General features: G+C 36.1%; 6 protein-coding genes and 3 long non-coding RNA genes across 12 annotated transcripts in view; all 9 read right to left on the bottom strand.

Moving 5' to 3' along the window:
* LOC102233570 (N-acetyllactosaminide beta-1,3-N-acetylglucosaminyltransferase 2-like) overlaps positions 1 to 7,158 on the bottom strand; it is a 9,439-nt gene extending 2,281 nt beyond the window's left edge. Inside the window, exons 1-3 of one of the 2 annotated variants that reach the window (XM_005797473.3) lie at positions 7,081 to 7,158; positions 5,250 to 5,371; positions 812 to 934 (exon numbers count right to left, since the gene is read on the bottom strand). The gene's annotated coding sequence lies outside the window, so the exon portion shown is untranslated. The other variant, XM_023333552.1, reaches the window with a different exon arrangement.
* Positions 7,159 to 7,950: 792 nt separating this feature from the next.
* On the bottom strand, positions 7,951 to 13,299 carry commd1 (copper metabolism domain containing 1). The gene is made up of 3 exons (XM_005797472.3): positions 13,069 to 13,299; positions 10,792 to 11,082; positions 7,951 to 8,429 (listed from the first exon to the last, which is right to left on the bottom strand). The coding sequence occupies exons 1-3, from the start codon at positions 13,297 to 13,299 to the stop codon at positions 8,322 to 8,324; spliced, it is 630 nt and encodes a 209-aa protein (XP_005797529.2). The 3' UTR covers positions 7,951 to 8,321.
* A 14,094-nt stretch (positions 13,300 to 27,393) lies between these two features.
* Positions 27,394 to 27,745, bottom strand: LOC111608603. The gene is made up of 2 exons (XR_002752758.1): positions 27,703 to 27,745; positions 27,394 to 27,500 (listed from the first exon to the last, which is right to left on the bottom strand). It is a non-coding gene; the product is annotated as an uncharacterized LOC111608603 (long non-coding RNA).
* Positions 27,746 to 31,347: 3,602 nt separating this feature from the next.
* On the bottom strand, positions 31,348 to 35,749 carry LOC111608596. Of its 2 annotated transcripts, XM_023333551.1 has the most exons (5): positions 35,299 to 35,749; positions 34,965 to 35,003; positions 34,616 to 34,731; positions 32,130 to 32,881; positions 31,348 to 31,841 (listed from the first exon to the last, which is right to left on the bottom strand). In XM_023333551.1, exons 1-5 carry the CDS (start codon positions 35,419 to 35,421, stop codon positions 31,636 to 31,638), a joined length of 1,236 nt encoding a protein of 411 aa, XP_023189319.1. In that variant the 5' UTR covers positions 35,422 to 35,749; the 3' UTR covers positions 31,348 to 31,635. The 2 variants fall into 2 exon arrangements, with proteins under 2 accessions (XP_023189319.1, XP_023189318.1); XM_023333550.1 differs by having other exon boundaries at positions 31,348 to 32,881; positions 35,299 to 35,438.
* A 2,263-nt stretch (positions 35,750 to 38,012) lies between these two features.
* On the bottom strand, positions 38,013 to 41,103 carry LOC111608597. 2 transcript variants are annotated; one of them, XM_023333554.1, is made up of 5 exons: positions 41,021 to 41,103; positions 40,874 to 40,914; positions 40,562 to 40,671; positions 38,713 to 39,325; positions 38,013 to 38,604 (listed from the first exon to the last, which is right to left on the bottom strand). In XM_023333554.1, exons 3-5 carry the CDS (start codon positions 40,669 to 40,671, stop codon positions 38,257 to 38,259), a joined length of 1,071 nt encoding a protein of 356 aa, XP_023189322.1. In that variant the 5' UTR covers positions 40,874 to 40,914; positions 41,021 to 41,103; the 3' UTR covers positions 38,013 to 38,256. The 2 variants fall into 2 exon arrangements, with proteins under 2 accessions (XP_023189322.1, XP_023189321.1); XM_023333553.1 differs by having other exon boundaries at positions 38,013 to 39,325.
* A 5,872-nt stretch (positions 41,104 to 46,975) lies between these two features.
* On the bottom strand, positions 46,976 to 48,398 carry LOC111608604. The gene is made up of 2 exons (XR_002752759.1): positions 48,366 to 48,398; positions 46,976 to 47,414 (listed from the first exon to the last, which is right to left on the bottom strand). It is a non-coding gene; the product is annotated as an uncharacterized LOC111608604 (long non-coding RNA).
* Positions 48,399 to 51,404: 3,006 nt separating this feature from the next.
* On the bottom strand, positions 51,405 to 54,336 carry LOC111608599. Its single transcript, XM_023333556.1, has 5 exons — positions 54,287 to 54,336; positions 54,048 to 54,069; positions 53,125 to 53,240; positions 52,983 to 53,015; positions 51,405 to 52,545 (listed from the first exon to the last, which is right to left on the bottom strand). Exons 3-5 carry the CDS (start codon positions 53,238 to 53,240, stop codon positions 51,876 to 51,878), a joined length of 819 nt encoding a protein of 272 aa, XP_023189324.1. The 5' UTR covers positions 54,048 to 54,069; positions 54,287 to 54,336; the 3' UTR covers positions 51,405 to 51,875.
* A 4,102-nt stretch (positions 54,337 to 58,438) lies between these two features.
* On the bottom strand, positions 58,439 to 62,878 carry LOC111608595. The gene is made up of 4 exons (XM_023333549.1): positions 62,428 to 62,878; positions 62,095 to 62,133; positions 61,746 to 61,861; positions 58,439 to 60,008 (listed from the first exon to the last, which is right to left on the bottom strand). Exons 1-4 carry the CDS (start codon positions 62,548 to 62,550, stop codon positions 58,727 to 58,729), a joined length of 1,560 nt encoding a protein of 519 aa, XP_023189317.1. The 5' UTR covers positions 62,551 to 62,878; the 3' UTR covers positions 58,439 to 58,726.
* A 2,962-nt stretch (positions 62,879 to 65,840) lies between these two features.
* On the bottom strand, positions 65,841 to 68,236 carry LOC111608602. The gene is made up of 4 exons (XR_002752757.1): positions 68,150 to 68,236; positions 68,003 to 68,043; positions 67,691 to 67,800; positions 65,841 to 66,454 (listed from the first exon to the last, which is right to left on the bottom strand). It is a non-coding gene; the product is annotated as an uncharacterized LOC111608602 (long non-coding RNA).
* Between the last annotated feature and the right edge of the window lie 2,262 nt (positions 68,237 to 70,498).

The following is a 70,498-nucleotide window of genomic DNA, read 5'->3' as shown; positions in this document are numbered from 1 at the left end:
AAGACAATATATTAATAAATTAAAACAACAGCAAATAAATGAAAAACCAGAAGAACTGGAGTGCCATGTCAAGACTCACAGTAAAGGCAGAATGAATAGGAATATGCAGAAACATAATAGCCCACTTTGAAAGGATTGGGAGAAATATGTAACAAGAAGGTCAACAGGAAGTTTGATCCTCCAAAGTTTGGTTTTAGAGCTTAAACTTGCAGAATACAAGGCCACATTTTCCCTCTTAATTCCCCAGGAACAATTTTTCCTCATCCCTTCTCTAATCCCTCCCACTTTCTCCGTAACAACGACAGGCAAGCAGGAATCATACGTTTCCAATTCAGCCATGCACATGACACCATTTTACAGACAGCAGTGGCTCAGTGGGCTTAGACTGCACACGCAAGGGGCCACATGGCTGGGATTAATATTAGAATAGAATAGAATATACTTTATTGATCCCCAAGAGGAAATTGCTTGTTTGTTGAAAGCTACTCCATCTTAGGTAATAAGTACAAAGTTTGTAAAATATTAGAACTTTATTACATAACTGTGCAATTCAAATAAAGTGTAAAACATTTACACAAGAGAGTAATTCATCACTTGTCACAATTAAGCAGGGTGTTGGGCAATAACAAATAGTCCCAACAAACACATTGAAGTTTGATAACAGTAACATGATAAAATGTGGAAAAGTTACAAAGTATAAATTTTGCAAGATAATAGATGTGCTTTTTCTTCAGAGAAACACATTTTCTTACAGTACAGACTGTGCCCCGAGCAAGTATTGTACCAAAGAGTAGCCCAACTTGTTGCATACCTCTGAATAGGCTGACAGCTTGCTGGTTGTGGGTGTCAATCACATTACCCCCGGTTTCACATGAATGCTCTGCAGCGAGGAGAAGCTTGTTTCTGTTTTTTCTGCAGCCATCAGGAATTCAAACTGTAAACAATAAAGCAGTAAGAAATGTTTTTGTTAAAGTGAATGTGATCATTCATCACACATATTATCCTCAGTAGACCTAGTAAATGTTTATTCAAAGTTAAATGTGATTTATTATTAAATACACCCAGCAAAATGTGCCATCATCTTCGACGTGTTGGGCTGATATTCAAACAACATAAATGTTGATGTTAAATGGGTTAATTATTTTGTTAATATGCCACTCAGTGCAAAAAGATACAGACACAAAACTACCTTTAGAAAGTTTCGTGGTGTGGTCTAGTCATAAACCACATGAGGAAATTACAACGGCGTATTAAGGCCATTGTCGAAAGAAAATAAAATCTTTTAAGATTTAATCTCAGAAATGTTCTAGAAAAAGCTCCAGGGTCAAAAATCTTCAACTTTCGGAAATCTTCTGAGTTACGTCTAAGTGTAACAGGGTTTTAGTTAACAATATTGTAGATGTGAAATATTGTCAAAATTTGTTTATTTATTCTTTAAATTTATTTTGTTTAGTCAACAGGTTGTTTCTTCAGACATTTATTGGTGTTTTAAGTTCTGCTGGTTACCATAGTAACGGGTAAATGACAGCTCCTCCCCCCCTTTTCTGTTGCCGTCTGTAACTGTTATCAGATCTGAGCTTTCTTTACAAATGTTATATTTTAACATATACTTTCGGCAAATTTAATAACATTCAGTATTTCATGAGTAATTTTGCTATGTTTTGTTTACGCCTTTAACTGTTATCATTATTAAGGTTGTCCATTTTAGCTATGTTTAATTTTACAAATGTTAACTGCCTCTAACTGCTGTCAGCTGCTCATTGGGAGCTATTGTTTTGTAATTTGTTTAGGGTTATTTATTAAAACATTACTTATTTGCATTATCTCAGGCAACACATTACCTGTGTGAGGAGGAAATCCTCTCCTTAATTAAGTCATTTTTGGGCCGATCCTTTTGTTTTGTATTTATCTGTTCATTTATCTGGTGGATATGTGTTTTCAATAGAACAATTACTCTATGTGTTTCACTGGCTGTCTAGTACATGGTCTGCTACCTAAATCAATGTTATCTGTCATTCTGGGACCCATTATTAAAGACAAAGCGGGTAAGATTAGCTCCTTGGAGAATTACCGACCCATAGTAGTTTGTCGAAGGTTTTTGAAAGAGTCCTTCTAAATAGGCTGGAAGAGTTTCTTTTGACCTCTGATAATCAATTCGGTTTTAAACCCAAACATGGTACAGACATGTGTATTTTTGTGCTACAGGAGATTTTAGAGTTGTATAATTTGCGCAACACCACAGTATTTATGTGTTTTATTGATGCTTCTAAAGCATTTGATCGCGTGAATCATCAAAAATTGTTCTGCAAGTTAGAAAGCAGAGGTGTACCCAAATATCTAATTAGAATAATGGTCTATTGGTATGGTCATCAACTAATGTATGTCAAATGGGGTAACTCATTGTCTGACTCGTTTAATGTTGGTAACGGAGTAAGGCAGGGAAGTATATTGTCCCCTTACCTTTTTAACATCTATATGGATGAACTATCAAAGCGCCTGAATTGTTGTAAAACAGGCTGTGTAGTTGGTGACCGCACAATCAATCACATAATGTATGCGGATGATTTGGTAATCTTATGCCCATATAGTGCTGGCCTTCAACAATTACTAAGGGTCTGCTCCCAATATGGATGTGATTTTGATGTCAAATATAACGCTAAGAAAAGCAATGTCATGATTGTTAGAAGTAGAGCAGATAAGCATCTGATAACCCCTGACTTCTCTTTATCTGGCATTGTCCTCAATATATGTAATGAAATTAAATATCTGGGACATTACATAACTGATGACCTATCTGATGATCGTGACATTAGTAGGCAGTATTGCATGATGTATGCACAGGCTAATATTTTGATCAGAAAGTTTGGTATGTGTTCATCCTCTGTGAAGGTAGCTCTTTTTAAAGTTTTTTGTACTTCATTTTACACAGCCCATCTATGGCGAAGATATAAAAAAAGTAGCCTGCACAAACTTTATGTGGCATACAATGATGGCCTGAGGCTCCTACTCAAAGTGCCTAGATGGAGCAGTGCCAGCCACATGTTTGCACATAACGCTGTTCCCACATGTGCAGCTGCGCTCAGGAATCTCATGTATAAATGTATGTGTAGATTACCCGTGTCATACAATAATATAATAGCAATTTTAGTAAACCCTGTTTTTAGTACAGCGAGATTTTTCTCAAGATTGTGGAAACATTGGCGTCATCATTTATTTGTGGCTCAGTGACTGTCATGTTTCTTTTTTGTTTTTTCTTTTCTTTTTGTTTTACTATGGACCTCTTTTGTGTCTGAAATAAAGATTGATTGATATTATTATTAATTTTATTATTTTGCTAAGCCTGTAGCTCCAGTAAATGGCTTACCTTTGTGTCAACATGTCACAAAACGAGTTATAGGCCAGTAGTTCCTCAGTAGGGCTGCATAATACCAGTAAATAGTATAATTGCAACATTATACCTCTTACTGGTATAATATTAATCTACGTTTTTGTGACTCACAATGACCACATCACTGTTTGTGAGTTGTAGCATCTAAGCCAACAAACACAAGTGTCAGCAGTGAGGGCAGGTCGCCTTTTCAACAGATAAAAAGACTTTATCTGCCTGCAGGATTTGTATGTGTGGCACTTAAAAATATCTTACTAAATAGTGCAAATATTGCACCCAACAGTTGCACACAGTGGTATTGCAATGATGATTATGATTCAATATATTCTGTACCTCTAATCCTCAGTTTAAAAAAAAAAAAAAAAAACGATTCTAACTCCGTAATGCACTTTGTAAAATGATTTCAAGTCTTCTAATTTTTCACATTTTGTCACATTATAGTCACAAGCTTTAATTTACTGGGACTGTATGTGATAAATAAACACATTTAAGTGCATAACTGTAAAGATGACAGAGAACCAAAAATTATTTTCATTTGCTTTACAAGAAAAAGTTGAAAAGTAGAGACGCATATTAGTCATTTTGTAACATATTGGCATCAGTCCACTGAATAAAACTGGGCTGATAGTAACATCTGAGTTTAACAGAAGCAGAGAAGCAGTGGTGAAGTTAGCGATGTGGTTGTTTGTTTCAAGGTGTCAAATGAGGAGTAAAATATAAAAATATATTTATCTACATAGGTGATGTACATAAATATCAGTTATCAGCCAAAACAGCAATATTTATATCAGATATCAGCCCAAGTTTTATAATGGTGCTTCCCCTACTGAAAAGTGTGGCATGCAGTTGTATTTATGCCTCCAGTGTCAATACTTTGTGGAACTATCTTTTCAGGTGTACTTTCACCAGATTTGTACATTTAGAAACTGTAATATTTGTCCATTCTTAGCAAAACATCTTAAGTTCTGTCAGATTGTATAGAAACCGTTTATGAACATCAACTTTCAAATATTCCCATAAATTGTTAATTATATTTAGTCTGGACTCTGACTGCTTTGATCTAAACCTTTCCATTTGTTACCACCATGCTTGAGAGAGCTCTGTGTTCAAAGTGATGAACATTTTAAGCTTTTTTTATTGAACAATGGTTTCGTTTTTTTCACCTCTTACATAAAAGCCATATTCATGGAGTGAAAAACTAATGATTTTTATTTATTTATTTATTTTGCTTCTCCAGCCTCTGATGTGGATTCTCACATCTTTCCCAGAGTTACAAAGTTACTTGTTAAGTGAAAGGTCATGTTTTGGTAGATTAGCAGCTGAGTCTTTAACATTTACAGATGATGGATTGAACAGCAGGCAGAGAGAAGCTCAGAGTTTGGGATTTATAATCTAACCTTTAAACTTATTCCCTATAGTTTGTTCCTTGTTCTTCGTATTTGCTTACTCTCTGACAAATTCAAGGAACAGGATGACTTATGCTAAGGTTAAATTACACACTGGTGGAACCAGTTTAAAAATTAAATGACTTTTTAAGGTAACTGATTACACTGGATTTTATCTAAGGGTATCGGAGTAAAAGGTGATATACGCACGTCAAGCTTATCAGATTATCCTTCAGTTTCTCACAATAATTCGTAATAGAATATATGAAACTTTGCGGCTGCAACGTGACAAACTGTAAAAAGATATAAAGGGTATGAATACTTGTTATAGATTTTTGCTGAAATCCGCGACTGGAGTTACGGAAAAATATATATTTGGCCTTGTTTCTAAATACCTTCATGTACAAACATATTAAACATTATAAATAGTAAACTAACCGAACAAATAAAAAGCATTGTTTAGTTTTGGTACCAACCTGTGGTTGGTTCCTTAGCCTTCCTTCGGCGCAGACCCAATTCCACCTCCGGACCGGCCGGTGGTTCTGTAGATCCAGATGGTGAGTAATCCAAATCGGATAATAAACTCTATGTCAGTCACCTAACGTAATCAAACGTACAGTTTTGTTACCGCCACTCCGTAAGTGTAGTCTGTGAATTTACGTCCTGCCTTCCTGTGTCTTGCGCCTCGTGACTCCTCCCTTGTTCGGTTTTTCTCAAGCTCCAACGTGCTCTGGATTTTTTTTCAGGGGCGGATTGAAACTATTTGAGACTCTGGGCTAAACTGCAGAACAGTCGTGTGGCAAAAGGTTTTTAAGTTAAGCAATGCAAGATCTGCAAGTTTTTTTTGTGCAACAATTCATATTGTTTCCATATTTTAATGTGCTTAATTTCTGTTACAATTTATTGCAAAGATTATCTATAGATTATAGATTATTTTTTTCTTCACAACAGAAATGTTGCTATAAAATCCTTCCATCAATCTAGTTAGCAGATTGAATGGCATTATGGAAAAATGGAAATGGACTGAACTTATATAGCGCTTTTCCAGTCATTTTGACCACTCAAAGCGCTTTACACTACATTCACCCAGTCGCAGCCACGCACGCATTTATATACAGATCAGTAGGCAATTTGCACAGAGGCACATTGACATGTGGAATCAAACCTACAACCTTCCGATCGCAAGACAACTATGGGTTTCAAATAATTGATTTTCTTGTATTAAGAAAAATATGCAACATCCATCAATTTGGCTCAAATTTGTTTCTGCTAAAACATTTAAATCATTAGGAACTTAAACAATAAAAAGGGTTCAGTTGCAATGAAAAAGACATGAAGATCAACAGGAACATTTTCCAATAAAGCAATTGCATATCTGAACACCATATAGCACACTGTCATTGCTGCAGGCAGTAAAATTTTGAGGTTCAATTTGAGCTTCCTATTGTTTAATTACGTTTTATGCTCAAGCACTGCAATAAAATATAACTTTGAACTGTTACTGGATAGTAATGATTCAGTAGCAGTTCAACTTTCAGTAGCAGATCTACTTTGAGTGATGAATTAATTGACTTTGAGTGATGAATTAATTATGAATTTGGTGATGAATTAAAGGGCTATTTCAATATGTTTTTATATAATTTGAACTGCATTTGATCAAATCTAGTTCAAAAGTTCCAATACTTTCAAATGATCAAACTTCAGGGGGATTATTCCACACTCAATGAGTCTTTAAAACAGTTTGAAATTCAAAAAGAAGTATTTATTTAGCCACCAGCACAACCTTTGACTGAGACAAATGTGAAACTTACAACATCTACATATACAGCTCTGGAAAAACGTAAGAGCCCACTGCACTGAACCCCATTGAAAACCTCTTGATTATTCCACCAGAAATTGATTTCTGAACTCTTCCTGAATTATAACATTAGTTTTATTGTTTCTAAATGAATATGAACTTGTTTTCTTTGCATTATTTGAGGTCTGAAAGCACTGCATCCTTTTCAATATTCTCATTTTCTGCAAATAAATACTAAATCTTTGCTTGGAATTTCAGAGACATGTTGTCAGTAGTTCATAGAATATGGGTCTATTTAAGCTAGAATGAATCAATATGCAGTGTTAGCCAAATGTTTTCAAAAAATAAATACTCACATAAACTGCATTTTGCTGTTACATACATGATTTCAGTCTACAACACATTTAAAGCTTCGAATACCGAGAGTTTGTTCTTTGATAATGAATGAAATTTCATTTCAATGTCTAAAGTAAAAACACAGCAAAGGTGTAAATCAAGAAGGCACTCACCTCTGGAAATCTTATCAAACCATCACAGGCCTCAGTGGGTCAGACCGTACACAGACGGCAAAAGCAGACTTTACCCTCAACACAATCAGCAACAAGCGGGAGGACATGTCGCAACCCTATCCCTATCATTAGGGTTAATAAAGGGCAATCACAGGGGGAAAAAAGCAAATATCCCTAAATCTCACAAAGTTTTTCAAGTCAAAGAAAAGCTCAGATAAGATATACTTCCAGAAATGTAACTATTTCTTATTTATTGCTAAATCAATCTGATGTTGGATAATGACTGGTAAAAACAATAGGGTGCTCTGAACAAAGTTCACACAGCCTAGCTTTTAAAATCTTATGATTTTATTGCAGGAGCTGTTTATTGCTTGTCAGATATGATTCATACGTACAGTTCTGTGATCTACTCTGGTGTAACCTGACCTATATCCTAAAACGTTTCAGAGAAATATGTTGAAAATAAACACAACTTTGTTTAACTACACTTGTTTAATCTGGTAATAAATGATTCTGTACTAACTGTGTTTATTTGACAAAAAAAAAACATCTGTTAGGTACAGTAGTAAATAGCTTAAAAGTACCGTTCAGATTCAATCCTGGTAAAAAAAAACTAAACTGTTGATTTAACAGGTGTTCTGTCACAGAGGAAGTGTTACACAAACACTGTGCAGGTTTATAGGTTTTTCTTTCCTACTCATAAATAATTGATAAGAAAGCAGGTGGACTCACTGATGTCATCATGGTCCTAAATGTATATAATCTTTATGCCTTTTATCTGATCAATAATATAAAAACAACAGAAGAACATCACAGTTCTTATCAGCAACACAGATTCTTCTCCAAGAAATGATACACCTCCCACAAAAGCAAGGAGCAGACTGACTGGACAACTACATTTTTATTTTAAAAAGTTACTTGCATTTAGACAGAAAACATCTAAATTACATGATATTATGTTAAGTGTTACATTTGCTTCTTTCAATATTACAACATATCATTTGGTTAACAAATTCAAAGCAGATGCATTTCTGGCAATAAAAAAAAGCGATTGTGGAACCGCAGCAGCATAGTTTATATGAAGCTGGAGCCGTTGCTCTAATGTGCCGTTACTTACAGGTAATCTTCCAATGAAGACAATCATTTCTCTCCGGCTGATATAAAACCACTTTTCTGACCAGAAAATACAGCTGGACTTGCTCAAAGGTCCAGTAACTTAGAGTGACAAACTTTCTGGGGTTTTATGTACGGTGAACTATTCTGTCTATGCTCTCCTGGATGTCAGCCATCTTCTTTAGCACCTGGTCCACCTTGGTCTCATCAACCTCCAGACACAAAAACTCAGAGTCCTGATGGGAAACAAGAAAAAAGGAGGAAGGAAGAACAGTTATTTTACTATAGAAAACATATTATTATAATACTCCCTTGCAGAAAGCTGTGGTATATCTGTTCATCAGTGGATAAGTTACATATCAGCCTCAGCCCCATGACAGAGCTACATGTGTCTACATTCATATCAGATTGATGAAACAAAACAAGCAGACATGCAATAGCCGCGTTTCTGTCACAAATGTGCGCAAAGTTTTGCGGAGAAAAACCTATTTTCTAATTGCAGTGCTTCCATCAAATTAGAAATGCAATTAAAAATCGCACGTAAATAAATTTGTTCACGAAGTAAGTAATTAAAAACAAAAACACGCCATCATCCTCCTATCACTTCCTCTTGTCTTCTTTTTCGTGTTTTGCACCAGTGGCAACATCAGGTTGTTGATCATGTCACTCTTGTGACTTGTGTGTGAAAAAAGTGTTTCCATTGCCGTTTTGCAAGAAAAACCAATTCCAATGAAAAAGCACCTCATCTTACCACAAAGACATTAAATCAAAAAACTTTTTCTGTATTTTTTAAATTTGGCATGTTTCCATTAAGCAAATTCATTTTAGAAAAGTCAAATTGTGTAATCATATGGTCAACGGAAACGCAGCTGCTGTTATTAAATAGGATGTATGATAAAATATATTAAAATTATATGGTTTATTTTAGTTATTATGTACAGAGCTCCCTGTGGTTAATGGGGGAAGAAAATTCTTTTGTGCAATAAGCAAATACACCCTGGTCTATTTTGTATACAGCCACAAATGTCTATTTAAAATTTCAAATATATACACATTTAAAAAGCCTCAGTGAAAACTATGCTCTTAAGTTTTTAGTGCAAAAAACAGATTGAAATTTGATTTATTTTACACATAGGTTTGTGGTGCATTTCCAAAAGAACATACATTATTACACTGATCAAAAGTTTTGCAAGGGAACGCAAAAGAAAAAAAAATTCTCCATGTCCCTAAGGGAGCTCCGTAATTATGAACAAAGCCCATAATACTGCTAAATTAATGTACAAATTACAGGCAAAAATAATCCGTATTACCTTATTGAAAATGTATTTATTTATATGTCATAGTGCTGTAATACAACAAAGATTAGGAAAATGGTAAAATACTTATATCCAGGTAAATAAAACCGCATGATAAGTATTCCATGTTCAGCTGGTGACATCTCCATGTAAAAACCAGAGGAAAACATGACCTCTGTTGGTCATTTACGATAACGAACATGAGTAATTTATAAATCCTGACTTTAGATTAATGTTGTGGATTTCCTTTGAGGGGTTAACCTCTGGGAGATTTTTGTCTTGGAGAGCCTCTGAAGCTGCTTTCTGTGAAATTGAGAAACAAATGTAGTTTCGTCATGGGGCTGAGGCTTATTAAAATTGACATGTAATCTGATCACATTCAGATCCAGGCCTCCAGCCATGATAAAATCTGTCTTCTAATCCAGCTCATAGCCAGTCTGTCAGCTGTGTTTACTGTAATTCAGGCTGTCTAAAACCAGGAATGTTCCCTGTGTTTCACCCATGTCAGTAGCCCAAATGTATCACAATAAAGTTAGCATCCAGGTCATATAAATATGCAGATCTTTGGGTAATCTTTGTGTTAAACACAAGTTATTTTAGTTGAGATTTTAGATCAAACTTGATCTAGAAACAACACATCTATTGTTGAAATAATTCATTGAATTAGTTATGATCAATTGATTACTGAAGTAATTATCAACTAATTTAATAACTGATTAACTGTTAACAGGAGTATAGACTCAAAAAAGGCAATTTGCTGAAAGAATAGCAACCTCAGAACAGTAACTAAGTCAAAACTGTACAAAAATTATTTAAAAAAAGTACTAGTTTCATTAGCAGATTATTTTACTTATAACAAAATATTTTCCCCATGTTTTTAGTGAAATAATCTGCCACGGGAATTAGTAGTATTTCATCAATATTAAGGAATTGTTGACTTAAAATTCAATAATTTTAAGTCAATAATTAAAATTATTGACTTAAATAATAAGTCAATAATTTTATTGACTTATTATTATCTCATAATAATAAGTCGATTATTATTGTGAGATCATATATCTTGTTGAAAAGTTACTTGCAAGTCAGTTTTCTCTTATTTCAAATGTAATAAGATATTTGCAGTAGAAACTAGACCAAAAATACTTGGTAAGATTCAATGTTTTTGCAGTGAAATAATTATTGATATTGACTGATATGAAATGCCTGTGTGTTTTCAGATATATTCCCCAGCCCTCAGACAAATATAAATAAATATTCCTCATATTTTCTGCTGATATGTTCGTAAAACTGGAGTGATGCTAACCTGTCCAGCTCTGCCAAGCTCCAGCTCCATCAGGGCGACTGGCCCTCTGTGGTCAGCGTTCCCATAACGGTCACCAGTTTGGAGGTCCACTCTCCAGGAGAGGCCCCTGAGGGTGGGCTCCCAGCGATGCTGAGCCAACAGGCTCTCCCTCACCCGTACTCGCTGGCTCTTCCAGAAGCGAGAGAGAGCGGTGGCCTGCTCAGCACTCAGCCCGCTGCCACCGTGTCTCTTGGTCTGAGCTGTGAGGAAGGCCTCCAGCTGGGCGTGGTCCATGTCTGCCGTGGCAATGGACTTCAGAGCACGAAGAGAGCAAAACGAGGATCAGAATGGGTGTTTGAATTCTGCAACTTCACTGTTCATTTCTGTTCAGCCTTTCTGGCACATTCAAGCTGAAGAACTCCCTATACAATATTTACTTGACCACATATTACTAAAGTAATTTCAAAATACTTTAGTCATATAAACCAAGGTATTCAATTGTTTTCTAAAAAGAAATAAAATCATTTGAATGTCCTGATGAACCAATTACACAAGCCAAGAGTGGACATTTTCCGCAGATACTATTTCGCAATGGTTTTTTCAAGATAATGAGCTAATTTCTCGATTGTTTTTTCGAAATATCAAGTTAATTCCCCATTTTTCCTGCTAATTTTCTTGAAATAAGTTAATTTCCCATTTTTCCCGCTAATTTTCTCGAAATAACAAGTTAATTTCCCAATTCTTTTCTTGAGATAATGAGTTTATATCCTCTTTTTCACATATACATTTTCCCAATAATTTTCTTAAGAAAACGTGTTAATTTCCTGATGGTTTTCTCAAACACACACACATGTTTAAGACACACCAATCATCTCATGATTCTCGAGATTAACTTATTATCTCGAGAACACCATCGAGAAATTAACTTATTTTGAGAAAACAATCGGAAAATTAACTCATTATCTCGAGTAAACCACAGGGGGAAAATCCTGTAATCAGAGAATGTAAGAAAATGTAGTTTATTTTTAAGGTCAAATCTCTACAAAAAGTCAAAGTTTATTGTGGCTTTTCCAATTGCATCCTAACTAAAATCACCTTTCTAAGAAGACTGCTACAAGAAAAAGATCAAATTCTTCTTTTTTTATGTGGTTCTTTAAATTGTTTACATGAAATATAGTAGAGCTGCAAAATTTATCAATAGAGAATTGTTAAAATAAGATAAGATTTATTGTCATTGTCATCAACAGATTACAACGAGATTGAGATTTGCTCGACTCGAGTTAAGATGCAGGTTATGTGTATATACATAATATACAAAGATAAAGAAATAAATAGTACAAAATGAGAAATAAATAGACATCAGAAGATGGTTGCAGCGCCTGGAGGTGTCGCAACAGAACAGTTATCTAAATGACTTATATTTCAAGATTTATGTATGCAAATTCTGCATTTAAACCACATTTTTTGCCAGTTGGACAGACAAAACATAATTTCAAGAAACATCCTTATTATTTAAAAAGAATCCCAAATTTGGAATAGTTTGCCACCAGTAATGAAATTACTATTAATATATAGCAGTTTTACAGGTTAAACTGTTGATTGTATTGAAGCCGTATTTTACAGTCAGTTTTAAATATATTTACTTCTATTATTAGCTTGATGGTTAATTTCTAAAGTTCTATCCAGGAGATGCAACTTTATTTTAAGTCTTGTCTCTGTTTAAACATTTTTTAAATGAAACAAAAAATTAGAAAAAAAGAAAAACGTCTCTGAGATCTTGCCACCCCCTTTGTATATTTTAAATTACAAACACATGTGTGTGTGTCACTTTGTTTATGTTTCTCATCAGTTCTTTTGCTCTTAATGAGAAAAGAAATTACATGCTAAAATTAAATAAAGGTAAACTTGAGCTCTGACAGATGTTAAAGGCAAAACTGTTGCTGTAATGTTTAAATTAGCAGGCAATGCTGCCCTCTGTTGACAACCATTAATAAAGGAAGCAGGGGTACGCAAATAACTTCATTATTTGTTGTTAATTTACAAATAATATCTAAAACGTTTACCATTCATTTTAAGCTAGCTTTAAAGAGGGCGCAGTAAAATCGTACTACAGTCAATGGCTAAAAGCCAAGACTAATGTTGAGCCTGAATCAAATAGTTTATTATCTTAACATTAATATTAAGAGTTTTTCTAACACTAAAAGACTCTTCGCTACCTTTAATAGTAATGACAATGCATAGATACTTGTTTTGGGCTGTTCGTTTGTATCTGCAGACAGGAAAACATGTTTCTCTTACCTTTATGAGCCCTTTCATTTTTTCGAACAAAACTTTGAATTCCTCCTGCGGCATTTCCGGATACAGCTCATTTTTCAGCAACTCCTCCGTAATTTCGCTTTTATTATAATACACCATCTGAGCTATTCCACTCAGTAAACCGCTCAAAGATTTTGCTACTTCCACGTCCGCCATGTTTACGTGCGGGTCACATGAGTGTGTGAAGGCCACACGTGTCAAATACAGATGCATGGCATTGTGGGAGTTGTAGTTATTGCGTATCAGATTGACTAATAGAGTGTGAAGATAATAATATTCTATACTTAAGTTTAGAGTAGCACTACTTCAACATGTTTTTACTTAAATAAAGGTAAAAAGCAGCCGTCCAAGAAATTACTCAAATAAGAGTTAAAAAGCATTTTGTGAAATGGCTCCATAAGTACAGAGAAATTGATAATAACATCCATCCATCCATTTTCTTACACACTTGTCCCTAGTGGGGTCGGCAGGGGTGCTGGTGCCTATCTACAGCTAACGTTCTGGGTGAGAGGCGGGGTTCACCCTGGACAGGTCGCAGGGCATCACAGAGACAGACTGGACACACAACCATGCACACACACACACTCACACCTAGGGAGAATTTAGAGAGACCAATTAGATTGACAGTCATGTTTTTGGATTGTGGGACGAAGCCGGAGTGCCCGGAGAGAACCCACACATGCACAGGGAGAACATACAAACTCCGTGCAGAAAGACCCTGGGCCAGGAATCAAATTGCTGCAAGGCAACAGCTCTACCAACTGCGCCACTGTGCAGCCCCTGATAATAATATCTGATCATTTAATATTTAATTGTATCGTAATAAAATAGAGACAGCACATTATCAGTTCAGCTATACTGTTATTTTAAGTTGATTTATTTTTCAAAACACATTAGAAAAAATTGGAAAGTGGAGGAAAATTCTGTTTTGATTTTGCAATTTCACAACTTTCTTTAAGTAAATGGTTTATAGTTAAATAAGGGACTTGAAAGATAATAAATGTGGTTAAAACTATGAAAGAAATTTTGACAGAAAAGTGGATCTGACTGGTGGTTTTGCTGAAGGCAGAACGTCTCTCTTTCTATAGAGATCACAGTTGATCTGCACAGCTCTGGATTCTGACCAGTAAATAAAATGTACTTAGTTAAGAAATATCAAAATGACAAGAATTTCATGATTTACATTTAAATTAAATCCAAGCTGAATGTTTAAGTAAGATCTGTGGACTTATATTTGCGTAAATGAATCAAATATAAAGAAAAAGTTATTTTACAAAACTTTATTGTACATTTTTAAATAAGCAATTTATGAATAAACTTACATTTTTTAAAAGACAGATAAAAAGACACAGGTCTATGGAGAGTGAAGAATTTTAATAAATTAATGACACACTTAAATAATTATTACATAAGTTATTTATTGTCATTTGACACTGTTCACTCTCCATAAGAGTCAGGACATACTGGAGCAGCAGTTTGATATGAAGCTTTGAAAACATAAAAAGCAAGTTTATCCCTCATATAGTTTTAAAAACTATGAATATAGTTATATATGTGCATATATAAATACATGTTTACTGTTTCTCTAAATTAGTTTGTTCTTTTGAAACTTTGAAAATATTTGAAAAAAAATCTTCAGTCCTACATTATGAAAAATAAATATAAAATTTTGCTGTTTCTCTGAATTATTCTAAAAATATTTTAGGGATAGATTATAAAAATAAAAAAAAACATGTAGTACTATTAACGTGTTTTATAAGAGATTTAGATTCCTACTGTTTCTTTGCAGTTGAGCAGGTTTTACAGGTTTATTTTTTACCCTGTGTTTGGACTAGAAAATGTAAAATCTGGTAACAGAATAGCGCCATTGTTGTTATTAGTGAGCGTGATGCGCATGCGCCGTGCTGGATAGAAATATGACGCAGTTTCTACGTGAGTGTTTTTTTAAAAAAAAGATGTGGCTAGCACCTGGCCGCTCAGAGACACGAAACTGTCGGTCTGATATTCATGAACTTTGGGACCTGGATTAAAAATTATATTTTCTGATCCCAAGACGCGGAATCCGAAGTGGACGCCCAGCCTTATGACTGAAACTGGATCCGATTGAAATCGTGTCAGTGTTCATCGAGGCCTAGTTTGGCGACTTGTACTTGGCCTACGAGTAGGCTGCAGCGATGGCAAGTAGGCCGCGGGAGCGCCATGTTTGAAATCGCTACGTTGGTTATTCGGTAAGTTATTTTTCGCAGCCCCGGCTCCAGACGAGTTTAACAGGGGGGCATCGACTTATTTTGGGTGGGCAAAATGAATCTACGTAGCAATAATGACATTAGTCAAGTAAAACAAAAAGGTACCCTGCGGTAAAACTACTCTTATAAGTACCTTTCCAAAAAAGTTACTCAAGTTAATGTAACAAGTACTACCCACTTTTGAACATAGACAACAACAACAGTAGTCTATAGGCTAACATGCTGTATAGATATAGCATACGTAGACGCCCCATGGAGCGGGTCGGCCATTGCTGCAATACGTCACAGCGTCCGCCATATTGAACGTGGCTTATCTGCCAGAAAGCTAATAAAAATTAAATTGACCGAACTTTACAAAGCCTTTTAAGTTAATACCCGTCACTGACGCATTATGTCTCACACAATAATATATCTGGTAATCAAAGAAAGCACTAAAGACAGCGTTCCTAACTTTTGATGTGGTTATTTAATTGGTTTGGGGGATTTCTGAATAAAGAGCACAATGTTTTTATTTGATAGTAATGATTGATAAATAGTTTTTATATTGACTTTGATGAACAGACACACACGTGTACAGTGTTTTATTCAATAACATATTTACATGATTTCATAATTTAATGTACATTTAATGTTTCGAGATATGGAGAAAAAAATAATTTCCTTTTATTTTTAGATATTTTATTGTAAAGACAAACTTTGATAAATCAGTCACTGTCAAACATTTGCTACATATTTTTTCTTACTTTTTTTCCCCAGAAAAATATATTTATTACAGTATGATATGTCAACTCTGTTATGGACAGCAAAGATAGGGTGGAAACAAAGCTAACAGAGTAAATAATTTTTTATTTCATTACATAAACTGTCTTAATCCACTATTACTTCGGATTGAGATATTTCTTTTAAAATACACAAAAAGTGAAAGAATAAAAGGGTGCAATAAAACACACATTTATTTATATTATATTGAGAACACTGGTCACAGATGGGGATTCAATCTGCTGCTTAAACTGGGAGAAGTCCAATGAGTTCTGAGATGTCCTGGTACACAGGCTAAAGCATTCATTAGAAACTTCCTGTTTTCATTAGAAAACACAGCATGAAAATGTTAGCTATGCTAAGAAAATAATAATCAGTGGTTACTTCGGGCCAATCTAGCTTCATAGGAAATATTTCTCTGTTGTTTAGAAGCTAGTTTCTGGCTACAAAGTCAAGTAATTCTGCTTGTAAAAATTGTTTTCTTTTATTCTTACCTGTGAAAGGTAATGCCAATTAATCCAGTTTGTATTTTAAAACGGTTGAAACAAGTCTACTGCCACATACAAGATGGACTCAGCGCTCAATGAGGTGTCTACATATTCATGTATTAGATAGCTAGTCATCTTTAGCAAACATTACCTGTATCCAGGGGCGCCATATAGGAGGACAAGTTCCAAGGGTCCCGGGCCAACAGGGGGCCCTCCACAATTATTTTATTATTATTTTTTTTTGGTCATAGAAATAAAAAGAAAATGGGGCCCTGTCAATTACAAAATTAATTATATTGTGTTTTCTAAACTTGTTTTTAGCAGTAAAAATTAAATGTTACCCTCCCAGGCCAAAAAGCTCATATTTGCCCTGAACACCCCCCTGGATCTGCATGAAATGGTTGTTCCTGCTTGGAGCGCTTGACCGTGACGGTGATCAGCAGCAGTCAGTAGAAAACAAGAACGACTGTGGCGGTTACTATGCTGCTAAGAAAAATGATAAAATCAGGTTTTCAAAATAAATAAATAAAAATAGAGGGAGGGAGAGAGAGCAAAAGGCAAGAGTGTCGATTTATAACCCAGTTTTTCTCCAAGAGAGGAGGGTAGACTGTGTGAGATTATCAACCATTTAGCATAGTTAGCTTAGCTAAAGGCTACCGTTTGCCTCCTTTTCACTAGCATTTAATGAATTAAGAAAAGAAATTATCAACATATTCATATATTGAGCTTGTCCCTGTACCTTTTGCCACTTAACAACAGATGAGTCAGTCAGCAGCTCTAACCCATGTCCCTCCTGACCCGTCCTCTACTAAGTGAAATTAAAGCTGCAGTATGTAACTTTTATAAAACAATTTTTGAAAATATTTGTTAAAACTGTCATTGTGTTGTGACATTATGGCATGAGAGATAATCTGTGAAAAATCAATTTCCTCTGCCTTCTCCCAGTACTATGTAGAAACAGCTAATCAGAGACAGGAGAGTTTTAGTGCTGTCAATCACAATCTCATGTGGCTGCTCATCCCTATGCTGTAGCTAGCGCAGCCTGTTGTGAATGCTTAGTCTAGTTAGCATATCTGCTAATGACAGCAAATAAACATTTTTCCTGTAATGATGAGTTGTTTCTCCACCATTAGCATATTTAGCAGTGAGTGAATGAGGTTGATTGACGGCACTAAGACCCTCCTACTGGTTCTGATTGGTTGTTTTGGTCAGAACGTTGCATTACATTAGCCAGTAATAGCAGCTCAGGGAGCAGGTGGAGGAGATTGATTGTTTTCACAGATTATCTGTCTCATAACAAACTGTCACCACATGGTGACAGCTTTAACAAATATGGAGAAAACATAATTTTATTAAAGTTATATACTGCAACTTGAATAAAATCCAACTGCATAGTACTTTTTGAGAAGTCTGGATTGCTTCATGTATATTTTGCATGTTGCCTATGACTGTTGCTCGTGGGGAGAGACATTTCAATAAACTAAAACTTATAGAAAAAATTTAAGCAACCTACTTGCACACTGTCTGTGGACTGTATGTAAAAGTCATGAGCAGTAAATATTGTGCTAGTTATCAATATTGGACCAGAGAAAGCAAGGCAGTTGCAAGCCGTTAAAATTGTGACGCATTTTATAGGTCAGATTGACTCAAAAAATTGTAACAGCAGCTGAGTGGGGGGGCCTAAATTAATTTTTTGTCATGGGGCCCAATATTCTTGGCAGCGCCCCTGCCTATATCCAGCAGCATTACTGAACTCGGTCTGTTAGTTTGGGGGGTGGGGGGGATGTGCAAAGTTCTTTGCGTTTTGCTGGTTTGCTGCCATGACTCTAATACACACCCGAGTAGCTCTGCACTGCAATGGCAGGTCTACTTCGCTGTTGCAAAGGTGTGTTAGCAGCACTCATGTTGCGTTTAAAAGCAGTTCGGAAAAACGGGTTACGACGTGTTAACAACAGATCAAACAGTTTTAACTGCTGAAAAAAGTGACAGGAGGCACAGATATAGGAAGTGCGGGCGCTCCTATTGTATCAAATTGATATAGGAATAACAGAGAGTTGGCCACTTTAAGGTGGTAAGAACAAACAGCTTCCAGTCCAGGGAGGGCACAGTTGACTCTGTGGGCGGGCAACGCCCATCCTGCTGGGCCTGATTTTTCGGATACCTTATTCTAAGTTTTTTATCTTTTTACACCGATTACGTTAGTGAAGCCTTTTTTTGTGTGTCTAAACATAGCAGCACACAAGGAGAGACTCGACCACGGCCTCTCAGCGGCGGTTTGTCAGGCTGCTGGCGTCCCTGAAACATCTGAGGAGATGTAATGGCACCTGGAGCTAACAGTTGATTGATTATGGATATACTACAATCAAGCTGAGGATTGCTAGCAGTTGATCGTTTATGGATATACTGCAATCAAGCTGAGGATCCCTTCAATCAAGCTGAGGATCCCTTCAATGAAGCTGAGGATCGCTTCCGTCAAGCTGAGGATCCCTTTAATGAAGCTGAGGATCGCTTCCGTCAAGCTGAGGAATCGCTACAAGGTGCCTGGCGGATCCGCCCAACCCATCAAAGGTTGGTTAAGTCAAAGAACTGTTCCAATGACGGGTCCAGAAGACATCTCAGGGTAGGAGCTGTTGCGGGTTTTGCTACACTGCTGATGCTAATGCTGTTTGTTGAAGGCCAACGCTAGGCCTGGTTTGGTTTGATTCTCTGCTGAGAGTCAATGAGCTGAGAAGGATTCTGATGTTGTAAATCCTTCTGTCTTTGCTGTGGTCTTGTGACCTATGGAGGTTTAGGTGTAACTAGAATCTGAAGTCAGTTCAGTAAAAAGAAGGATGGGTGCCAAGGACTTGGCAAAAACAGTTTAGAGGTTGCAGGAAGTGAGTCATCTTAGGCTTTGTAAATACCACTATACCTTGATAAAATACCTACTTTCTATTATAATGTGGCTATGTTGACATTATCGCAGCATTAGGATAATTATCTTTCCAATGAATATCAAATACGTTTTTGGGTGAAGATGAGGTCTTTATATTTCAACATAAATATTTTTTTTATTTTTTTGTACCTACTTAATATTTAGTTTGAAATTTAGGGTCCATACTTTAATAATTCAATAAGTCAAACAAATTTACGTTCCGTTTAAACGTGAAAACCGATTAATTTTTGCGCCAAAACAATGCGTGGCATCGTGCACTTTCGTCATGCGATTTCATTTCTTCTGGACGACAACAAAGAGATCTGCTGGAGCTGACTTAATTTCTTCTGGATCTGCTGGAGCTGCAGGCCGGAGGTCACAGAGGTAATGTTCACACTGTAATCCACCATCTCTTATTTGCAGGTATTCAGCTGAACTCCATGTTTTCCTTCTGGAGAAGATGGACTGGGACCTGTCCTTCAGTATTTGTTTGTTTTTAACCCATTTTCTCTCCTAGACTAAGCAACTGGCAGACTTTTTGTTGCAAATAATTTCTTTCTCATAGGTAAAGCACCAAAGCAGCTTTTACTACAACTAACTCTCTTTTCTCCAATAGAAGCACTCCTGGAGCAGCTCTTTTTCTTTTTCTCTCTCTTTATTCTGTCCTTTCAAATCCCCCGGGGGTAGTGACAGATGGCCTTTCATACAGAGCCAACTTCTGGTTTTGCTGGAGGGTTCTTCCTGTTAAAGGGACGTTTATCCTCTCCACTGTCACTACATGCATCCTAAATATGAGGCATTGATTTAGCTTACTTAACTGTTAACCAATTTAAATAATTGGTGAGGTGTTAGCCTTTTTTTTTTTTTTGAAAGTCTTCCTGTTAAAGGGAAGTTTTTCCTCTCCACAGTCACCACTTGCATCCTCAGTAGGAGGCCTTGGTTAAGCTCACTTTACCTTTAATGAAATTAAATAATTGGTGCAGTGTTTTTTTTTTTGGAAAGTCTTCCTGTTAAAGGGAAGTCTTTCCTCTCCACTGTCACCAGATCGGATCCTCAGTATGAGTCATTGTTTTAGCTTAACTTTTAACTAATTTAAGTAGTTGGTCCAGTGTTAACCTTATTTTGGAAAGTCTTCCTGTTAAAGGGAAGTTTTTCCATTGTTGTTACCATGTGGGTCCTCAATAGGAGGCATTGCTTAAGCTTATTTATAATGGAATATACGTAATTGGTGCAGTATTCATCTTTTTGGAAGTCTACCTGTTAAAGCAAAGTTTTTCTTCTCCACTGTGACCACATGTATCCTCAACATGAGATATTGCTTAAGCTTTCATAACTTTTAATGAATGTTTGATAACCGTTTTTCTTTTCCTTTGGAAAGTCTTCTTGTTAAAGGGAAGCTTTTTCTTTCTACTGTCACTACATGCATTTTTGAGGCATTGCCTAAGCTTACTTGTGTATCTTGGATTTAAATTGGTGCAGTGTGAACTTCTTTTGGAAAGTCTTCTTGTTAAAGGGAAGTTTTTCCTCTCCACTGTCACCGGATGGGATCCTCAGTACGAGTCATTGCTTTAACTTAACTTTTAAAGAAATTGCTGCAGTGTTAACCTTATTTTGGAAAATCTTCTTGTTAAAGGGAAGTCTTCTGGAAAGTCTTGTTACCACATGGATCCTTAGTAGGAGGCATTGCTTAAGCTTACTTGGTTCCTTGTTCACTTTTTAAAATTTATTTATATATATATATTTGGAACGTCTTCCTGTTAAAGGGAAGTTTTTTCTATCCACATCAGCATACATCTTCAGTATGAGTGTCTGCTTCAGCTTACATAACTTCTAATCAAAGTTTGATAACTGCAGTTTATCTTCCTGTTAAAGGGAAGTTTTTTTTCTTTTGGGGGAGTTTTCCTGCTGGGAATTTTTTTCACTCCACTGTCACCACATGCATCCTCAGTGTCTGTGGTGTTGGATGATAGTTTTGAGCTCGTGGTTGAGAATCTAAGGCATTGTCAACACCACATGGTATATGGACCGGGAAGCTATGGTATTTGGACCAGGAAGATTTGGACATGGTATTCGGACATGGTATATGGACTGGGAAGATATAGAAGCCGATCAACAGTTTTTGTTGAGATGGAATGACGACTCTGAAGACACCAGATGGCCTCAGACTGTGAAAGGCAGGAGCATGAATCCAACGCCAGGAAATGTAGTTTGCTACTTCCGGTAACCAATCCTAAAGGTTACAAAGTCATCGGATGAGTTCAAGGAATTTGGTAACAAATGAGTACAATGAATGGGACAATCCATTCTATGCACAATGGTACATGCAAGAAAAACACGGTAGTGTATTTGAAATGTGGTTCTGAACTTGGTTACAAAAGAGTAAAAGTGTGAAAGCAAGCCAGACCAAAGTGTAAAAGGCTTGGGTTACCCTTCAGTCGGGTGAGTGTGAAAACAAACCTAACAAACAGGTATCAAAGGGATAGGGTTACCCTTCAATCAGGTTTGTGTGAGAACGAACCCTGCCTATGGGTTAGCGTTGCCTTCGGTCGGCTTTGTGTGAGAACGAACCCTGCCGACGGGTAAGGGGTCAGTATTGCCCTTCGGTCGGATTTGTGTGAGAACGAAGCCTGCCGACGGGTAAGGGGTTAGCGATGCCCTTCGGTCGGGTTTGTGTGAGAACAAATCCTGCCGACGGGTAAGGGGTTAGCGATGCCCTTCGGCTTGATTTGTGTGAGAATGAATCCTGCCAACGGGTAAGGGGTTAGCGATGCCCTTTGGCTGGATTTGTGTGAGAACGAACCCTGCCGACGGGTAAGGGGTTAGCGATGCCCTTCGGCTGGATTTGTGTGAGAATGAATCCTGCCGACGGGTAAGGGGTTAGCGATGCCCTTCGGCTGGGTTTGTGTGAGAACGAACCCTGCCGACGGGTAAGGGGTCAGTGTTGCCCTTCGGTCGGGTTTGTGTGAGAACGAACCCTGCCGACGGGTAACGGGTTAGCGATGCCCTTCGGCGGGGTTTGTGTGAGAACGAAGCCTGCCGACGGGTAAGGGGTTAGCGATGCCCTTCGGTCGGGTTTGTGTGAGAACGAACCCTGCCGACGGGTAAGGGGTTAGCGTTGCCTTCGGCGGGGTTTGTGTGAGAACGACGCCTGCCGATGGGCAAGGGGTTAGCGTTGCCCTTCGGTTGGGTGAGGTATTAATTTCGATTAATACTGCAGTATCAATTTTGGGTGGGTCACCTCAACTGACCCAGCCAAGTCCCGACTGTTCCCGTCAATGACCGAAGGAAAAGGCCTTCATCGTCCATCAGCAGGGGAATAGGGGATTACCTCAGTGACCCTGTCATCGGGCTCAGAAGTTTTCCTCAAGAAATGCTGCAGGTATTTTGCTGTTATTTAAGAGGTCTTTTGAGTTTTTGAAAAGTGATGATTTCAGAGTTGTTAAAGGGTTTGGCCTTAAACTTGCAGCCATGTTGTCTTTCTGTCCTGTTGTCTTCAGAAATCCTCCTGATCATCTGGTTTTTCATCTCGGATTTCGCCCTTCATCGGACCCCCATCGACCAACGGAAAAGGCCCTCATCTCCCCAACAACGACTGAAGAGGCCTCATCACCGCCCCCCTCTCTCTCCTCTGCTGATGGATGACGTTAATTACCCTACCATCGGTCTCGGTACTCTTCCGAAATGCTGCAGGTATTTTGCTGTTTGATATTTACAAGTGTGAGTTTTTAAAAAGTGACTACTCATTGAGTTGTTAAAGGGTTAAACCTGCACCCAACCTGTTCTCCTGTCCTGTTGTCTTTGAGGAACCCTCCTGGATCATTGCTCCAACAACAACGGAAAAGAACCTCATCGCCACCCTGCTGATGGATGACCTTAGCGACCCTGCCATCGGGTTCAGCAGTCTTCCTCAAGAAATGTTGCAGGTATTTTGCTGTTAAGTGATATTTGCGTGATTTTAAAAAGTGAAAATTTCATTCTGAGTTAAGGATTGACCTTAAACCTGCACCTGTCTTGTTGTCCTTCAGGAAACCTACTGGATCATCTTGTTTTTGTCTCGGATTTCGCCCTTCATTGGCCCACGGAGTAAAATGCTGAACTTAAGACATTTATCAAAATGACTTCAGTTTATCTTTTTTTTCCTCTCTCTCTTTCTACCAAAAACTGGATAATTCTTCAGTCTGGTACTTTGGCCTCATCTAGCCATTTTTAATAAAAAAAAAAAAAAAGACTTCATAAATATTTTCTTTATTAGTATAATTATTTTAGATAATTGAATGTCTTCCAATTTCAGTGTTAAATGTTAGAATTTAATGTTTATTGATTTTTGAGAATGTTTTCCTGCATCATTTTAGCATTACCATGGTTATGGCATTGATTATGGAAAGGCTTAGACTGATTTATTGTGATTTGTTTGTATTTATGCTGCTGTTTGTCATTTTCTGTTTCTACTACATTATTTATTTCAACTGTTTTTGTTTTCTCAGTTATTTTTCTTTCCACAGACTTAAGGCCTTGTCAACACCACATTATTAATGCTTATTAAGCTTAATGTAAGCCCTAAAATGGTGGGTTTTATTTTGCTGATGAATTGAAATAAATACGGTTTTGACACCTTTATTGTGACAAAGGAGTCGAACGTTTTACAGTCAGTTTCTGATGAATATGTTCTCTGCTAGTGGTTTACAATTCCCCGCTTTTTCTTTTAAAACCGTAATAGTTTAATGCATGAGAAAACAGAGACCCATTATGTAGAAAATTTTATATCACCCTTAACTGTCCAGTGTTACTATATAGGAGGGGATGCATTTAAATTTCTGAGCCTGTCAATATCTGCATCCCCTTGGTTTGTCCTGTTGATATGAAACTCATACCTTCAGCTCAGAGAACAAGTGTGATTATGTCGAATAGGTGAAATCCCTCTTAACTCTTTATTTCTCTAAGTTAGCAGGGGGATGCATTTTTTTGGCAAAGCAAATTGTTAGACTGCCAATATCTGCATGCCCTATCTATTTCCCACAAATATTATCCTATTGATCACTTTTTTATTGTGGTTTGACTTCTGTCTTTTTAACCTTCTCAACACAAAATTAATGTCATTCAGCTGTGAGGATGAAGAGAAGATGAAGAATCAGGACAGACAGGCAAAGGCAACAGGTCGGTCTAACATTAGGTGGAAGTTAGAGAACAGCTACTTAACCCCAAGCGATAATTTTATTTATTTATTTTTAAACTGTATTAAGATCTATAATTTTAATATAATGCGTTTTTGACCATATGACTTAGCAGAGAACAACACAGACAAGGGTTGAAGGAGACGGACATGAGCTCAGTGATGGTATTTGCTGTAGAGGAGACGAGTGATGACCTCAGGTAGAAATATTTAAATTAAGGAGGCAACAAAAACCTATACACCATGATGGTTTGAATTTAATTACTGTATTTTATAAGCGCATGTATAAGGAAGAACTGTTTTCTGACAGAAATATTACATTTGAGCAAACAAATACTCTTACTTTAAAAGTGAAGCAGTTAAAGCAGGGATGTCAAACTCATTTTTGTTTTGGGCCAAGTCACGATCATGAATTCTCTTAAAGGGCCGGTTGTGCCGGAATGTATTGATAAAACCTGTTCACATTTTTAAATTCTTAAAATTAAATATTATTCAACATCTTTTCAGTGTTTGTGGTACTAATTTGGAAATATTTGCGCTTATTTATGATGGTAAATGCGACTTTTTATCACTCGTATGGATTATAAACTACAATCTGACATCAATCAAGGCTGAGGCAGCTGTTTAGTACAAGTAAGAAAGTTTTTGACAATTGTTTGAGAAAAATCTGCAATAAACGCAATTATGTATTAAAAAAAGTGCATGAATTTGATTTTGCATGAAATTCCATGATAATTCTCAAGAAACTGGAGGGACTAATTGATATAAGTTGGCAGTAAACAGATATAAACTGCAATGATTTGCTTGATAACATAATATTTAAGCGAACTTAGTGCTTAGTCTAGAATCAAATTACATTTCAAACCCGTTGGGCTCTTTAGAGGTGAACAAAGGTCATACATATCCAGTTTGGCGCCAATCGGATGATCTATGTGTGAATTAGAGCCAAACGTATGCATATGGCGAGGGACTGATATTCACCATTTGGCCACGCCCACACGGTTCAGCCAGCAGCGAGCATTGACAGAATTTATCATCCGAATCATCTTGATTAGGTCAAGAGAGCCATAAACAGAGCTTTCCAAGGAAAGAAATAGCAATTCCTGTTCTGAGGGGGCGGGGCTTAGATGACGTCATAATATGATGACGTAGGATCGACGAGCATCCCACCAGTATCACTCAGGCCAAGTTTGGTGCAGAAGCTATCGACCGTTCACAGTAAAATACGAGACTTCCTGTTGTCAGGGGGCGTGGCCTAAGTGATGTCATCATTTGACCATTGGATATTATTGGACACCCGATGCTGATCAATAACTGAAAGTTTGGTGTCTCTGTGAGTTTTTGTGTTAGAAATACAAATTTTTCATTTTTTCCTGTGTAATACAAAATCGAAGTATTTCATTTGCAGGGCAATGCTGCCCTCTGGTGTTGAATTACTGAAAACGTTTCATTATTTCAGTAATTCGACACCAGAGGGCAGCATTGCCCTACAAATGACGAACATGGACTGTTTATTCTGTTTAACACAGAATATCACGTCATAATATGATGACATAGAATTTTCAGGCATCACACCAGCATCACTCAGGCCAAGTTTGGTGCACCTCGGTCGAAACATGTGGAATCTAGAAACAAACGTATGGCATCGGCGTTACAGGTCACTTCGCCACGCCGCCACACCCAGCTGCTTCATTGCAGCCGGTCAGGGCTTGAATCCACAACACACCAACATGTCTTCTGTCTCTGGACACAGTTTCATGTTGATTAGGTCAAAGGGCTAAGATAGCGACCGTCCAAGGTAAAACATGACACTTCCTGTTCTCAGGGGGCGTGGCCTAAGCGATGTCATAATTTCCCCACAGGGTCTTTTAGGACACCTAATGATGATCAATAACTGAAAGTTTGGTGTCTCTGTGAGTTTCTGTGCAGGATGAGTAGGTGAACTTTGACCCCTGGTAACCCCCCTTCAGCAAGCTCGTACAGTCACCGTTTTGATAACTTTAAATCAAAAATGCCTTATGATCAGACTGACCGAGTTTGAAGCCGATCAATCGAAATCCCTAGGAGGAGTTCGATCAAATGCAAAGGCTGGAAACGTCAAAATCGGGCGCAAAGCAATAACAATATCATTACATATTTCGCAAAGGTTTTTGTTCATATTTTTTTAAAAATGTAACTAAATTTGTAATTCTTAATATTTTCGGAAGTAACTGTAACTGAATTACATATTTTCTCATTGTAACTGTAACGAATTACAGTTACTCTTTTTTTGTAATTAAATTACATAACGTCGTTACATGTAATCAGTTACTACCCAACACTGGTTGTCACTATAGAGAGTTATCTTAACAAAGGATGCAAGCGTTTCCTAAAGTATTATGTGTAAGGGGCCATTGGTAAAAAGTCATTGGTGAGCTGGGGAATGTGCCCCTTTTTGGAGTTTGTACAAAACAAAAAGAGCCATATTACAAACAAGTCTTTAAAGATAATGCATCAAATTCATTTGTCCCTTTCTACGTCTGGATCTCAAGCTTTTTCTCACAGCTTGAGTATTTTCTAAAGTGGTTCATGAGGATGAGGAGTGGATGTTCTGTATCTGGTTCTACAAATTTCATTAATGTGTTTCATTTGACACATTTTCATATCAGTTCAAGGCCATGGTTTTCTATGTTTCACTTTCTGTACTTCTGCAGCTTATAGGTAAAACAAAGCAACTCAATTACTCACTTATTCTTGATGGTTTGCACAATATCTGTAAGCCATTTCTGGTCTACAGCAGCCGAGGTGTTTTCAACAGACAGGAAGAAGACCACAGTCACCCAGAACAGGCCTTTCATCTGAGCAAAGAAAAAATAACAAAGTAAATTATCTGAATTCACATAACAAGCTAACCACTGTAGCAAAAGAAATGTTTTAAATTTATATTTTAGTATTGCATTGTAAGAAACTGACAATTAATTTGAGATTGTAGATGCTTATTTTACAGATAGGCTTTTTGTTTTATTACATAATAAAGAAATATTTTAAAAATTATTACACCTTCCTTTCTGCAGCCAGCTGAATTCGCTGGTCCAGCTGCTCTAAAAGATTAAAACAAATAAGATTTACCCTCTGTTTTGTTTATTTTTAACAGTAACCAGTTTTAATTTAAAGAGTGAAATGAAGTGTTTTTATTAAATGTTCTACCTTTAACAGATGCAGTACAGAAGTTTTCTGCTCCACTTGTCGATGAACGTGGCACATTGAAGAGCTTTATTTTATAGGAACCTGTGAGTCACAGCAAACCCATGCTGGAGCTTGTATCTGTATGTGATGAAATGTTATTTTTCACTACCTTCCTGTCATGTAGATAAGAAAGCAAACAGGAGCTAATGTGAAAATGATTCAGAACATTTGAGTATTTGAAGTTTGTGAAAATTTAATTCATTTAAAATATTAAATTAGTTGGCTTATTGGTGGAAGATTGAAAAAGATAAATCTAGGAAACGGATTGTGTGAAGCTACATCTTAATACACACTTTTTTGTCTATTTCTATATTTTTGTTTGAATGTGGAAATAAATGCAACAACAAAAAGGTTTTGGTGGTTGACACCAAACCACCTAACTCAGCTTTTTAGAAACACTGTTCTTTGGACAGCTGAGTCTAAAATCATTTATTTGCATCCCAGATCAGAGAACATGGCATGAATCAAACGCAGGAAAAAAGCAAAAACGTTTCATACCAACTGTGAAGCACAGCGCTGGAAATGTCATGATGTGGGGAAGTTTTTCTGCAGCCGGACCTGAACTACTCGCCATAATAAAATCCACCATTAATTAAACTGGGCATCAGGACAGCGGAGTGTTAGGGCTAAGCTAAGAAAAAAAAAAATAATATCACAAGGATAAAGTAGTAACATTAGGACAATTATGTTGTACGATAATAAGGTTAAAATAATAAAAAAATAAAGTCAATATTATGAGAATAGTCATAACATTAAAACTATTCTTGTAATATTATGACTTTATTCTTTTATGATTTTATTCTTATAATATGACTTTATTTTTGTACGATTTTATTCTTGTAATATTGTGACTTTATTCTTTTATTATTTTATTCTTGTAATATTGTGACTTTAGTCTCGTACAACTTAATTCTAATGTTTCAACTTTATTCTTCTGATTTTATAACTTTATTCATGTCATTTTGCTTTTTAATTTTTCAGTATGGCCTTAACTCTCCATCACCTGAAGGAGCTTAAGGAAAATATGAGACCTTTTTCCATAGAAATAATTATTAAGCTAAAGCAGAATTGGACACTGCAACATAACAATGACCCAAACATGGACGACTTACAAAAGCTTTACAAACATGAAACCTCTCAAACATTTAACAGCTGGAAGACTGATGTAAGAAAATGGTGAATCACTGAGATAACTGTCTAGCGGAAGATATTTTGATCAGTTACTGTGCATAATGTCCTAAATTCATTTTTATTTGTTGATGCCTGCAATGAGTAAAACAAATTTGCTGTTTAAAAGCATTTAAATCTTTTTCTATTGCAGAGATTAAACAACGGGAAATCATTTTGTGAACATTTCTTTTGAAAGAACTGAATTATTGCAAATTTTTCATATCTATATGTAAATGTACATTTACACCAATTATTTGCGTAGTGGTTTGACCACAAAAAACTGATGTCATCAGTCAAATAAAAACTAAAAACTTCTCTTTGGTCTCACCATTGTGGTCACCATTTCATGTGTGCAAAACTGATAGCAGCTTCTTCATTAATTCACCGCATGTTTTGTGAATTTCCATCAGTAATAAGAAAAGTGTACAGTAGTGTCAAGAGATATAGGATTACATATTGGGTTTTGTTAGGATTTATAACGTACTTGTTTTGGAGTGTATACTTCTTTAGCAGAAAACATATTTTAATAAAAAAAACAAAACAACTTTCACTTGGATGCAACTTATTCTAATTTAACTGAACCAGGGAGGAAAAGAAAGTTTCTAATATATATTTCAACATCAGAGTAGGTTTTATGTCGACAGTTGGATGATATGTAGAAAATTCATGCATGACTTTTAATTAAGTTGCTGCTTTTGCAACATGTTCATTTCTTCTTTTGTCTCTGCACGGAGAACGGCATGTTGCTGCAGTTTCCCTCTATATGAATTGTGAAATGCTTCGTCATGAGGTAATGACCTTCAAGAAAGCTGTGGTACAAAACACATTTTCGCAAGATCTTTTATCTGCATTCATCATGTTTGTTTGTTTTTGAATGATTACCAAAGAAGTTGAGGTAAACTAAGCAAGATTTGATGATAGATTGAAAGTAAAAACTGAATTGAAATTAAACTGAATAATTTTCTGAAGAGGATGATTGAACATTTTAAAACTCTGAAGGTTATTTACCAGAGTTGTTGCTTTGCACCTGCAAAGAATAGACAAACAGAATCAGTTCCTACAGCTGTCCACTAAGTGAACCACTAAGTGAACGTGATGTTAAACCTTAGATGTTAAAATAAGACATTTAAATCAAAGGTAAACATAAATGTTCACTTTTGTCAAGTAAAAATACTGAACTGAAAATGAACTGGACTGTTTTCAGATGGGTCTCCTGTCCTTCACGGTGCTTTCACTGATGCTTTCACTGACTGTGTCGCTGCTTGCTGCAAACAGTTTCCCGCCTGCAGTGGACGAGGCCCAACTAAAAAATCTAGTTTCACAAGTCTTGAATCTGTAAGTTTAACTTCTTTGTTTTCTGTAGGGAAACTGGATTTAGACTGATTTCTTATGTTTCACTGGGTGCAATAAAAATGTTTCTAAAACATGTCTGTGTTCTTCCTCAGCTACAGACCAACATACGAGTTCAATAATTCTCTGTAAGTTACAGCATTCTTGATTTTTAATATCCAAACAACAGAATACTTTGGAGCTGACAGAAAAGAGGGGACATTTAATGTGCAGTTTAAATTTTAAGATAAAAGTCTTCAGTTTGGTGTCATCTAACCCTTTTTTAAGGACAATTTTGTTTAGAAAGACTCCAAAATTCATTTTACATTTGTTGTTTTGTTTACTTATTTTGGATATTAAACTGTCTTCCAGTTCCAGTATTAAATGTTCATTAGAATTTAAAGTTTACTGATCTTTGGGAATGTGTTCTTGTGTTTTTGTCATTACCATCATATTACTTAAAAATGGTCTCAAAACAACAATATTATTGTTTATTGCAATAATGTCTGGAACAATTTATCGTCCAGGAAAATTTGTTATCGTGACAGGCCTGATATTTGGTCCAATCCAATCCCAAACTAGGCAGGTACATCACAGTTAAACAAGAACCAATTTTTCAGAATGTGGATTTCATCAATAGAAATGGATGATCTGTGCAATAAGTTTTATTATTTTTCCACACAAACATTACTGTACTAATTATTTAACCAGAACAAAATCCTAAAACACATGAAAACAAAAATATTGACTCTACTTCTACTCTGCAACTTATTATTTTTTAATAACTCAATAAACAAAAAGCAAAAAAATGTTAGAAACTAATTAAAGACCTGTCAAAAGTAACTTGGGTTATTTAAACAGATCTAGAGGGCCACATAAAAAGCTATGGTGCGCCAGATTTGGCCCATGGGCCTTGAGTTTGACACATGTGAGTTAAAATATGATGGACAGAAAGAGACATTAAAATGCTAAAGCAAACTTTATTCAAAAGTAGCAAAAATATCAAGGTTCCACATAAATAGTTGGAATTCTGTGATATAGAAAAGCAAAACACGACAGCATCCTTTCAAATAAATCATGTCAATACAGATAAATGAATTATGTTTATTTAGCCAGACAAAACCAATGGTTTCATCAGATTAAATGAAGTAAAAACACTTTTGCAAAGTACCTGATTTTTTAAACTAATGTTAAATGTTTTTGTTGCTCAAAATTTGGCAAAGCAGATTGTTATGCACTGTTAGCTATCTACCCCCTTCTCTTGCTTCTACGCCTCCCACCTCTACGTCTACGTGATTTTCTCATCTTGCCTCCATTTCCACGTCTACGTGATTTTCTCATCTTGCCTCGTTTCCCACGTCCACGTGATTTTCTCATCTTCCCTCCTTTTCCACGTCTACGTGATTTTCTCATCTTGCCTCCTTTTCCACGTCTACGTGATTTTCTCATCTTGCCTCCTTTCCCACGTCTACGTGATTTTCTCATCTTGCCTCCTTTCCCACGTCTACGTGATTTTCTCATCTTGCCTCCTTTCCCACGTCTACGTGATTTTCTCATCTTGCTTCCTTTCCCACGTCTACGTGATTTTCTCATCTTGCTTTCTTTCCCACGTCTACGTGATTTTCTCATCTTGCTTCCTTTTCCACGTCTACGTGATTTTCTCATCTTGCTTCCTTTCCCACGTCTACGTGATTTTCTCATCTTGCCTCCTTTTCCACGTCTACGTGATTTTCTCATCTTGCCTCCTTTTCCACGTTTACCTCCTTCTTTCACCTCTCCACCTCTCTTCCCCTTTTGCCTCGTTTTGCCCTTTCTTGGTTCCTGTCCACCCATGACATCAATCATCCCTCCACCCTCATAGTCTTGGTCAGTGCCAGCGATTGTGCCTATGTCAGACTCGTTATTTAAACCTGAAATTGTGCCTTCATCACTTCCTGTAGGCGGCTCTGTGGCACCTACTGCTGTCTCTTCGTTGGCACCTGATTGCATTGTATCTGCAACGCAGGATGGTGCAACATTATCGCCTGCTTTGCAGTTTGTGCACTGAAAAGAATCGCTTTGCTCATAACAACGGAATATGTTTTCAAGCCCAAACTTTGAAACCTCTTGCTCTTTGAACATTGCAGCCCTCGCAAGCGTGTCAGCATCAGCAACATCAGCTACTTTAGAAAACACAAAAGCATAACTCTTCCAGTTCTGAACAATGTTACTGATCTTGTTGTCAATGCCATTTGCATCAGGGTAGCCTTCAGAGTAGACGATGAGGACGTTGCCATCACTGCTTTTTATGAGGGGCTGTATTTTCTCTAGAACATGGGCCAGTGCTCCAGACTGGGCAGCTGCAACAACCCTCGTGCCTTGGTACCCTTGACCCGTTGAAATAGCTTGTTTCACTGCATCTGCAGGGTCATCCTTAAGAACTTCTGCAAGACTGCTTATGTCTTGGTTCACAGGGAGGTTGACAACCAGACTGTAGCTGTCACCCAATTCATACCTATCAAAAAGACACACAAAAATGATCAATATTCCAGTTCATATCAGCTGATAATTTGACAAGATAAAAAAACCTTGAGTCAGTCTGACAATTGCATTTTATTGCAGCAAATACCTGCAAACTACAAGTTATCATTATATTAAAATGAATTTGCTTATATTGCTTTTAAATTGTTTATTATCATTACAATAACTACCATCGATGAGTTTTTTTTGTCATTTCTACATAGCAAAGCTATAATGTATGACAAGGATCATTGTACAGTTCCAGAAGTCAAAAATTTGTTTGAAAAACTGAAATTTTTTAGAAATTTTTGAGTTTCAAAACTATTTTTTTGTAATATTCTCCCTTTTTTTTTTTTTTACAGAAAATTTCAGAGTTTGATCTCAACAATTTTTAATTTTGGGCAGAAATTTAATGACCCTGATAAACTGATGCACATAACACAGTTATTTCAAAATACTTACTTTTAGCATGAAAAAGATTAATAAAAGTATCAAAAATATTTATCAAACAAAATCAAGTGTTTTAAAAAGCACTTTGTATTTTTTAAAACATAATTATATCAACAATGGTATAGCAAGGACTAAATTAAGTGGTTGTTTATTGTAAGAAATGAGCTAAATAAAAAAAAATAATAATAAAGCTGATCCTTCCCAGATTCCTGTGTTAATCAAATCTCTGCCCAAACTTGCTAAAAAAATAAAAAATTATAAGTCCATGAAAGTTCTGAAATACCACGTGACGCCACCAGGTGGCGGAAACGTCAATTAAAGTAACATCTTAAAATCTTAATGAGGTGTATCATCCAGAGCGGGGGTCTACATTTCCAGTGCCTCTGTCCTACAACTTTGGATGCATCCCTGCTTCAACATCTCAATCACAAGGCTTAATTACCTCCTTAGCATGTCAGCAGGTTTTTGTAAGCAACTCATTTGATTCAGGTGCAGTACAGTGGCATCAGAGCAGTGGCATTTGGCCAGAGTGTGACTAAAGCCACGATTCTCCAAAACACTGTAGGTGATTTAATTACTATCTTCTTTGAAGTTAAATGGAGTGTGGACAAAGCAAGACAGATAATAAACCATTAAAAATGATTGTTGTGATTTTAAGTGCAGAACGTATCCAACTCAGCATAATGTTCTGTCACCTTCTGGCCTTTTATGGCTAAATTGTTGCTCTTACACAAAATCTGTACAAAAGAACTGCAACTCTTTTGCCTGAATCATAAAGTACGTTATGTCAGAACTTATTCAGCATATGTGTTTCTGTCTATCTTTTAGCACATTAACTCTGTTTTGGAAAAGCCAGAAAGAACTAAAAGGGAGTGTAAAAAATTTGTTTGTGAAATTGAGCAAGTTATTTTGGATTTTGACATTTCCTTTTCTAATGCAATATTTCAAAATGCAAGTTAAAAAAAAGTTGATAGAAACGCAATCACTGACCCTTTTTCTATATTAGTTTTATTATTTTTGTTTTTCAATTGAGAGAGTCACTCTATATAATTTTAACTTTCCCTAAAATAATAATTTATGATGCTTTTCAGTGCACTCTGTAGCCTTTTTTGCAGCGATCTTGCAAAATCCAAGCATCTAAGTTGGCTCTGCATCGCTACTGCTCTGGTTTTTTAATTCAACAAATTGAATTACAAATAACCTGTAAATAAGTTGATGCAATCCCATATTCTTGAGGATAAAAGACACAAGAAACAATGAAAACTGATTTAAAACTTACTCATTTTTGAGATTTTGTATAATGTCGGTTAGCCAGGCCTCGTCTACAGCGGCTAGACTGCATTGAGGAGACAGGAAGACGGCCAGAACCAGAACCACCCAGCACAGGACAGCCATCTGAATGGATCAAATCCAACATTAAGAAAATAATAAAATCATGTAACCAAGTTCATGACAAGTGATGCAATGATTATACTTTGATATGTAAATACAAGTATCATTTTACCGTTAGTTTTAAATAGGTTTCTTTGTCTCATCAGTTTTAGAGGTTAACCTTTAAAAATCTTGACCAGGGATGTCTTGTCCCTGATCAAATAAATTTGAAAATATAAATAAATTGATAGTTTTACCTTCCTGCTGAGTTCCAGAGGAATCTGCCAGCTCCAAGTCTGATGACATGAAATAAAAATACAAGGTTTTATAGTTCAAAATTTTAAAAAAATATTGTATTACTCCTGTTAAACCACATTTAGCTGTAGTAGAGATTATTTATTTAATGGCAAATTGAGTTATTGGTTAAAAATGTATGACATTTTAAACTACTTTTTTGCAATTGAAAGCTTTCTAATTTTTTCACAAATAATGAGTATGCAACTCAAACATAATCCAAGCTGTTGTGCATTTTTAGTCAAGAAATTGTTACATTGTTATAATAATAAAACAGTTATTTTTTTTTATTGTTACCTCTCGTTTAGATGCACAAGGAGTCGTCCACTTTTTCTGGGTGCTATTGCCAGTTCTTCTATAGTGATGCTCGGACAGGAAGCGTTTTTTATTATATGTATGAACAGGAAATGAACACCTCATTGAACAACGCCTGCAAATTTGGCCAAACCTATCACACTTGAATCGGCTAAAGCATTGATAGAGGCATTTACTAGAATTGTGCTAAAATAATGGATTGCTCAAAAATATCTTACTTGTGTTTAGCAAGAAAAAAAAGTTTTTATCATACTCCTTCTCAGGGTCTTGGTATATTTGGTGTAATAAGAATATATGCACGATGAATAATCCTCTTTCAATTATTTGTATTTTGTACCACTTAACTCAGGGAAGAGGAACTTAAAAAGGTGTAAAAGTATTTCACTTAAAGCAATACATTTGCAAATCATTCAATAAAGGCGTCCTTGCACCAAAGTGTTAATGGTCATAAGTTTGCATATATTATTACCCGACATTTTCACAGATCTGCTATGTGTTTGAAGTTTTAAAGCATGGAATATATCAATAGGATTATTATACTTCAGTGGTCTTTCTAGTCAGCAGATCTCAATCCATCAGATCAGCTTTGACATGATATTGTCCATATCAACATATTGTTGATCGCAACCTTCAGTATTACTGCACATCGCTTGTTTTACTAATATCAGTCAGAATGCATGTGATGCAGCAAAATATGTCCTAAAATGCAACAACGGCTGCATTAAACTTCTGCATTTGTGCATGTTGGTTGTTTAGAAAAGCAGTTTAATCTCCATGCTGATTAAAAATTACTCAATTAACTCTAAATGTGTGTTGTAGAATCAACAGATTTAACATAAAATCACCCTCATACTAGATGTCAAAAAACATTCTTATATGAATGCTGCTTTAAATGATTAGCTTTACAACTACATTAAAAATATACAAGATAATTTTTTGAAGGATTACAATATGTGAAGGGCAAGGCTGGAGAAAGAAATTGATTTTGTGCAACACTTAGTTTGACCCGGCTTGCAATACTGCTGTGGTGGTTCCAAAAAACGGCTCAGAATCTCAACTTGAACATTTATTTTCATTGCGGGTCATTGTGTCATTCAAGTTATGCATGACGTCAGGATGTAAAGAATATCCCTTGAAAACAACTGTGAATAATATCGTTCACAACTTCCAGAAAACAGAAGCGGAGATATCACAATCAACTTACTTCAAGAGATTCAAATTAAGGCAACACCCGAATACTTAATGAAGTGCGTGTAGTGCAGTTTGTTAAGTACAAGTACAACACGTGCAAGAAAGGCTAATGTCCCTGTTTATATGTTAAATGTAGCAGAAGTGGTGTAATGCAGTATTTCCCAACCCTGGTCCTCAAGGCACACTGCCCTGCATGAGAATTGTTGGAGCACACTGTTCTGATACCTTTCTTGAAAGTTTGGACCATCACCACTGAAAATGTTGTCCTGGTCCCACATGCAACACTGCAAGGGCAGGTCAACACCAACAACCCCACAATGTCCAGAGCCTTCAGCATGTCTTTTACCAACTAGGTGCCGGTAATTTGTTTTGATTCCCTCAGTGACTTCTGTCATCTCATTGGCTTCAGCCCCAACAAAAAACCAAACCTATTTTTCTTTCTAAGTTACAGAATTTCCTTGTTTGTCAAACAAAAGTTTTTCTAAATTCCTCATATTCCTACATTCTTGCCTCCTTGACCACAGAAGCTGCAGGTCGTCTGACCATACCTGCCAGCTGTTTCAGGAATCCCCAGCGAAGCCCTGAAGACTTCCTTCTTTAGCTTGATAACTTCCACTACTCGTTGTTTTCACAAACAAGACCCAGGTCTGCCCATAGCCTCCCTGCCAGTTGATGAAACTCACTAACAGGTGGTGTTCAGTTGATAGCTCGGTCCTTAGATGAACTAATACCACAAGTCTGATGATTACAAAATCGACCAGTAGACCAATGACAGGATACAAAATACACGTTTGAACCACCTTGTGCTCGAACACACGTCTGCTATGGGCATCCCATGCCAGCAAAGCTCAGATTCAATTTGGGGAAGCTGTTCCTCCTTATCACAACCTTCCTGGTAGATTCATTTTTCTCCAGACAAACATTACTGCCCCCAGAAGCACAACTTACGTGTCTTTCTTGCTAGATACATGGTATCTAGCAAGATAGCACCCAAAACCTTTGACTCAAAAACCTTTTTGCAATGCCCAGAATTAGCATGCATTGGTCCCTGCTATTGCCACCAACCTCATACTGCACCTGACTTCTTCCCACAGGAATTTGATCTATAGTACATTAGTCCCTGGTACTTTTTATGGCTGTGACTAGCTAAAACCCAGGTGACAAGACAACACCAATGCTATTCATTCTAAAGCAATAGAATTACAAAATAGTTGCTTTTCTTATTGCAGTGAACAGTTTCTGTTAGGTTTTACACACATTTTAAAACTGTTTACATGTACAAAAGCAAGGCTAAGTAGTTTTCTGTACAAAACCACAAACAACACATTTTTAAGTTTATTTTTTTACTTTTAATGCAGGCAAACAATGTGTTACAATGTTCAATTGTAACACAATGTTCAATTGCTTTTTAAAAAATAGGCATATATGGCAACATTATTTTATTGAAAATAACTTTTTTACTTGAATGTATTAGATTTTAAAAATTAAGAATGGTCAATACTTTGTTGGTTTCAAAGCTGCTTTATTGTATCCTCAAAACCCATGACAGCTTTTTGTTCTTATTTTCTGGTTTTAGATATTTGGCCTGTTTTCACCCTACCATATTTCATATGACCTTTTCCTTTTACCCTATGACATTTTTCCACATCTTCCTCTTTTTCCTCCTGACCTGCCACCTTTTGCACGTCTTCCTCCTCTTTCCCTCTTGCCTCCTTTGGCACGTCTTCTTCCTTTTCCCACATTGCCACCTTAAATACTACTTCCTCCTCCCACCTTCTTACGCATTTTACATGTTCTTACTGTTCCCACATTGCCTCCTGAATGTCTTCCTCCTCCTCCCTTCACCTCCCCACCTTTCCTACGCCTTCCTCCTCTCTTCACCTCCCCACCTTTCCTACGTCTTCCTCCTCCCTTCACCTTGCCACCTTTCCTACGTCTTCCTCCTCCCTTCACCTTGCCACCTTTCCTACGTCTTCCGCCTCCCTTCACCTTGCCACCTTTCCTACGTCTTCCTCCTCCCTTCACCTTGCCACCTTTCCTACGTCTTCCTCCTCCCTTCACCTTGCCACCTTTCCTACGTCTTCCTCCTCCCTGCACCTTGCCACCTTTCCTACGTCTTCCTCCTCCCTTCACCTTGCCACCTTTCCTACGTCTTCCTCCTCCCTTCACCTTGCCACCTTTCCTACGTCTTCCTCCTCCCTTCACCTCGCCACCTTTCCTACGTCTTCCTCCTCTCCTCTTTCTTCCACCTCCTCTAGCTTCTTTAAATCTGCGTTTTTCCAACTCTGTGACGTCATTTGATGGTGGTGTGTTTACAAGACAAGAAGGAGCAACATTTTCAACAGAGCCGCAGCTTGTGCACTGGAAAGAACCACCAGGTTCATAACAACGAAATATATTTTCTAGCCCAAATTTGGAAAGTTCCTGCTGCTTAAAGAGCTCAGCCCTGGCAGGTATCCCAGCATCAGCAACATCAACTACTTTGGAAAATACAAAGGCGTAACGTCCCCAACTATGAATGATTTTGTTAATGTTGGCAGCAATGCCATTCTCATTTATATTTTGGTATTTTTCAGAATAGATTATGATGGTGTTGCCCTGGTTTCCTGTTTGGCTGACTTTTATTTTCTCTAACACATGGGGTATTGCAACTGACTGTGTTGATACTGTCATTCTTTTGCCTTGATACACGTCACTCTTTGAAACTGCTATTTTCACTGCATCTGGTGGGTCTTCCTGCAGAACTTCCATCAGATGGCTTGGATCTTGGTTCTGTGGTATATTTACAGCCCAACTGGAAGTGTCACCCAACTGATACCTGTCACAAGAAAACATTTCACAGCTGTCAGTATTAGTTTTAGTGTAAAACATTGGAATAAGATAGAAGGTTTTTACAAAAGACCTGTCCTTGAACAGGTTAGGATAGGTCTATGGGCCAAACAAAACATGTTCATGAAATTTATTGCACAAAATCATTGTTGGATAATGAGATTTTAGCCTGATCAGTTCTGCCTATTTTCAGCTCCTTTCAGAATGAGTTGGTTTAGGGCCTCTTGTCACTTTAAATCCAAATAAGCTGCTGCTCAAGGTTTACACTTGCATGTGAAAATGGTTGCAAACACATGCACAATAATATGACTGCACATCTTTGTAAAGCAGAAGCAGAGCCTCCTGCACAACCAACAACAAAAATGCAGCAAATGGTTTCTGAACAGTAGTTAACAACAAGACATTTGTCTTTTATATAACATACTAATACTAATATAGCACACAGTATTTCTCCTTTGGCATCTAGGTCCACTGGTTTTTCATACTGGTATTTGTGGATTATAAACCAAAAACCGGAGGTAATGGCAGAGAAAAGGTTGTTTTTACTTCGGGTTATAAAACGGTTTAAAATGAGCCTTCAGTTGTTCTGCAGAGGCTTCACTTTAGCAAAACTGTAGAATCCAAGTGAAGCATCAGGCTGAGTCTTTGATATTAAAACTACAGTCTTAATAATGAAAGAAATGTTAAAAAAATTATGGATCATATCTGCTTACTCTGAACCCTGTAGAGCACAAGTCAGTTGTCACTATAGAGAGTTATTTTAACAAAGGATGCAAGTGTTTCCTAAAGTATTATGTGTAAGGGGCCATTGGTAAAAAGTCATTGGTGAGCTGGGGAATGTGCCCCTTTTTGGAGTTTGTACAAAACAAAAAGAGCCATATTACAAACAAGTCTTTAAAGATAATCAATCAATCAATCAATCAAATTTTATTTGTATAGCACATTTCAGCAGCAAGGCATTTCAAAGTGCTTTACATCATAACAAAATGCATCAAATTCATTTGTCCCTTTCTACGTCTGGATCTCAAGCTTTTTCTCACAGCTTGAGTATTTTCTAAAGTGGTTCATGAGGATGAGGAGTGGATGTTCTGTATCTGGTTCTACAAATTTCATTAATGTGTTTCATTTGACACATTTTCATATCAGTTCAAGGCCATGGTTTTCTATGCTTCACTTTCTGTACTTCTGCAGCTTATAGGTAAAACAAAGCAACTCAATTACTCACTTATTCTTGATGGTTTGCACAATATCTGTAAGCCATTTCTGGTCTACAGCAGCCGAGGTGTTTTCAACAGACAGGAAGAAGACCACAGTCACCCAGAACAGGCCTTTCATCTGAGCAAAGAAAAAATAACAAAGTAAATGATCTGAATTCACATAACAAGCTAACCACTGTAGCAAAAGAAATGTTTTAAATTTATATTTTAGTATTGCATTGTAAGAAACTGACAATTAATTTGAGATTGTAGATGCTTATTTTACAGATAGGCTTTTTGTTTTATTACATAATAAAGAAATATTTTAAAAATTATTACACCTTCCTTTCTGCAGCCAGCTGAATTCGCTGGTCCAGGTGCCCTAAAAGATTAAAACAAATAAGATTTACCCTCTGTTTTGTTTATTTTTAACAGTAACCAGTTTTAATTTAAAGAGTGAAAAGAAGTGTTTTTATTAAATGTTCTACCTTTATCAGATGCAGTTCAGAGGTTTTCTGCTCCACTTGTCCACTTGTTGATGAGCGTGGCACATTGAAGAGCTTTATTTTATAGGAACCTCTGAGTCACAGCAAACCCATGCTGGAGCTTGTATCGGTATGTGACGAAATGTTATTTTTCACTACCTTCCTGTCATGTAGATAAGAAAGCAAACAGGAGTTAATGTGAAAATGATTCAGAACATTTGAGTATTCGAAGTTTGTGAAAATGTAAGTCATTTAAAATATTATATTAGTTGGCTTATTGGTGGAAGATTGAAAAAGATAGATCTAGGAAACAGATTGTGTGAAGCTACATCTTAATACACACTTTTGTCTATTTCTATATTTTTGTTTGAATGTGGAAATAAATGCAACAACAAAAAGGTTTTGGTGGTTGACACCAAACCACCTAACTCAGCTTTTTAGAAACACTGTTCTTTGGACAGCTGAGTCTAAAATCATTTATTTGCATCCCAGATCAGAGAACATGGCATGAATCAAACGCAGGAAAAAAGCAAAAACGTTTCATACCAACTGTGAAGCACAGCGCTGGAAATGTCATGATGTGGGGAAGTTTTTCTGCAGCCAGACCTGAACTACTCGCCATAATAAAATCCACCATTAATTAAACTGGGCATCAGGACAGCAGAGTGTTAGGGCTAAGCTAAGAAAAAAAAAAATATATATATATATATCACAAGGATAAAGTAGTAACATTAGGACAATTATGTTGTACGATAATAAGGTTAAAATAATTAAAAAAATAAAGTCAATATTATGAGAATAGTCATAACATTAAAACTATTCTTGTAATATTATGACTTTATTCTTTTATTATTTTATTCTTGTAATATTGTGACTTTAGTCTCATACAACTTAATTCTAATGTTTCAACTTTATTCTTGTGATTTTATAACTTTATTCTTGTCATTTTGCTTTTTAATTTTTCAGTATGGCCTTAACTCTCCATCACCTGAAGGAGCTTAAGGAAAATATGAGACCTTTTTCCATAGAAATAATTATTAAGCTAAAGCAGAATTGGACACTGCAACAACTGAGAATCGTCCATGACCCAAACATGGACGATTACAAAAGCTTTACAAACATGAAACTTCTCAAACATTTAACTGCTGGACGACTGATGTAAGAAACTGGTGAATGACTGAGATAACTGTCTAGCGGAAGATATTTTGATCAGTTACTGTGCATAATGTCCTAAATTCATTTTTATTTGTTGATGCCTGCAATGAGTAAAACAAATTTGCTGTTTAAAAGCATTTAAATATTTTTCTATTGCAGAGATAAAACAACGGGAAATCATTTTGTGAACATTTCTTTTGAAAGAACTGAATTATTAAAAATTTTTCACATCTATATGTAAATGTACATTTACACCAATTATTTGCGGAGTGGTTTGACCACAAAAAACTGATATAAGATAAGATAAATCTTTATTGTCATTGTCACAAGGACAACGAAATTCAAAGGGTGCCATCAGTCGGTGCACATGCCCAAAAACAAAAAAATAACTGTCTCACAATTCACACACAACGCAAGAATCAACAAACAACTGGCAAAAAAAAAGTAAGAATAGCCACATTCTCACATACATCATTTATGATGCTTAATGGTTGTTTTTGATTGCATTTAGTTTTGTTATCATCAGTCAAATAAAAACTAAAAACTTGTTTTGGAGTGTATACTTCTTTAGCAGAAACATATTTTAATTTAAAGTTTCTAATATATATTTCAACATCAGAGTAGGTTTTATGTCGACAGTTGGATGATATGTAGAAAATTCATGCATGACTTTTAATTAAGTTGCTGCTTTTGCAACATGTTCATTTCTTCTTTTGTCTCTGCACGGAGAACGGCATGTTGCTGCAGTTTCCCTCTATATGAATTGTGAAATGCTTCGTCATGAGGTAATGACCTTCAAGAAAGCTGTGGTACAAAACACATTTTCACAAAGATCTTTTATCTGCATTCATCATGTTTGTTTGTTTTTGAATGATTACCAAAGAAGTTGAGGTAAACTAAGCAAGATTTGATGATAGATTGAAAGTAAAAACTGAATTGAAATTAAACTGAATAATTTTCTGAAGAGGATGATTGAACATTTTAAAACTCTGAAGGTTATTTACCAGAGTTGTTGCTTTGCACCTGCAAAGAATAGACAAACAGAATCAGTTCCTACAGCTGTCAGTTGATAAGTATGTTCCTTACTCTCTGTTGTGTATATATTTTTGCTCCTCTTCTGTCTTTCGGTTTTAAAAAGACATTTATTGAACTTTATGACCCCTTAACCTTCACCCACAAAACATTTAAATGAAAGCAGTGGTGGGTAAAGTAAACGTTTTACTCAAGTAAAAGTAAAAAGTAGCCATCCAAGAAATTACTCAATTAAGAGTGATAGGTTTATTTTGTCATAACCTGCAAAGAATCGGCCAGAGACAGAGATTAGGTTTCTTTTAATTTCTTTTCTGCAGAATAGGAGAATTGAGAACAGACGCGACGAATCGCTGTCAAACACTGTCTGGACTCAATTCTGCCAGTTCTTTCTTTGCATTTCTCTTTATTGTATAGAAAAAGGAGGTTGGGCTTCTTCACACAGTCACACAGAGAATTGACCAACCGTCTTTACATTCTGGAACCTCCTATGGACATGCCCTTACAAGGGCATGTGGCTGACCACAACTAATCAGTTACATATGGAACTAATAACACATGAATGTTTAACGTTTTTAGCTTCCAAGCAAACATCCTAAACAAAGTTAATAATATACTACAAAAGAAAGAGAAGTTAAGTAAATATAAAAAGAAGAATAATATGAGAGTAATAATATGAAAAGAATAATATGAAAACATAACTTGTAAAATAAACTCATGAGTAAATGAACAGGAGGATAATTTTTCTAACAAAGAGAAAACAGTATTTAGTAAAATGTCTACTCAAGTACTGAGTAAATGATCGAATTAGCAATCATTTAATATTTAAAAATGACGTCATCAAATGGACCATAATATAAAGTTAAGTGGAAATTTTGATAATTCATAAAAGTAAGAAAAAATCAGACAAGCTTTCAAACTTTATATAATTGTGACTAATTTTCTTATTTCCCTGTATAACTGGGGGGTTTTAATGATTTTTGTACTTTTTGTTTGTTCATCTGTTGATGCTCATCTGAAGCATTCTGCTTCTCTCCTGTCTCTAGACAGTTTTTGATTTTTTCACCCCCATCTCAAGTTTTTAAGTCCTGATTCTTTTGTCTTTTACATAGACTATTGATAATGGACAGATTTTTTTTTCTCTTAAAAACAGAGATCTTTATATCTTCTCTGCTACTATAGTATTTGCATAAGTACTATGAAGTCGTTTCTGGTTTTACACTTCTGTGGTTATTTACATTTTTAATCGACTGAAATATTTACCGTCATAGTCCCTTTGTAATCCTGTAGTTTTATGTTTTCATTTTGAGCAAACAGTGATGTATATAAATGCAATGTCTTCTAATGAGACAGTTTTTTGTTATGAGTACCAGGTTTATTATAATGGTAAATCAATAAATCAGCTGTTTAGTAACAAGACAAGGCATGGGATCTATTTAACTAGTGAAGTAACAAACTGATTCAAATTTTTCTGAAAATGTTAAAAGTTTTAAAATAATAACATAATTTTAAAATAATCTTAATATGTGAGATTATTTCCCAATCTTACACATTGGGAAATTGTTATTTTGATTAAATTGCAGAAATAAGTTAAAATTTCTGGGATTTATATACTTAATAATAATGATATTTAGGATTATTTGACATGTTTCAAGATATTCCATCTTAAGCTATGCTATTTAAATTATAAAACTAATTTTTACGTAGATTTGATAATAAAACAATGCACATTGGACCTTAACGCTGCAGTAAGTAACTTTAACAAAAATACTTTTTTTATATATTTGTTAAAACTGTCATCATGTTGTGACAGTATAACATGAGGTAGATATGCTGCTGGAGTTTATGTTCATAACTTGATGAGTTGATGTCAGTATGTGAATTTTTGTATGTGTGTGACCAGTTTTAACCTCTTTTGAAACTAATCATGCAAGAACAGATGACTTTCTCAACCTTAATTCTGAAAAGTCCTTTGAGAACCCAAGATGTTGAGAAATACCAAACCCAGTTTTGCCGCCTCATTCTAACTTGCAGATGGAAATTAAGATACAGAGATTAAAAAAGATGGTTTGTTCATCTCTTTCTGCACTTCTGCTTCTATAAAATTCTGAGGAAGTTAGTAGGAGGCTGTAATAGTGCTTCTATACATGGTGATGAAATGCAAATTTGTGCTTGACTGCAATTCATGCATGAATGAAACGCGGTTCCATCGACCCTTTAGTGGCCCTGAACAAAGATAAGATACTAAACAGGTACAGTGGGAACGGAAAGTATTCAGACCTATTTAAGTTTTTCACTCTTTGTTTCATTGCAGCCATTTGCTAAAATCAAAAAAGTTAATATTATTTCTCGTGAATAATGAGAAATAATTCTTCATTATTTCTCATAAATAAGGACAGATAATTATTTCTCATTAATAATTAATAATGAGAATAAGACATAGGAGATGCTGATATCATACGTCTTAGTTTTACTGTTTTACTGTTTCTTTACAGAAAAAAAAGAAGTGTAGAAATTTTTTTACAAAACAAAACGCAACAAAAACTAAAATATCACGTGACCATGTGCAGTATTTCAGTTTTTCTTTTTTAATAAATTTGCAAAAATGTCTACATTTCTAGTTCTTTCTGTCCTGATGGGATGCTGAGTGCAGATTCATGAGAAATAATCCAAACATTTTTTAATTTTAGCAAATCAGTAGCACAAGAAGCACACTGACAAACTGACTACACTTCAGACCTCAGCCTTTCTTAAAATCTATTTCTTAAATAGATTTTTTTTGTCAAATGTGCTTAATGGTTTTTCTTCTTGGTCAAAACTTTGCAAAATTTTACTTTATTATGATAAGGTCAGGAAGTTGTTCCCCGAGAATAGAAATAAACATAAAACAGACTCAATGCTGAGCAAAGCTTTATTCTGAAGGGAAAATAAAGGCATAAAAAATAAAGTCCAGTAAATACATCATTATTGTGAATATATTATGAATCAATAAAATAAAATCTGATAGTAACTCTGCAATTTCAAGAAATGAATACATTTAATAGTCTGGGTTATTTTATACCAACAGCTTTTTAAAACCAAACAAATGTGTACATTTTAATTTAAGTAATTATTTAAGTACAGTAATTACTAATACAATAATAATTAAGTAATTATTTAATTATTTACAATTAAGGACATCAAATGTTAGAAAAGTATACATATAAAGTACAGCAGAAACGTTTTTTTTTTAAATCATAGATTTCATTTATTTCTTTTTAATTCACATTTAATATTTCAGATTGTGAAACCAACTTTAATATCACACAAACACAGCCTGAGGAAATATAAAATGCAGTTTTCATCATCATTTCTTGGTCAGTGAAATCAGTTAATTTCTAATAGCTTGGGTTAGATTCAAATGAAGCTAGACTGGACATGGACCCAGCTGACTAACAAATACTTAGATATTATTTTAAAAATTAAACTCATGTTCCTGTAAAGCTAAAGTTCATGTAATGAATCATGGGAGCCCCACCTACTGTTTACCCCCTGCCTTTTTTTGCCAGGCTGTTGATTATCATCATAACACCACCCAGTAATATTTCCAGTATTATTACTACAGTTTACACATTTCATCCTACCATTCACTTCATCACAACGAAATATGCGTTGCAGACCAATTGTTCCCCCCAGGTTCTTCAGAGCATCCTGTAGATCCTCTGGAGGTATAATGGTATTTCTAGGCTTGAATACTTTAGAAAACACAAACACTATGTTAAACTCTACGTAGTCTGTTAAGAGTTTCAGAATATTACCCTTATTGTCTCTGTTTGTACATCTCTTAGCACATGGAGAAGCATAGACATAAATAAGCAACAGGTCTTGTCCTATATTGTGATTGTTGAGCCAAGTACGCAAGTTCTGAAGAGTACGATACTCTGCATGCACAGCTGTGCCTTTATTAAATGACCTCGTATTCTGACGGTACGCGTCCGCCCAAGTTCTAGCCTGGCTGCTTATAGTCCACTGATCACGTCCATCCGGACACTGAGCCACAACATCAGGCCATCTTAAAACTGTGGCTGCCAGTATATTTGTTCCATTGTAAACGTCACAACCTACGATGGTGTCCTTTACATTATTGGCATCATCAGTGACTTGGCTGATATCATACTGATTAGTTTCACTGTTGAACGGGATTCTCGCAACCACACTGAACATGGGGGTTTTCCTGTTAAAAGAAATAACAGAAAAAATTACTGAACACAGTTCAAAAACAGACAATCAAATGATATGGAAACCTGATTAGTGTGCAAAATATCAGACATAGGACAGAAAGATGTGAGGAATAAATTCACTACTTGACCAAGCTTGGTATTTGTATCTTACCTATAGTGTATTTTACAGTGTCGATCTGTACAAACACCCAGGGAGGCGTCTATTGGGGCGCATCATGAGCGGACTTGTGCGCCCAAGTAGGTCCAGAAGGCCTACATGCCCTTAATAATTCTAAGTTAAGGGCAATTGACTTAGAAATTTAGAAACAATAGATTTTCCTCATGAAAATTGTCCCAAATGCAGAAAACTGTGTGCAGTGTTTTGAAAAATGTGTGTTTTAAAACTGCAATTTCAGAGTAAAGCAGGAATTATGCTTGTGGCAGAATTGCTTCAGGGGCTTTGTGCATGTTGTGGTCGTTGTGACTCAAGTACCAGTATGTGTGTAAACAATCGGAAGTACTGTAATAAATTTCACTGTAAATGTAAAAAGAATAAATTAAAGATCAAAAAAATGTTATAAACAGTCCATGTAGATCGATGTTTGGTCCAGTCCAATGCCAAACCAGACAAATAAATTACAGTTTAACAGTTGATGTTTAAGTATCAATGGGAATTGATTATCTATTGAGTTTTATTATTTTTCATACACAGATTGCTTTAGTAATTAATCAGAATGAAAAGCAGAAACACATAAAAACTAAAAGTATTGACACTGATTCTATGCTACAGCCTACTATGCTTAATAACTTAATTAAGAATTAAAAATTATCATAAAAAGTAAGTTTTGTTATTTCTGTAATTTACTATTTGAAATTTAAACTACACATTAAATGTCCCCTCTTTTCTTGCAGCTCCAAAGTATTCGGTTGTTTGTATATTAAAAATCAAGCATGCTGTAACTTACATAGAATTATTGAACTCGTATGTTGGTCTGTAGCTGAGGAAGAACACAGACATGTTTTAGAAACATTTTTAATTGCACCCAGTGAAACATAAGAAATCTGTCTACATCCAGTTTCCCTACAGAAAACAAAGAAATTAAACTTACAGATTCAACACTTGTGAAACTAGATTTTTTAGCTGGGCCTCGTCCACTGCAGGCGGGAAACTGTTTGCAGCAAGCAGCGACACAGTCAGTGAAAGCATCAGTGAAAGCACCATGAAGGACAGGAGACCCATCTGAAAACAGTTCAGTTCATTTTCAGTTCAGTATTTTTTACTAGACAAAAGTGAACATTTATGTTTACCTTTGATTTAAATGTCTTATTTTAACATTTAAAGTTTAACATCACGCTCACTTAGTGGATTCACTGTACAGAGAGTTTAATGGGGGAAGAGGGCTGACAGTGTCTGAAGTTACCATTTTTCATCTCAAAACATTTGCAAAACTGCATTTCTCAAAAGCCAGTATCTTCCTAAAAATTCTTAGTTAATCTCTCAAAATTAAATATCTGTATCCATCAACATGTCAGTGTTTCAGAACAACAGGTCCTTGTTTCATTGTGTGATAAGACAATCAGACTGAAGAATCATGTTTCCAATGACAGTGTACTCTGGAGAGATGTTCTGTTACTAAAATTGTGATGACAAGTATTTAAAATTGTAATTACAGGAGATCAATGGCATGAGATGGGGCAAGATTCACATTTATGCTTTTTCACATTATTATTATGGGATTATTTGGGTGGACTTTAATGTCAGCTTAAAAATATTTCAGTTGGTGGAATAAAGAAAAGTTTTAAAAAGCAGAAAAATCAAGAAAGTAAGAACAACCTTATTTTTGAAACAACTTTCAAGGCATAAATCAAGAAACATTCATCTACAGCAATGCAAACAGGTTGCTAGTTTTTTTTTTGGTTTACATTTGTTGACGCCAAGAATGTTGCTACCAGTTTTTAAAGTCTATAGTTAGATGTGGCAGGTTTTTTTCCATAGCAGATAAAATTTTCATTTAAAATTAGTTTTTTGTATTTCTTATGTTAGCTGATTTTTGAAATGTGCTTCATCTGAAGATTTTAGTCTTGATAAAATAAATCCAAATCTGAAGAAAACGCTAAAGAGACAGAATCTTCATCACATTACAGGTATCTAAACAATTAAAAATACACAAAACAACTAACTGCACTGCTTCATCAGGTACAGCAATGATAAATGTTACGTATCAAGGAAGTAATGCTAAGGTATTTTTTCTACATACAAAAATACTGTATCCCCTACAGTCGTCCATGTTATGACATAAAAATGAAAATCTTAATTCTAAAATGAAATATCTTTAACAACTAGGCTTTTGGGGGGTGTAGTGCAAATTTAACATTAAAATAATTTGTTAATTTGGGCAATTTTAGATATTCGGATGTCCAGTGAATTGGCTTTTATAGTGAAGTAAGACTTAAATAACATCTTAACAGAAATGTTCGTAACAAAAATCTTTACCTTTTCGTGCTGTAAAGACGCTTCTGATGTTTTCTCTTTGTGTCAGGAGTAAAGGTGTTGATAAAGTGAACATAATCAGAGGAAACAACGCTTTAAGGAAACGTCAGATGTGAGTGCACCAGTTTTACGAGCAGTAAATCTATCAGAGCCAGCAGGAGGGTCTTTGCATTGTCAATCAATCTTGTGTACTTGCTCCTCAATGTGGTAATGATGGAGAGAAAAATCTACCATTCCAGTAAAACTGTTTATCTGCCATTATCAGTAGCTATGATAATAGCCTGAGCATTCGGGTAAAATGGAGGGTGTTAGTGGCACGTACACAAGGGCGGTTGACAGTGCTAAGACCCTCCTCCTGGTTCCGATTGGTTGTTTTAAACAGAGCAGTGTATTTCTATAGATGACATAAAGCCCATAGAAGAAGGCAGAGGAGCTCCTTTTTTTCCACAGATTATCTTTCTTATATCGTACTGTCACAACATTGTGATAGTTTTGACAAATATGTTGTTTTTTTAAGTAATTGAAGTTAAAAACTGCAGCTTTAATTATTTTTTTAACCATTTTCTGTTTTGGGTGAAACAATTGTTATTAAAAATATATTAGCAGTGTGTTTGTTGGGCAGGGAGGGATGTTTTCTCTCTTCCCCAGAGAGGAGCTGCCATGCGATAGGCATAACCAAACAGAGGTTCAGGAAGGCTGCCCTTGGTGTTTTCCAGCTTGATTATTTCAACATATCCTATGTATTTCAATGATCACTGTACTGATAATAAAGGCTGTTTCATTATCAGATGATGCTGAGTGTATATTCATGAGAAATAATATGCACTTTTTTGATTTTACCAAATGGCTGTGATGAAACAAAGAATGAAAAATGTAATGTGCTTTGCAGGGGTGCCGTATAAGATATCAGTAATCTAAAACTAATAGAAAAAAATTTAAGCAACCTACTTGCATACTGTATGCAGACTGTTTCATGTAAAATTCACGAGCAGTAAATATTGTGTTAGTATCAGTATTGAACCAAAGAAAGTAAGGCAGTTGCAACCCTTTAAAATTGTGACGCTTTTGATAGGTCAGATAGACTCAAGAAATTGTAACAGCCGCTGCACAGGTGGGTTGGGGGACACTTTTATTTTTTGTCATGGGGCCCAAGATTCCTTGCGGCGCCCCTGGTGCTTCGAATACTTTCCGTACCCACCGTAGATGTGTTAGAGCACCAACAGTGGAACGACAACCTGGCAAAAGTTTTAATACTTTTGGTGTAAAAGGGAACGAAAGTAAAAGGCAGAAAACTGATTTATGAATGCCTCCTGTAGCAATCAGTAGCACTACAGGAAGCATTTTTGTAAAGATAATAAAGATCTTCGCTTTTTTAAAAATAGATGTAGTTTTTTTTTTGTCAAATGTGTTTGATGTTTTTTTTCTTCTTGGTCAAAACTTTGCAAATTTTTACTTTGTTGTGATACAATGAGAAACTTGTTTCAAAAAGAACAAAAATAAATATAAAACAGTGTGAATGCTGAGCAAAGCTTTATTATGACAGAAGAAAAATTGAAGTCCATTAAGTACATCATTATTGTGAATATATTATGGATCAATAAAAATAAATTCTGATTATAACTCTGCAATCAAATCTCACAAAAATTTACATACAAAGCACTGTAGAAAAGTTTTTTTTCTCAGAAAATTCTTTTTTTTCTTTTTAATGCACATTTAATATTTCAGATCATAAATTAAACTTTAATATCACACAAAAACGACCTGAGGAAATATAAAATGCAGTTTTTATCAAAATTTCTTGGTCAGTGAAATCAGTTAATTTCTAATAGCTTGGGTTAGATTCAAATGAAGCTAGACTGGACATGGACCCAGCTGACTAACAAATACTTAGATATTATTTTAAAAATAAACCTCATGTTCCTGCAAAGCTAAAGTTCATGTAATGAATCATGGGAGCCCCATCTACTGTTTACCCTCTGCCTTTTTAGGCTGGCGGTTGATTATCATCATAACACCACCCAGCAACATTTTCATTATCTTTACAGTTTACACATTTTATCCTACCATTCACTCTATCACAACGAAATATGCGGTCCAGACCGATTGTTCCCCCCAGGTTCTTCAGAGCATCCTGTAGAACGTCTGGAGACATAATGACATTTCTAGGCTGGTGCACTTTAGAAAACACAAACACTATGTTAAACTCTACATAGCCTGTCAAGGGACTCAGAATATTATAGGGACTGTCTCTGTTTGTACATGTTGCAGTACATGGAGAACCAAAGGCGTAAAAAAGCAACAGGTCTTGTCCCATATTTTGATTGTTGAGCCAAGTATCCAAGTTCTGCAGAATACGATACTCTGCATGCTCAGCTCTGCCTTCATTAAATGACCTCGTATTCTGACAGTACGCGTCCGCCCAAGTTGTAGCCTGGCTTCTTATAGGCCACTGAACACGTCCATCCGGACACTGATCCACAACATCAGGCCATCTTAAAACTGTGGCTGCCAGTATATTTGTTCCAGTGTAAACCTCACAACCTACAATGGTGTCCTTTACATTATTGGCATCATCAGTGACTTGGTTGATATCATACTGATTAGTTTCACTGTTGAACGGGATTCTCGCAACCACACTGAACATGGGGGTTTTCCTGTCAAAAGAAATAACAGAAAAATGTACTGAACACAAAAACAGACAGTCGATTTAGATGGAAATCTGATTAGTGTGTAAAACATCAGATGTAACAATGTCAGGAATAAATTCACAACTTTACCAACCCTATTTTTTTTTGTGTATTTTACTAAAACACACAAACATTACTGTACTAATTATTTAACCAGAACAAAAACCTAAAACACATGAAAACAAAAATATTGACTTTTACTCTGCAGCTTATTATTTTTAATAACTCAATAAACAAAAAGCAAAAAATGTTATAAACTAATTAAAGACCTGTCAAAAGTAACTTAGGTTTTTTATTATTTGAAATTAAAATGACAGATTAAATGTCACTTCTTTTTTTGTAAGTTCCAAACTGTTCTGTTGTTTAGATGAACTCAAAAATCATGAATGTTGTAACTTGCGCACCTTTGACCTTCAACCTCATAGATTGGTCTGTAGCTGAGGAAGAACACAGACATATTTTAGAAACATGATTAATTATACCCAGTTAAATACTGGAATCAATTGACAGCCAGTTTTACTACAAAAATAAAGAAGTTCAACTTACCGATTCAAGATTTGTGAAACTGCATATTGTAGTCGGCCCATGTTTACAGGTGGGAAATTGTTTGCATCAAGCAGCAACACAGTCAGTGAAAGCACCATCAAGAACAGGCAACCCATCTGAAAACAGTTCAGTGTTTTTACTAGACAAAAGTGAACATTTATCTGAAATAAATGTATTTGCTTCATGTACGCTTAGAATATCTATGGCTGATGTTAAATCTTATTTTGCATCCACTTACAGGACTCTCCAAACATTTGGGTGTGGTATTTTTCCAAGCTTGTGGGATCTAATTTATGCTAAATACTGACTCTGTCTGAAGTTAACAGTTTCTGCGTAACAGTATTTTACTTAAGATATTAAATCACTCACTGAAAAACATATCAAATACTAGGTCTCATAACTTTTGTTTTATTTGGAGATATATTTATTTGAAAATGTCAGAGTTTGAATAACTACCTAAAGTGTGAAAAAAGTTAAAAAAGACAACGCAAAGTTTTAAGGTTTTCAATCCATTTGAAATCATCTGTTTTTCACAGTTTCAATCACATATTAACACAATCTCAGCTCAGGTATGGCTATTTAAGTTCTGTAATATGTAACGACTGTATATATCACCAGAGGTGGGCAGAGTACCCAAAAATTGTACTCAAGTAAGAGTAGCGCTACTTTCACATATTTTTAATCAACAAAAAGTAAAAAGTAGCCGTCCAAGAAATTACTCAAATAAGGGTACAAAAGTATTTGGTAAAAGTCTACTCAAGTATCGAGTAACTAATCAAAACATCAATTATTAAATATTTTAAAATTACATCATCAGACATACCAAAATATGAAGTTAAGTGGAAATTTGGTATTTCAAGGACAGTAATTCATATAAGTAACAAGACCTGCTCATGTTTGGAGGACCAAATGGAAAAACTTACCTTTGTTGTCTCAGGTGTTGATCTGTTAGAAGACAAAAACACATAAAACACTTATTACTAATTTTACCTGTCATGAATGTTGAGAAGAAAGTAGAGATTCTAATAGTCAAAGTAAGTCTCTTATTTCTTTTTAAATACTTTTAGATATTTCATTTTGCAACAAAACAGGACCGAAGTCCAGCTTAGTCTGAAACCAAGCAGTGGTGATCTGTTAAAAATCTTCAAAAACAAATTTCTACCTGATGGTTCTGTCGGCTCTTTCCTTCCCTCTGTGTTTCCACTAAAGAAGCTGAAACTACAACTGCATTTATATAAGAAGGATGTTTTACCCTGAAGAGACATGTGACCTTGGAGTTGTACTGAACCCAGACATGAAGTAGTGGAGACACCTGCTGTTCAATACAGCTAGAGGGCAGCTTTGAAATCCTTAATCAGGTGTGTATTTGTCTTTACATCTGCAAAGTTTTTTGTTTCTGTTATTATACAGCCCTGGAGAGTCTAATAATAAAATGTAACACAAAAAAATAAATGGTCAAGTTTGAGGGATGAGTTCCTGCAGTCCCTGCACAACATATTTATGTCTAAAAACAATCAAACATGAAAAATAAGTTATCCAAGTTGGGTTTATTTTATTTACGAATTTGTCTCACCATCTTTCCATTGCTTACTTTCAGCCAGAAACATTTTACTTTCTATAGCTTTTGCATTGATTTTAACAAACCACCCAGTAGTTTAAAATTATACAATTGTTCAGATATCTCTTGAATAAAATGCAGTAAAATACATTTGTAACAGATGGAAACGTACATTTCCTTAAGTCTTTCCTAATGTCATTACTGCTGTTGATGCAGGAGCTCAGAGGCTGAGCTAAATGAGCAAAGATGGCGGCAGAAACACCTGGGAAATTCTTCTGCTGCTTCCTGTAATGACTGGAAGACAATAAACTGATTTGTTTTGAGGTTCAGTCAAGTTAGAGAGATGCATCGTCTTTTCCTAGAGTTATGTAGTAACTAGTTGCATTTGAGTAACTTTTTTTTTAAAAAATAGAACAAAAATACGCGTAGGGTATTTTTACTAAGCTGTACTTTTTATTTTTACTTGAGTAATTTCATTTTGAAGTATGGCTACTCTTGAGTACAATTTCTGGATTCTGTACCCACCGAATGAAAAGCAAACATGTTTCTGTTCAGTTTTTATTGAGCAAAAATGGCGACAGATGCTAACCGCAACGGCTGTTTGTAACCTAGCAACCAAAATCAACAGAAGGCCAGATATGACAAAAGAAAAAACAATGTCCTGTTAAATATTCTTCAAAATAAAAGACTTCCGCTCTCCAAAATAAATCATGCTTAGCACTTAAATTTCACTTCACCCTTTTGTAGTTATGTACAATAATGTTAAAATCAGGTTAAATATGTTAACCACATATAAGTGTAAGTCACAACAGAATGGAAAGTTCTTTCACTTAATTATTCACAGCTTGTTAAATGACAGGCATTGATAAATGGCTGAATAAACCTAAGGACACGGGTCCAAAGTGCTTTAAAGCGACGGGGTAGGTTGAATTTAGACGCAGTGTTAGGCATTAAAAAAACCCATATAAAATTAAATCCACCAAAGATCATTAAAAAAAACATATAAAATTAAATCCACCAAAAGCTTTATGAATCTTTATGGGAACCATAAAGATTCCCATAAATAGATGTTTCCCCTTTCAGATTTAACTGTAATTATGCAGAACATATCTTGACTTTGGCTCTTATGCACTTCCTTCAGGAAATGATTCTTTTATAAACTTTGCCACACCTGGTTGATTGTAAATCAGGAATTCAGAAACATGCTATTCTGTTAGCGATAAAGTCGGTGCTGTGTTTCTGAGTGTGTGACCAGTTTTCACCTCTTTTGAAACTAATCATGCAAGAACAGATGACTTTCTCAACCTTAATTCTGAAAAGTCCTTTGAGAACCCAAGATGTTGAGAAATACCAAAACCAGTTTTGGACCCTCATTCTAACTTATAGATGGAAATTAAGATACAGAGATTAAAAAAGATGGTTTGTTCATCTCTTTCTGCACTTCTGCTTCTAAAACATTCTGAGGAAATTAGTAGGAGGCTGTAATAGTGCTTCTATACATGGTGATGAAATGCAAATTTGTGCTTGACTGCAAGTCATGCATGAATGAAACGCGGATCCGTCGACCCTTTAGTGGCCCTGAACAAAGATAAGATACTAAACAGGTACAGTGGGAACGGAAAGTATTCAGACCTATTTAAGTTTTTCACTCTTTGTTTCATTGCAGCCATTTGCTAAAATCAAAAAAGTTAATATTATTTCTCGTGAATAATGAGAAATAATTCTTCATTATTTCTCATAAATAAGGACAAATAATTATTTCTCATTAATAATTAATAATGAGAATAAGACATAGGATATGCTGATATCATACGTCTTAGTTTTACTGTTGAATGGGATTCTCACAACCAGACTACAGAAAAAAAAGAAATATAGAAATTTTTTTACAAATGTATCTTTTAAAAACCCCTAAAATATCATGTGACCATGTGCGGTATTTCAAGTCAGTTCAGAGTCCAGAAACAACAACAAAAAACGACCCACAGGGTGGGCGGAGGCACAGGAAGGGCCAAGAGTCCACAAACAACAAAAAACTACCCACAGGGTAGGCGGAGGCAAAGGAGGCGGGAACCACGGAGGTGGTCCGGAGGTGGTCCGGCGGTCACCCGGGGGGCCGCCCACAGACAGCGACGACGTGCACCCAGAGTCGGGGTCTCGGGAGGAACGCAGAGGGTCGGGGTCTCAGGAGGAACGCAGAGGGTCGGGGTCTCAGGAGGAACGCAGAGGGTCGGGATCTCGGGAGGAACACTGAGGGTCTCGGTCTCGGGAGGAACGCTGAGAGTCGGAAGTGGTCCGGAGCGGACCCTTGGAGCTGGCAGTGGAGGAAGTCCGGAGCGAAGCCTCGGAGCCGGCAGCGGGGGGGTGCCGGAGCGAAGCCTCGGGGTCTGGGCTGGCGGAGAGACTGTGCAGCTTGGGAGACAGAGGATTACCCTTCAGCACGGCGATTGCCGTCAGGCGCTCCCCCTCTGCCTCCTGCTGCAACCCCCCAGACCCAGGTGCGGAAGTCGCGGGATCCAGGAGTCCAGCATAATCACCAACCGTGTGGCTATGTTCAGGCGGTGACGGGCGGAGTATGGCCTTGCCACCTCCTCGACATAGTCCTTTACGGTTCTTCTCAATATCCCTGGGTCCATGATGAGAGAGAGAGAGAGAGAGAAAAAAAGGCGCGCCTCACCGTACTTTCTGTTCGGGTCCTTCTGTCATGAAACGGTGGTGTTGAGGGGTGGTGAGGCAGACGCTGTAGACCCAGGATAGGTAAAGATGGTAATTTTAATACTGAAAAATGTTCAAAAACAGTCCACAAAGATTCTGGTGGCACAGCTCAGCGGAAACCAGGGCTCACACTGGTAGCAACAGAAAGATAGCGTGGCAAATGAACGGGCAGACAGAAATCACACAACACGCGACGAGGACCAGACAGAGACGCAGACACACAGGTGGCATTAAATACACGGGAGGGTAATCACAGAAACGAGACACACCTGGGAACAATCAAGGGGAGAACAGGACAACGAAGAGACTCAGAGACACTGAAAACTCGAAATTAACACACAGAAAACACAGAACACGACACTAACCCTTTTTTTTAAGGACAATTTTGTTTAGAAAGACTCCAAAATTCATTTTATATTTTTTGTTTTGTTTACTTATTTTGGATATTTAAAATGTCTTCCAGTTCCTGTATTAAATGTTCATTAGAATTTAAAGGTTGCTGATCTTTGGGAATGTGTTCTTGTGTTTTTGCCATTACCATCATATTACTTAAAAATGGTCTCAAAACAACAATATTATTGTTTATCGCAATAACGTCTGGAACAATTTATCGTCCAGGAAAATTTGTTATTGTGACAGGCCTGATATTTGGTCCAATCCCAAACTAGGCGGGTACATCACAGTTAAACAAGAACCAATTTTTAAGAATGTGGATTTCATCAATAGAAATGGATGATCTGTGCAATAAGTTTTATTATTTTTCCACACAAACATTACTGTACTAATTATTTAACCAGAACAAAAACCTGAAACACATGAAAACAAAAATATTGACTCTACTTCTACTCTGCAACTTCTTATTTTTAATAACTCAATAAACAAAAAGCAAAAAACGTTATAAACTAATTAAAGACCTGTCAAAAGTAACTTGGGTTATTTAAACAGATCTAGAGGGCCACATAAAAAGCTATGGTGGGCCAGATTTGGCCCATAGGCCTTGAGTTTGACACATGTGAGTTAAAGTATGATGGACAGAAAGAGACATTAAAATGCTAAAGCAAACTTTAATCAAAAGTAGCAAAAATATCAAGGTTCCACATAAATAGTTGGAATTCTGTTATATAGAAAAGCAAAACACGACAGCATCCTTTCAAATAAATCATGTCAATACAGATAAATGAATTATGTTTATTTGGCCAGACAAAGCCAATGGTTTCATCAGATTAAATGAAGTAAAAACACTTTTGCAAAGTACCTGATTTTTTAAACAAATGTTAAATGTTTTTGTTGCTCAAAATTTGGCAAAGCAGATTGTTATGCACTGTTAGCTATCTACCCCCTTCTCTTGCTTCTACGCCTCCCACCTCTACGTCTACGTGATTTTCTCATCTTGCCTCCTTTCCCACGTCTACGTGATTTTCTCATCTTGCCTCCTTTTCCACGTCTACGTGATTTTCTCATCTTGCCTCCTTTCCCACGTCTACGTGATTTTCTCATCTTCCCTCCTTTTCCACGTCTACGTGATTTTCTCATCTTGCCTCCTTTTCCACGTCTACGTGATTTTCTCATCTTGCCTCCTTTCCCACGTCTACGTGATTTTCTCATCTTGCCTCCTTTTCCACGTCTACGTGATTTTCTCATCTTGCCTCCTTTCCCACGTCTACGTGATTTTCTCATCTTGCCTCGTTTCCCACGTCCACGTGATTTTCTCATCTTCCCTCCTTTTCCACGTCTACGTGATTTTCTCATCTTCCCTCCTTTTCCACGTCTACGTGATTTTCTCATCTTGCCTCTTTTCCCACGTCTACGTGATTTTCTCATCTTGCTTCCTTCTCCACGTCTACGTGATTTTCTCATCTTGCCTCCTTTTCCACGTTTACCTCCTTCTTTCACCTCTCCACCTCTCTTCCCCTTTTGCCTCGTTTTGCCCTTTCTTGGTTCCTGTCCACCCATGACATCAATCATCCCTCCACCCTCATAGTCTTGGTCAGTGCCAGCGATTGTGCCTATGTCAGACTCGTTATTTAAACCTGAAATTGTGCCTTCATCACTTCCTGTAGGCGGCTCTGTGGCACCTACTGCTGTCTCTTCGTTGGCACCTGATTGCATTGTATCTGCAACGCAGGATGGTGCAACATTATCGCCTGCTTTGCAGTTTGTGCACTGAAAAGAATCGCTTTGCTCATAACAACGGAATATGTTTTCAAGCCCAAACTTTGAAACCTCTTGCTCTTTGAACATTGCAGCCCTCGCAAGCGTGTCAGCATCAGCAACATCAGCTACTTTAGAAAACACAAAAGCATAACTCTTCCAGTTCTGAACAATGTTACTGATCTTGTTGTCAATGCCATTTGCATCAGGGTAGCCTTCAGAGTAGACGATGAGGACGTTGCCATCACTGCTTTTTATGAGGGGCTGTATTTTCTCTAGAACATGGGCCAGTGCTCCAGACTGGGCAGCTGCAACAACCCTCGTGCCTTGGTACCCTTGACCCGTTGAAATAGCTTGTTTCACTGCATCTGCAGGGTCATCCTTAAGAACTTCTGCAAGACTGCTTATGTCTTGGTTCACAGGGAGGTTGACAACCAGACTGTAGCTGTCACCCAATTCATACCTATCAAAAAGACACACATAAATGATCAATATTCCAGTTCATATCAGCTGATAATTTGACAAGATAAAAAAACCTTGAGTCAGTCTGACAATTGCATTTTATTGCAGCAAATACCTGCAAACTACAAGTTATCATTATATTAAAATGAATTTGCTTATATTGCTTTTAAATTGTTTATTATCATTACAATAACTACCATTGATGAGTTTTTTTTGTCATTTCTACATAGCAAAGCTATAATGTATGACAAGGATCATTGTACAGTTCCAGAAGTCAAAAATTTGTTTGAAAAACTGAAATTTTTTAGAAATTTTTGAGTTTCAAAACTATTTTTTTGTAATATTCTCCCTTTTTTTTTTTTTTTTTACAGAAAATTTCAGAGTTTGATCTCAACAATTTTTAATTTTGGGCAGAAATTTAATGACCCTGATAAACTGATGCACATAACACAGTTATTTCAAAATACTTACTTTTAGCATGAAAAAGATTAATAAAAGTATCAAAAATATTTATCAAACAAAATCAAGTGTTTTAAAAAGCACTTTGTATTTTTTAAAACATAATTATATCAACAATGGTATAGCAAGGACTAAATTAAGTGGTTGTTTATTGTAAGAAATGAGCTAAATAAAAAAAAATAATAATAAAGCTGATCCTTCCCAGATTCCTGTGTTAATCAAATCTCTGCCCAAACTTGCTAAAAAAATAAAAAATTATAAGTCCATGAAAGTTCTGAAATACCACGTGACGCCACCAGGTGGCGGAAACGTCAATTAAAGTAACATCTTAAAATCTTAATGAGGTGTATCATCCAGAGCGGGGGTCTACATTTCCAGTGCCTCTGTCCTACAACTTTGGATGCATCCCTGCTTCAACATCTCAATCACAAGGCTTAATTACCTCCTTAGCATGTCAGCAGGTTTTTGTAAGCAACTCATTTGATTCAGGTGCAGTACAGTGGCATCAGAGCAGTGGCATTTGGCCAGAGTGTGACTAAAGCCACGATTCTCCAAAACACTGTAGGTGATTTAATTACTATCTTCTTTGAAGTTAAATGGAGTGTGGACAAAGCAAGACAGATAATAAACCATTAAAAATGATTGTTGTGATTTTAAGTGCAGAACGTATCCAACTCAGCATAATGTTCTGTCACCTTCTGGCCTTTTATGGCTAAATTGTTGCTCTTACACAAAATCTGTACAAAAGAACTGCAACTCTTTTGCCTGAATCATAAAGTACGTTATGTCAGAACTTATTCAGCATATGTGTTTCTGTCTATCTTTTAGCACATTAACTCTGTTTTGGAAAAGCCAGAAAAAACTAAAAGGGAGTGTAAAAAATTTGTTTGTGAAATTGAGCAAGTTATTTTGGATTTTGACATTTCCTTTTCTAATGCAATATTTCAAAATGCAAGTTAAAAAAAAGTTGATAGAAACGCAATCACTGACCCTTTTTCTATATTAGTTTTATTATTTTTGTTTTTCAATTGAGAGAGTCACTCTATATAATTTTAACTTTCCCTAAAATAATAATTTATGATGCTTTTCAGTGCACTCTGTAGCCTTTTTTGCAGCGATCTTGCAAAATCCAAGCATCTAAGTTGGCTCTGCATCGCTACTGCTCTGGTTTTTTAATTCAACAAATTGAATTACAAATAACCTGTAAATAAGTTGATGCAATCCCATATTCTTGAGGATAAAAGACACAAGAAACAATGAAAACTGATTTAAAACTTACTCATTTTTGAGATTTTGTATAATGTCGGTTAGCCAGGCCTCGTCTACAGCGGCTAGACTGCATTGAGGAGACAGGAAGACGGCCAGAACCAGAACCACCCAGCACAGGACAGCCATCTGAATGGATCAAATCCAACATTAAGAAAATAATAAAATCATGTAACCAAGTTCATGACAAGTGATGCAATGATTATACTTTGATATGTAAATACAAGTATCATTTTACCGTTAGTTTTAAATAGGTTTCTTTGTCTCATCAGTTTTAGAGGTTAACCTTTAAAAATCTTGACCAGGGATGTCTTGTCCCTGATCAAATAAATTTGAAAATATAAATAAATTGATAGTTTTACCTTCCTGCTGAGTTCCAGAGGAATCTGCCAGCTCCAAGTCTGATGACATGAAATAAAAATACAAGGTTTTATAGTTCAAAATTTTAAAAAAATATTGTATTACTCCTGTTAAACCACATTTAGCTGTAGTAGAGATTATTTATTTAATGGCAAATTGAGTTATTGGTTAAAAATGTATGACATTTTAAACTACTTTTTTGCAATTGAAAGTTTCTAATTTTTTCACAAATAATGAGTATGCAACTCAAACATAATCCAAGCTGTTGTGCATTTTTAGTCAAGAAATTGTTACATTGTTATAATAATAAAACAGTTATTTTTTTTTATTGTTACCTCTCGTTTAGATGCACAAGGAGTCGTCCACTTTTTCTGGGTGCTATTGCCAGTTCTTCTATAGTGATGCTCGGACAGGAAGCGTTTTTTATTATATGTATGAACAGGAAATGAACACCTCATTGAACAACGCCTGCAAATTTGGCCAAACCTATCACACTTGAATCGGCTAAAGCATTGATAGAGGCATTTACTAGAATTGTGCTAAAATAATGGATTGCTCAAAAATATCTTACTTGTGTTTAGCAAGAAAAAAAAGTTTTTATCATACTCCTTCTCAGGGTCTTGGTATATTTGGTGTAATAAGAATATATGCACGATGAATAATCCTCTTTCAATTATTTGTATTTTGTACCACTTAACTCAGGGAAGAGGAACTTAAAAAGGTGTAAAAGTATTTCACTTAAAGCAATACATTTGCAAATCATTCAATAAAGGCGTCCTTGCACCAAAGTGTTAATGGTCATAAGTTTGCATATATTATTACCCGACATTTTCACAGATCTGCTATGTGTTTGAAGTTTTAAAGCATGGAATATATCAATAGGATTATTATACTTCAGTGGTCTTTCTAGTCAGCAGATCTCAATCCATCAGATCAGCTTTGACATGATATTGTCCATATCAACATATTGTTGATCACAACCTTCAGTATTACTGCACATCGCTTGTTTTACTAATATCAGTCAGAATGCATGTGATGCAGCAAAATATGTCCTAAAATGCAACAACGGCTGCATTAAACTTCTGCATTTGTGCATGTTGGTTGTTTAGAAAAGCAGTTTAATCTCCATGCTGATTAAAAATTACTCAATTAACTCTAAATGTGTGTTGTAGAATCAACAGATTTAACATAAAATCACCCTCATACTAGATGTCAAAAAACATTCTTATATGAATGCTGCTTTAAATGATTAGCTTTACAACTACATTAAAAATATACAAGATAATTTTTTGAAGGATTACAATATGTGAAGGGCAAGGCTGGAGAAAGAAATTGATTTTGTGCAACACTTAGTTTGACCCGGCTTGCAATACTGCTGTGGTGGTTCCAAAAAACGGCTCAGAATCTCAACTTGAACATTTATTTTCATTGCGGGTCATTGTGTCATTCAAGTTATGCATGACGTCAGGATGTAAAGAATATCCCTTGAAAACAACTGTGAATAATATCGTTCACAACTTCCAGAAAACAGAAGCGGAGATATCACAATCAACTTACTTCAAGAGATTCAAATTAAGGCAACACCCGAATACTTAATGAAGTGCGTGTAGTGCAGTTTGTTAAGTACAAGTACAACACGTGCAAGAAAGGCTAATGTCCCTGTTTATATGTTAAATGTAGCAGAAGTGGTGTAATGCAGTATTTCCCAACCCTGGTCCTCAAGGCACACTGCCCTGCATGAGAATTGTTGGAGCACACTGTTCTGATACCTTTCTTGAAAGTTTGGACCATCACCACTGAAAATGTTGTCCTGGTCCCACATGCAACACTGCAAGGGCAGGTCAACACCAACAACCCCACAATGTCCAGAGCCTTCAGCATGTCTTTTACCAACTAGGTGCCGGTAATTTGTTTTGATTCCCTCAGTGACTTCTGTCATCTCATTGGCTTCAGCCCCAACAAAAAACCAAACCTATTTTTCTTTCTAAGTTACAGAATTTCCTTGTTTGTCAAACAAAAGTTTTTCTAAATTCCTCATATTCCTACATTCTTGCCTCCTTGACCACAGAAGCTGCAGGTCGTCTGACCATACCTGCCAGCTGTTTCAGGAATCCCCAGCGAAGCCCTGAAGACTTCCTTCTTTAGCTTGATAACTTCCACTACTCGTTGTTTTCACAAACAAGACCCAGGTCTGCCCATAGCCTCCCTGCCAGTTGATGAAACTCACTAACAGGTGGTGTTCAGTTGATAGCTCGGTCCTTAGATGAACTAATACCACAAGTCTGATGATTACAAAATCGACCAGTAGACCAATGACAGGATACAAAATACACGTTTGAACCACCTTGTGCTCGAACACACGTCTGCTATGGGCATCCCATGCCAGCAAAGCTCAGATTCAATTTGGGGAAGCTGTTCCTCCTTATCACAACCTTCCTGGTAGATTCATTTTTCTCCAGACAAACATTACTGCCCCCAGAAGCACAACTTACGTGTCTTTCTTGCTAGATACATGGTATCTAGCAAGATAGCACCCAAAACCTTTGACTCAAAAACCTTTTTGCAATGCCCAGAATTAGCATGCATTGGTCCCTGCTATTGCCACCAACCTCATACTGCACCTGACTTCTTCCCACAGGAATTTGATCTATAGTACATTAGTCCCTGGTACTTTTTATGGCTGTGACTAGCTAAAACCCAGGTGACAAGACAACACCAATGCTATTCATTCTAAAGCAATAGAATTACAAAATAGTTGCTTTTCTTATTGCAGTGAACAGTTTCTGTTAGGTTTTACACACATTTTAAAACTGTTTACATGTACAAAAGCAAGGCTAAGTAGTTTTCTGTACAAAACCACAAACAACACATTTTTAAGTTTATTTTTTTACTTTTAATGCAGGCAAACAATGTGTTACAATGTTCAATTGTAACACAATGTTCAATTGCTTTTTAAAAAATAGGCATATATGGCAACATTATTTTATTGAAAATAACTTTTTTACTTGAATGTATTAGATTTTAAAAATTAAGAATGGTCAATACTTTGTTGGTTTCAAAGCTGCTTTATTGTATCCTCAAAACCCATGACAGCTTTTTGTTCTTATTTTCTGGTTTTAGATATTTGGCCTGTTTTTACCCTACCATATTTCATATGACCTTTTCCTTTTACCCTATGACATTTTTCCACATCTTCCTCTTTTTCCTCCTGACCTGCCACCTTTTGCACGTCTTCCTCCTCTTTCCCTCTTGCCTCCTTTGGCACGTCTTCTTCCTTTTCCCACATTGCCACCTTAAATACTACTTCCTCCTCCCACCTTCTTACGCATTTTACATGTTCTTACTGTTCCCACATTGCCTCCTGAATGTCTTCCTCCTCCTCCCTTCACCTCCCCACCTTTCCTACGCCTTCCTCCTCTCTTCACCTCCCCACCTTTCCTACGTCTTCCTCCTCCCTTCACCTTGCCACCTTTCCTACGTCTTCCTCCTCCCTTCACCTTGCCACCTTTCCTACGTCTTCCGCCTCCCTTCACCTTGCCACCTTTCCTACGTCTTCCTCCTCCCTTCACCTTGCCACCTTTCCTACGTCTTCCTCCTCCCTTCACCTTGCCACCTTTCCTACGTCTTCCTCCTCCCTGCACCTTGCCACCTTTCCTACGTCTTCCTCCTCCCTTCACCTTGCCACCTTTCCTACGTCTTCCTCCTCCCTTCACCTTGCCACCTTTCCTACGTCTTCCTCCTCCCTGCACCTCGCCACCTTTCCTACGTCTTCCTCCTCTCCTCTTTCTTCCACCTCCTCTAGCTTCTTTAAATCTGCGTTTTTCCAACTCTGTGACGTCATTTGATGGTGGTGTGTTTACAAGACAAGAAGGAGCAACATTTTCAACAGAGCCGCAGCTTGTGCACTGGAAAGAACCACCAGGTTCATAACAACGAAATATATTTTCTAGCCCAAATTTGGAAAGTTCCTGCTGCTTAAAGAGCTCAGCCCTGGCAGGTATCCCAGCATCAGCAACATCAACTACTTTGGAAAATACAAAGGCGTAACGTCCCCAACTATGAATGATTTTGTTAATGTTGGCAGCAATGCCATTCTCATTTATATTTTGGTATTTTTCAGAATAGATTATGATGGTGTTGCCCTGGTTTCCTGTTTGGCTGACTTTTATTTTCTCTAACACATGGGGTATTGCAACTGACTGTGTTGATACTGTCATTCTTTTGCCTTGATACACGTCACTCTTTGAAACTGCTATTTTCACTGCATCTGGTGGGTCTTCCTGCAGAACTTCCATCAGATGGCTTGGATCTTGGTTCTGTGGTATATTTACAGCCCAACTGGAAGTGTCACCCAACTGATACCTGTCACAAGAAAACATTTCACAGCTGTCAGTATTAGTTTTAGTGTAAAACATTGGAATAAGATAGAAGGTTTTTACAAAAGACCTGTCCTTGAACAGGTTAGGATAGGTCTATGGGCCAAACAAAACATGTTCATGAAATTTATTGCACAAAATCATTGTTGGATAATGAGATTTTAGCCTGATCAGTTCTGCCTATTTTCAGCTCCTTTCAGAATGAGTTGGTTTAGGGCCTCTTGTCACTTTAAATCCAAATAAGCTGCTGCTCAAGGTTTACACTTGCATGTGAAAATGGTTGCAAACACATGCACAATAATATGACTGCACATCTTTGTAAAGCAGAAGCAGAGCCTCCTGCACAACCAACAACAAAAATGCAGCAAATGGTTTCTGAACAGTAGTTAACAACAAGACATTTGTCTTTTATATAACATACTAATACTAATATAGCACACAGTATTTCTCCTTTGGCATCTAGGTCCACTGGTTTTTCATACTGGTATTTGTGGATTATAAACCAAAAACCGGAGGTAATGGCAGAGAAAAGGTTGTTTTTACTTCGGGTTATAAAACGGTTTAAAATGAGCCTTCAGTTGTTCTGCAGAGGCTTCACTTTAGCAAAACTGTAGAATCCAAGTGAAGCATCAGGCTGAGTCTTTGATATTAAAACTACAGTCTTAATAATGAAAGAAATGTTAAAAAAATTATGGATCATATCTGCTTACTCTGAACCCTGTAGAGCACAAGTCAGTTGTCACTATAGAGAGTTATTTTAACAAAGGATGCAAGTGTTTCCTAAAGTATTATGTGTAAGGGGCCATTGGTAAAAAGTCATTGGTGAGCTGGGGAATGTGCCCCTTTTTGGAGTTTGTACAAAACAAAAAGAGCCATATTACAAACAAGTCTTTAAAGATAATCAATCAATCAATCAATCAAATTTTATTTGTATAGCACATTTCAGCAGCAAGGCATTTCAAAGTGCTTTACATCATAACAAAATGCATCAAATTCATTTGTCCCTTTCTACGTCTGGATCTCAAGCTTTTTCTCACAGCTTGAGTATTTTCTAAAGTGGATCATGAGGATGAGGAGTGGATGTTCTGTATCTGGTTCTACAAATTTCATTAATGTGTTTCATTTGACACATTTTCATATCAGTTCAAGGCCATGGTTTTCTATGCTTCACTTTCTGTACTTCTGCAGCTTATAGGTAAAACAAAGCAACTCAATTACTCACTTATTCTTGATGGTTTGCACAATATCTGTAAGCCATTTCTGGTCTACAGCAGCCGAGGTGTTTTCAACAGACAGGAAGAAGACCACAGTCACCCAGAACAGGCCTTTCATCTGAGCAAAGAAAAAATAACAAAGTAAATGATCTGAATTCACATAACAAGCTAACCACTGTAGCAAAAGAAATGTTTTAAATTTATATTTTAGTATTGCATTGTAAGAAACTGACAATTAATTTGAGATTGTAGATGCTTATTTTACAGATAGGCTTTTTGTTTTATTACATAATAAAGAAATATTTTAAAAATTATTACACCTTCCTTTCTGCAGCCAGCTGAATTCGCTGGTCCAGCTGCCCTAAAAGATTAAAACAAATAAGATTTACCCTCTGTTTTGTTTATTTTTAACAGTAACCAGTTTTAATTTAAAGAGTGAAAAGAAGTGTTTTTATTAAATGTTCTACCTTTATCAGATGCAGTTCAGAGGTTTTCTGCTCCACTTGTCCACTTGTTGATGAGCGTGGCACATTGAAGAGCTTTATTTTATAGGAACCTGTGAGTCACAGCAAACCCATGCTGGAGCTTGTATCGGTATGTGACGAAATGTTATTTTTCACTACCTTCCTGTCATGTAGATAAGAAAGCAAACAGGAGTTAATGTGAAAATGATTCAGAACATTTGAGTATTCGAAGTTTGTGAAAATTTAATTCATTTAAAATATTATATAAGTTGGCTTATTGGTGGAAGATTGAAAAAGATAGATCTAGGAAACAGATTGTGTGAAGCTACATCTTAATACACACTTTTGTCTATTTCTATATTTTTGTTTGAATGTGGAAATAAATGCAACAACAAAAAGGTTTTGGTGGTTGACACCAAACCACCTAATTCAGCTTTTTAGAAACACTGTTCTTTGGACAGCTGAGTCTAAAATCATTTATTTGCATTCCAGATCAGAGAACATGGCATGAATCAAACGCAGGAAAAAAGCAAAAACGTTTCATACCAACTGTGAAGCACAGCGCTGGAAATGTCATGATGTGGGGAAGTTTTTCTGCAGCCAGACCTGAACTACTCGCCATAATAAAATCCACCATTAATTAAATTGGGCATCAGGACAGCGGAGTGTTAGGGCTAAGCTAAGAAAAAAATAAAATAAAATAATATCACAAGGATAAAGTAGTAACATTAGGACAATTATGTTGTACGATAATACGGTTAAAATAATAAAAAAATAAAGTCAATATTATGAGAATAGTCATAACATTAAAACTATTCTTGTAATATTGTGACTTTATTCTTTTATTCTTGTAATATTGTGACTTTAGTCTCATACAACTTAATTCTAATGTTTCAACTTTATTCTTGTGATTTTATAACTCTATTCTTGTCATTTTGCTTTTTAATTTTTCAGTATGGCCTTAACTCTCCATCATCTGAAGGAGCTTAAGGAAAATATGAGACCTTTTTCCATAGAAATAATTATTAAGCTAAAGCAGAATTGGACACTGCAACATAACAATGACCCAAACATGGACGACTTACAAAAGCTTTACAAACATGAAACTTCTCAAACATTTAACTGCTGGACGACTGATGTAAGAAACTGGTGAATGACTGAGATAACTGTCTAGCGGAAGATATTTTGATCAGTTACTGTGCATAATGTCCTAAATTCATTTTTATTTGTTGATGCCTGCAATGAGTAAAACAAATTTGCTGTTTAAAAGCATTTAAATCTTTTTCTATTGCAGAGATAAAACAACGGGAAATTATTTTGTGAACATTTCTTTTGAAAGAACTGAATTATTAAAAGTTTTTCACTTCTATATGTAAATGTACATTTACACCAATTATTTGCAGAGTGGTTTGACCACAAAAAACTGATATAAGATAAGATAAGATAAATCTTTATTGTCATTGTCACAAGGACAACGAAATTCAAAGGGTGCCATCAGTCGGTGCACATGCCCAAAAACAAAAAAATAATAATAATTTGATTGCATTTAGTTTTGTTATCATCAGTCAAATAAAAACTAAAAACTTGTTTTGGAGTGTATACTTCTTTAGCAGAAACATATTTTAATTTAAAGTTTCTAATATATATTTCAACATCAGAGTAGGTTTTATGTTGACAGTTGGATGATATGTAGAAAATTCATGCATGACTTTTAATTAAGTTGCTGCTTTTGCAACATGTTCATTTCCTCTTTTGTCTCTGCATGGAGAACGGCATGTTGCTGCAGTTTCCCTCTATATGAATTGTGAAATGCTTCGTCATGAGGTAATGACCTTCAAGAAAGCTGTGGTACAAAACACATTTTCGCAAAGATCTTTTATCTGCATTCATCATGTTTGTTTTTGAATGATTACCAAAGAAGTTGAGGTAAACTAAGCAAGATTTGATGATAGATTGAAAGTAAAAACTGAATTGAAATTAAACTGAATAATTTTCTGAAGAGGATGATTGAACATTTTAAAACTCTGAAGGTTATTTACCAGAGTTGTTGCTTTGCACCTGCAAAGAATAGACAAACAGAATCAGTTCCTACAGCTGTCAGTTGATAAGTATGTTCCTTACTCTCTGTTGTGTATATATTTTTGCTCCTCTTCTGTCTTTCGGTTTTAAAAAGACATTTATTGAACTTTATGACCCCTTAACCTTCACCCACAAAACATTTAAATGAAAGCAGTGGTGGGTAAAGTAAACATTTTACTCAAGTAAAAGTAAAAAGTAGCCGTCCAAGAAATTACTCAATTAAGAGAAAACAGTATTTAGTAAAATGTCTACTCACGTACTGAGTAAATGATC

The sequence above is a fragment of the Xiphophorus maculatus genome, chromosome 5, assembly GCF_002775205.1.
Source record: "Xiphophorus maculatus strain JP 163 A chromosome 5, X_maculatus-5.0-male, whole genome shotgun sequence".
Taxonomy (NCBI): domain Eukaryota; kingdom Metazoa; phylum Chordata; class Actinopteri; order Cyprinodontiformes; family Poeciliidae; genus Xiphophorus; species Xiphophorus maculatus.
The sequence above is the reverse complement of the archived record's forward strand: the minus strand, read 5'-3'. Positions and strand labels throughout refer to the sequence as shown.

Bases quoted from the DNA above. Each gene is read 5' to 3' on its own strand.
- LOC111608596 (XM_023333550.1), bottom strand. From the start codon at position 35,421: ATGAGGTGTTCATTTCCTGTTCATACATATAATAAAAAACGCTTCCTG. The intron at 34,732-34,964 runs GTAAAACTATCA...TGATCCATTCAG, and splicing joins CTCTGGAACTCAGCAGGAAG to ATGGCTGTCCTGTGCTGGGT. The intron at 32,882-34,615 runs GTAAGTTTTAAA...TCTTTTTGATAG, and splicing joins ATACAAAATCTCAAAAATGA to GTATGAATTGGGTGACAGCT.
- LOC111608599 (XM_023333556.1), bottom strand. From the start codon at position 53,240: ATGGGTTGCCTGTTCTTGATGGTGCTTTCACTGACTGTGTTGCTGCTT. The intron at 53,016-53,124 runs GTAAGTTGAACT...GTTCTTCCTCAG, and splicing joins GTTTCACAAATCTTGAATCG to CTACAGACCAATCTATGAGG. The intron at 52,546-52,982 runs GTGCGCAAGTTA...TTCTTTTGACAG, and splicing joins TATGAGGTTGAAGGTCAAAG to GAAAACCCCCATGTTCAGTG.
- LOC111608595 (XM_023333549.1), bottom strand. From the start codon at position 62,550: ATGAGGTGTTCATTTCCTGTTCATACATATAATAAAAAACGCTTCCTG. The intron at 62,134-62,427 runs GTAACAATAAAA...TCATGTCATCAG, and splicing joins CTTGTGCATCTAAACGAGAG to ACTTGGAGCTGGCAGATTCC. The intron at 61,862-62,094 runs GTAAAACTATCA...TGATCCATTCAG, and splicing joins CTCTGGAACTCAGCAGGAAG to ATGGCTGTCCTGTGCTGGGT.
- commd1 (XM_005797472.3), bottom strand. From the start codon at position 13,299: ATGCATCTGTATTTGACACGTGTGGCCTTCACACACTCATGTGACCCG. The intron at 11,083-13,068 runs GTAAGAGAAACA...CGTGCTCTGAAG, and splicing joins AAATGAAAGGGCTCATAAAG to TCCATTGCCACGGCAGACAT. The intron at 8,430-10,791 runs GTTAGCATCACT...GTTTCCCATCAG, and splicing joins AGCTTGGCAGAGCTGGACAG to GACTCTGAGTTTTTGTGTCT.
- LOC111608597 (XM_023333553.1), bottom strand. From the start codon at position 40,671: ATGAAAGGCCTGTTCTGGGTGACTGTGGTCTTCTTCCTGTCTGTTGAA. The intron at 39,326-40,561 runs GTGAGTAATTGA...TTCTTGTGACAG, and splicing joins GTGCAAACCATCAAGAATAA to GTATCAGTTGGGTGACACTT.